The 72,089-nt window shown below is 33.4% G+C and overlaps 4 protein-coding genes and 1 pseudogene across 6 annotated transcripts; all 5 read right to left on the reverse strand.

Moving 5' to 3' along the window:
* Positions 1 to 10,258: 10,258 nt before the first annotated feature.
* LOC124835437 (uncharacterized) lies at positions 10,259 to 14,676 on the reverse strand. The gene is made up of 6 exons (XM_088099894.1): positions 14,369 to 14,676; positions 14,219 to 14,275; positions 13,942 to 14,095; positions 12,801 to 12,898; positions 12,077 to 12,142; positions 10,259 to 10,644 (listed from the first exon to the last, which is right to left on the reverse strand). The coding sequence occupies exons 1-6, from the start codon at positions 14,489 to 14,491 to the stop codon at positions 10,606 to 10,608; spliced, it is 537 nt and encodes a 178-aa protein (XP_087956020.1). The 5' UTR covers positions 14,492 to 14,676; the 3' UTR covers positions 10,259 to 10,605.
* A 2,101-nt stretch (positions 14,677 to 16,777) lies between these two features.
* LOC148204885 (putative monogalactosyldiacylglycerol synthase, chloroplastic) lies at positions 16,778 to 22,753 on the reverse strand. The gene is made up of 8 exons (XM_088099902.1): positions 21,874 to 22,753; positions 20,805 to 20,977; positions 20,039 to 20,200; positions 19,809 to 19,950; positions 18,642 to 18,866; positions 18,003 to 18,065; positions 17,851 to 17,925; positions 16,778 to 17,205 (listed from the first exon to the last, which is right to left on the reverse strand). The coding sequence occupies exons 1-8, from the start codon at positions 22,369 to 22,371 to the stop codon at positions 16,969 to 16,971; spliced, it is 1,575 nt and encodes a 524-aa protein (XP_087956028.1). The 5' UTR covers positions 22,372 to 22,753; the 3' UTR covers positions 16,778 to 16,968.
* Positions 22,754 to 24,411: 1,658 nt separating this feature from the next.
* LOC148204886 (uncharacterized) lies at positions 24,412 to 34,679 on the reverse strand. 2 transcript variants are annotated; one of them, XM_088099909.1, is made up of 5 exons: positions 34,483 to 34,679; positions 34,250 to 34,345; positions 33,858 to 33,980; positions 31,607 to 31,646; positions 24,412 to 24,773 (listed from the first exon to the last, which is right to left on the reverse strand). In XM_088099909.1, exons 1-5 carry the CDS (start codon positions 34,603 to 34,605, stop codon positions 24,700 to 24,702), a joined length of 456 nt encoding a protein of 151 aa, XP_087956035.1. In that variant the 5' UTR covers positions 34,606 to 34,679; the 3' UTR covers positions 24,412 to 24,699. The 2 variants fall into 2 exon arrangements, with proteins under 2 accessions (XP_087956035.1, XP_087956037.1); XM_088099911.1 differs by lacking the exon at positions 31,607 to 31,646.
* Positions 34,680 to 41,883: 7,204 nt separating this feature from the next.
* Positions 41,884 to 45,368, reverse strand: LOC124826764 (receptor-like protein EIX2). Its single transcript, XM_047299692.2, has 2 exons — positions 42,738 to 45,368; positions 41,884 to 42,183 (listed from the first exon to the last, which is right to left on the reverse strand). The coding sequence occupies exon 1, from the start codon at positions 45,353 to 45,355 to the stop codon at positions 42,779 to 42,781; it is 2,577 nt and encodes an 858-aa protein (XP_047155648.2). The 5' UTR covers positions 45,356 to 45,368; the 3' UTR covers positions 41,884 to 42,183; positions 42,738 to 42,778.
* A 10,920-nt stretch (positions 45,369 to 56,288) lies between these two features.
* Positions 56,289 to 59,681, reverse strand: LOC124822649 (receptor-like protein EIX2; annotated as a pseudogene). Its single transcript, XR_015780566.1, has 2 exons — positions 57,074 to 59,681; positions 56,289 to 56,526 (listed from the first exon to the last, which is right to left on the reverse strand). The product of XR_015780566.1 is annotated as a receptor-like protein EIX2 (transcript).
* Positions 59,682 to 72,089: the final 12,408 nt, after the last annotated feature.

Genomic DNA, 72,089 nt, shown 5'->3' on the forward strand with positions numbered 1-72,089 from the left:
TTTTTTATCAAAATTTTCTTTAGTAAGTTTTTCCTTGTCTTTTTTTTTAGTTAATTTTGGAGAGTTTTTCACGCATGGAAAAGAGAGGTTTTCATGTGACTCTTCTAGGGATATAAAAAAAATCTGTGTTTGAATTTTGTATTAGAGTTCTCTGGACAAGTTTGAATGAGTCATAATTCTTGAATATCTAACTTGAGCCAAAAAGTTTGAATGAGGTAAAGGAAACTTATTTGTTTCTAATACTAGAAGATTTAAAAATGGAGGTGATGTGGTCACCATATTTGACTATGTGCAGGTTTTTTTTATGTTGTTTGAACTTTGGGTATTCAGTGATTGTTTTGAATATTAGATGAGAGCGTTATCATTGTAGTGTGCTTTAGAATATTTTTTGTATGAGCAGTGGACAATCAAAATATATAAAATGAGTTGAATTGATGAATGTATGGTCATGTGGTACAATTATTGTAACAATTATCTCACCTTCATTATAAATGTAATTATCTAAAAAATAATTTAAGAATAGAATTTGTATATCTAAGATGAAATATGAACATTCTAATATTAAAGTTAAAAACTTATAAATAGAAAAATCTGATTATTCAATTTTTAATTTAGAAAACTATCTTCCTTCTAAACTTTTTTCTATTTTTTTTCTCTAACATTTCTCATTTTGAACATACTCCATCCTTGGGATCACGATGTAATACAAAACAACTCTTTTTAATCAAAATTTTCTTTTGAGTAAGTTTTTCTTTGTCTTTTTTTTAGTTAATTTTGAAGAGTTTTTCATGTAGGGGAAAGGACTGGGTATTCATTTGACTCTTCTAGAGGCATAAAAAAATCTTGTTAGTCAAGAACCGTAAGGGTATGTCTGAATATGTTATCAGAGTTTTATGTGTACAACTGTAATTTATTTGAGATTGAGTGGTAGTTTTTAGAGATCTAACTTGACCCAAAAAGTTTAATCAGGTAAAGGAAGCCAATTTACTTCCAATAGTACTAGAAGATTTGAAAATGGAGGTGATGTGGTCACCATATTTGTCTATGTGCATGTTTTTTGATATTGTTTGAATTATGTATTTGGTGAATATTTTGAATGTTAAATGAGAACATTATCATTGTTATATGCTTAAGAGTATTTTGTAGTGAGCCAGCGGACAATCAAAATATATCAAATGAGTTGAATTGATTTAGTTTGATATTATTTTAGAACAAAATCTATTAGATTAGGCATACAAACTGAAGAGAAAAATCGATCTAAACCAATTTGATCACTTGATCTATCCAATTTATTTTCTAAAATACGAAAAAATTTTGGACAAGTCAATCTCTCGTTAGACGATAATTGTTTTATTTAAAAATTCAAGAGCTTAAAGAATATTGGGAGCCAAAATCTCATTGAGCGAGCCTTTAACTAAGACTTTGTTTGGGTCATTAGGTGAGTCATTCTCTCACTAGATGAAATTCATTTAAGTAAAAACCTAGGAGTTTTTGTCCTAAAGTGAGGAATTCACAACTCTGAGAAGTTGTTTGTAAAATCTTTTAATGGTTAGTTGTTTGATGAACATAATTTTTGTTGGGTGAGTAAAAATTAACTTGTTGTGTTGATGCTTTTATCAGATTTGTGTGTGTGCGTGTGCATGTGGTGTGTGTGTGTGTGTAATGATGTGTGTGTAACGATGTACATGACAAGTAAGCAAAATCCAATAACAATCATTCATCTCATGTGCTACCCTTATTCACATAATCATTTGTATACCATGATCATCGTTAACATTTTCATTAACTAATAATTTCCAAACACAATCACCACGAATCAGCATCACATGCACCTCCATCAGAATTAACCTCATCATGAATAACACCATGAGCCTTCACAATACCATAACTCCATAAGTGAAAAGAATCAAGTCACACTCTTGTACCTTACCTCATAAACATGTAGCCTCCCTTACAAGTCCCGTGTAGCCTCCCCTACATGTCTACTCGAGTAGTCCCACCATCCTAGGCTAAGGAACATGTTTCCACACAAGGATAAGGCAAACACTATCACCCTCATACAAAGAAGGCTCAATACTCGAGCACCCCCTTTTCGCACACAAGGCCAAAGAGATTCGTTATCTCGTATCAGACGATCGATAGTCTCAGACTTTACTAGGTACAACAATTGGACCTATTTCCCACTCTTATACTCATCAACCACACACTCAAGTGCAACTCCAACACTCACTTATTCCAATCATCCGTCAAAGTTCATGATATAATTAAATACAACAATTATTCTCATTCTTTGTCTCACGTTATTCATTTATCATTATCTAAATTCTCATTCAAAACCAATGTACTCAACATTAACTCCTCATGGGTTCCACTCCAACAATAAATTACAAAAATAAATAAATATCATTTAATAACAAATCAAAAATATTAAATCCTTTGTAAAATTTATTTAAACTGTAGATTTGAATTATATAAAGAATTTTTGTAAGAATTGATAAGTAAAAATTTGTGTAGAAGCATATGATTAGATTATGGATGAAAAAGTATGATTGGAGTAATTATTGAGACGGAGAGAAAACTGATGTGGGTCACAGTGTTGTCTGCTTTATTTGTTCTGGTCTTTGAATGCATCTTCTTCACTTAGCATTAAGCAAGGGATACAGAAATATAAAATTGATAAAAGAAAATAGTATGAAAAAGAAGATAGACAGTAAGATGTCGGTGCTGTGAAAGTCACTTGGCACAGACCCATTAAAAACGTTAATGTCACTTCGCAAGTTGCTATTTCCCACTTGTCTTGATTCCTCATGCCATGGCATCACTGCATTATCACCAAGTCAACAATGAAAAGTCTTGTCTGCAATGAGGACAACTCAGCACTCAACAATAACCCTTTCAGCTACAATTCCACCATTAATTAATTTCAATTTCATTCAAATAATTGTTACACTCAATAATACATTTGATATTATCTATTTTCAACAAATATATAATACTGTCTCACTAAAATCGAATAATGTTTTTAATTATAAATAATATAGAAAATATTTAAAATTGAAAAAATATACGTCTCTCTCGTTAATTTATCTTAGATTCATCATAATTATTTTCAACATACTTTTTATTTGTAAATTTTTAATGTTCTTACTTTGTCAACTTTGTGATATTGGATTATTATACTTTTCTTGTTGTTGTTCCACTACTAGCTATTGTCAAATTGAACTCACCACTTAACTTCAACCCCACTGAGAAGACTTTTAAATGTGTGTCTTACACCATTTTATAATTAGTTTCATCGAGCTTTTTTAATTTTGACTTGTCAAAAGACACCCATTTTAATAATATTGTTGGAGAAATTGAATCTTGTTCAAGCATAACAATGATATTACAAAATTTTATTCATGATTTTTTTTAAAACAAATATTATTGATGGATTTTATTATTATAAATTTTGAAATTTTAATTATTAATCAAAATATTTATTGGTAATATATTCCGTAAATTTGTTTATAATATAAATTAGAAGTTTTATTATCCACAAAAATATTTGTCAAATGGATTAGTTAATAATATTTGTTTTGTAAAATTTATTGTTACTTTATTATGTTATTACTAATAAATATTTTTATTGATAAATTTCATCAATAAAATGGATGTTGAAGTACTCGCTTTGGACTTTGATATGTTAGAAATTTCTTTGATAATATATTTTATTTTAAAATTCATCAAAAAACTTGTTTGAACTTTTTGAAAATGCATTGGTAAATTTTTTGTTATTTAATTTGTTTTAAAATCTATTGATAAATTCATTGTTAATTCTATCGATAAAATGATTATCAAATTTTTTACCAAATTTGATGAAATATTTGTTATAATTAATTAGAAATGAGTGAGAAGGAGAAGAAAGAAAAAGGAGGATGAGAAGGAGGAAGAAGGAAAAAGAAGGAGGATGAGACCGGAGGAAGAAGAAAAGGAGGTGATGATAACGACAATGGTGACAATAACAACGATGATAGCTACAGAGGCAGAGTCGGTGGCAATGCAAGAGGAGGGGAGAAAAGGAGAAGGAGAGAAAGAGGAGGTGGAGGTGGAAGAGGAGACAATGACAACAACAATGACAATTATGGTAGTAGCAATGATGGCAGTTGTAGAAACAAAGTTGGTGGAGATGCAAGAGGAGAAGGAAGAGGAGAAGGAGTCAAAGGCGATAATGATGACAAACGTGACAATGGTGACGATGGAGGAGGAGGAAAAAAGAAGGAGAAAGAAGAAAAAGAAAAAAGGATAAGGAGGAGGAAGATGAAGTTGTGATATTTACCGGTGAATATTTACCAATGACCAAATTAAGGATATTTAATTATCCTTCTTTTATTTCCAATTTATGTGATTTTTCTTTGATGGTTAATGAGGATGAGGATATGTCTAATTGTATTCTAGATAATATGGGTGTACTTTCTCAAAAAGTTACTAAAAACTTTTACTATTATAACATGAAATATATGGATAAGGTGAATTTGATTTGGTTGAATGTTGTACTACTACCTCAAACTTTAGTGCTTTGAAAGTTGTTATATGATCGTTTACTAATTGATTTGCATGTTCCAAAAGGGGTGTGATTTTGTACTCTATGTGTTCTTTGTGTGTAAACAATGTTGAATTTTTCTCTCATTTATTCTTTCAATGTTCTATTACTATACAATTGTAAGAATGATTGAAGTTTTTTTTAAAATTTATAGTTTTTCTCTTTGGATTTGATTGATTAGGTTATGTACTTCGCATGTAATTCTTTATTTAAAGTGATTGTCATTACTGCGATTATATGAATGATTTGGAAAATAAGAAACTATAATAAATTTTAAATTCTAATTACTTTTATTTTTCTATTTTTCAATTTAAGAAGTTGATACATATAATTAAAAGTAAATCTAAGAAATTTATAAGTAATATTCTTTCTCAATTTCTTTTATTGAAATTTTTTAATATTCAAATCAGAGATTATATAATAGTTTTATTTATATGGATGAAATATGTCATATGTGGTTTGAGATGAATACTAGTAATGCATTTAGGGTTGTAATTTTGGTTTAACTATTAGTACTTTTTAAATATTTATGTTTTTTTATTAATTTTAAAATGTATGTTTGTGTCTCTTAAATCAAATTATTTTTATTTAAAAAAATATATATTCATTCTGATTCTTATTTACTTGTCTTCTTCTTCATCTGCTTTGTCATCCACCCATTTCTTCTCCATTTGATGCTTTGAGGATATGCAAAGCACATCAAATCCTCACAAATTCATGTCTTGGCTTTCTTATCCACACAGAAAGCCGAATCCAAAATTATTATCCTTCATAGATACTTCTTCACTCATTTTTAGCTGAAAGAATGCATCAGAGTAAAATGATAGAGTTGCTTATTCTGTAGGATGGATGAAGCAAAAGGTGGTCAAAGTGAAGGATTTTGGTGATTTTGTGCGAAAGATTTGGTGGCAGAGAACGATAAATGAAATGACGGTTTGAAATTGACGTGTTTATGTCTTATTTGGGAATAAGAAGATGAAGATTGAATGCAGAGAGACACAGTAAGAATGTGAGATCGGAGAGAGTAAATTTCTACAGTCTTCCAATCGTACGGCCAAATCAGCTCTGCCTATATTTATCAGTGGGGACCTACCTAACCCTACCTTCTTTCCTCCATAACGGTCATGTCAAATCATTTCTTTTTTTCCATACTTTTTCTCAGTACATTTAAACCTTTTATTAACAACTAAATCATTCAAAATAATATAAAACTGCATTAGAAAATAACATCACATATTTTTCTGCATTTTTATCAAAAGATTTTTCTTTAAACACTCGTATAATGAAACTAAACTTTATTGTTTGTAGGCTTATACTAAAAATTATACCTTTTATTTTAAAAATATGAAATGGTTTACTTTTTTATCAGGTTTTTATACAAAAATTACGGACGTTAATAGTATAAAATAAATAATCTCTTATAAAATGGTACGTGACAGAATGTAAATGAGAGTATCTAAGATTTTTTAATATTTAATTAAATATAATTTTTTTATAAAGATAATGTAGTTATTTTATAATTTTATGATTAAGAAGTATTATTTTACTCTATCATATCAATTAAATTTTAATTTATTTTTAAAATTTAAATTAATTCATTTTTCACTTTTTTTCTTTCTTGACTTTTTTTAGTAAATAACATTTTTTCCAATAACAAAGTTCAATTGTACAAATATAGTTTTCACAGTATGATAACATTCTTTTTTCTTTGCCAATAATAAGTTTTAGTTATATATGTTTGGATGAGCCATGATTAGAGAAACACGCACACCATAATAAGTTTCACAACTTAATTTAGAATTTTCAAGGAAATAAAATGTTTAAAAAAATTTGAAATAATTTGTTTTATTACCCTAGGACCGTACCCTTCTTAAAAATCTATTTTCTGTTAATCATCATTATCACGTGCCAAAAACCAAATTGATTACAGACCAAAATCAATTACCAAAAATTAAATCATTAGAAGAGTTTTACTTATTTTTGACAGAATATTAATGATGATGTATACTCCGTTTATAAATTCTAATTTATCAATAAATGTTACTAATATATTTTATATTTAAATTTTTCTTCAAAAGGAAGTTTGTAAAATTTATTGAAAAGTTTCATCAATATTTTATCTAATGATTTTATTTAGTCACTAACTTACTATAACAATTGACAAATATTTTCTGGTCTAATTTGCTGAAGTTTTTATTTACATTAGAGAGATGAGTGAAAAGAATAGAAGAAAAAGAAAAGGAAAAGATAAAGATAAAGAGGAAGAGGGAGAGGTTGTGGTGGTTGGACAAATTGAAAGGTGATATGAAAGATAGTAATTGATAAGAAGACTCGCTAGTTATACACATAAGTGATGTTTAAGATGACTGGTGATCATAACTGGTGAAAGTTGTCAATGATGATGATAGTGATAACCTGAGTTAAAAAAGGAAACGAAGGAAGAGGAAGACAAACAGAAAAGGAATAAGACCCAAATGATGAAAATGACTTGTATTGGTGGTGGTGGTATGATTGTCTGGTACCTATCTAAAAAAAGAAATAAAACAAAAAAGATAAAGGATGAAAAAGAAGAAACCCTATCATGTATTTTATCGACCGATTTGAGACGGTCAATAATTACTAAAAAATATTTATATCTCTCGACAATCTTTATCAACAACTTATTTTCAACAAATATTTATTTGTTAATAAATACAATTTATCAACATAAATATATGTTATTGTAGTAAAATGAAAAGTTCAATTAAAAAAAATTAACAAATAGACACGGAAGAAATGAATTAAAATACTAAGGAATGAATTAGTATCATATAACTTCTCGAGGTTGAGATGTAATAGTCATACTAATTTAATTTAGTAGTTATCATAAGATTTACATATCCATTCTAACACCTCATAAAAATATATACCTAATCTATTTTATTCAAAACATTTATTATTTTTATAGAAATTTGTGTACATAAAAATAAACAAAATATCTACAAATTAAAACATAAAATCTATCTCTTACGATCAAACATAATATATAAGTTTTAAACTTGATCCAAAACCAAAATTGTAAAACATACTAAATAAATCTTTAATCCATCAATCCTTCGGTCCTTCCGAACAACTCTCATAACAGAAGAACTCATGATATCAAATGTTAATTAAAACAACAATTCAAAATAGTTTTATCCATTTTTTTCAACTAAATATAAAAGATTTTTCTTGACTATTTAAATCAATCTAATACCCACCAACAACACAACATGAAGTAATCTTCAACCATACACATTAAATATAAATATTGTGATCAAATCACAACCAAACATTAAGATATTCCACCTTAAAGTTCTACAAAAAATTTAACAAGTTATTTCTACACTCTAACAAGTCTTGTTTAATATTAGAAGCTGAAATATACTTATAGAAAATCCTAAAAATTATAAAAAAGATACCACTACTATCCTAAATTAGTAGAAATTTATTTTTACCTAAGAAATATCATACAAATTAGAAAACATCTGCATGCAAAACCATGAAACAAGTAAAGAAAAAAGACAAAGAAAAACTTACTCTAAATATTATCTTAAAATTTAAAGTATAAAAAACCTAAAAATTAATTGAATGGTGTCAAACTAACCAAATAGTTCAACCACTTACTCCTTTGTGACTGTTTGATATCAACATATCAAAATTAATTCCACTTTTCTTTGATAAATTACCTAAGAAACTTATGGTTGAACGAAATTATAAACAATCACTCACATTATTATTTAAGGAAACACGTTTCTCTTTTATTTTATCTTTTTAAGGGTGGTTATATATTTTGACACTCACTAAACAAAAAATACCAACTTAATAGTTCTAAATAATTATATTTTAATTATATTTATTTTATATTTAACTTAAAATTTTAACATACAATGATATTATTAAAGTGGATTGAGAAATAGGTATTTTTTTGGAGGGGTGTCGTAATATCATTTTCCATCTTCCTAAATCAGATTACAAACAGATATAGCTAAATAAAAAAACCATGACCAGCCTTCTATAATGTATGATTTCTTATTGTAAAACCCTAGTGGAGTTACTAATAATATCTGTCCTACGATAAGGGCAAAACAAGTTTACCACCATATATTTATTGTATTTTAGACATGGACTGACTTAAAGATTCAATTAAAAAATTCAAAATCTCAAACCCATGTGTTTGTTAAACGAGATTCTTTGTGATTGATAATTTTTTTAAATCAATATAGTCAAAGATATCCAATACTTTTTGAGATTAGTGTACCATATTGCGTATCAAAATATGAGCTAAGCTTTTGACCAATGCACCTTAGCATACTTTTACAGAATTGTATTTAAAATATTTTTTGGTCCACTGACCATTTAAATTTTTCGACAACATACTGACAAAAATGTGAAACAACAGTTAATTATCTAGACTTAATAAAATTATGTGTATTTAAATGTTGTTTTGTTTAGACTATAAATATCTTTTATGAGCTGTAAAAAATGTATAGTTGAGTATGAAACATCCATTTGAAGTTGCTGCCTAAGGAGAATTAAGCATGTACAATTTAAACTAATCACCTATTAGTATCTTTAAATAGGTATATTGACATAAAATAAAAATAATTCTGAAAATCTATATTATATTTAAGTTTGGAATCATTACCAAATGAAAGAAATGAATATCCAGAACATTTTCTGATAAGCATGTAGCAACTAACATGTAAGAGAGCACTCCAATTTCTTCTCTTCTTCAAGGTTTCAACTTAGAATCATGTCTACATGTTCTGTTTCCTATGGCATATGCTGTGTAGTACAGTTCTTTTCATACTAATAGATTGCCCTTGAACACAATCCTTGTTCTATTATTATCACAATTGTTCATCTATGATACACATTTTGGAGAATATGTTCATCTATTATCAGAAACTATTTTGTACAACTAATATTTTTTTTGCAAGGAATTAAGTTGGCACACAATTTCTTTTTTTTTGGTGTATTCTAAATATGAAGGAAAATGACTGGGCGAATAAAGTATGGTACGTTTGTAATGTTTTAAAAGACTGTATTTAAAAGATGAATTTTAATTTGGAGGGGATGAAAATAGTGGATTTTTTTATTTATTTTTAATATTGTTTTATTTTGGTAATATTTTTACTTATCAAGTACCATTTAAATAATTTAATTCGTTTTTATGAAAGTTATAATCAGCTCAATTTAAAATGAAAACTTATTTTCGTTCCTTCTAAACATTAAGTTGTTTCTAACAAAATTAAAAAAAGTACTTTAATACGAAATTCTATCACTAGGACCCCATGACTCCATTTTAGGTACTATCATTGCTTAGTTTGATACTGCTTCAATATGAGCTTGAGTTTACTTGCCTAAAATTAAAAGCACTTCGATGAATCCTCTCACTTTAACTGACACAATATTAACATTTTTTTTTGTATCTTATACAAAAGTTCCTTTTATTTTTATTTTTATCTTAGAAGTCCTTATATAGAAACTCATTTAACAAGACAAAGTATATTTGCTAATTTCCGACTAACAACATACTGCATAATTTCAGAAAACTCCAGGATAAAGCAGGCTATATAGCAAAGGCAGGAAAGAACAGATAAATACACAACCTATATATATGCAAGTGGTGAAAGGTGAATCAACATAAGACTATAAAAGAAATCATTAACTAATGCTTCTTAAATATAAGGGAGATTGTTATACATCACTTTTCTTTATATCCAACCTGATGAAAGAGATGTAGAAAATTATAATGCGCAAATATTAGAATCCTAAATAAAAATAGAACGGTTCTTGATTATTTGGAGCACCCCCGGTCTACTACTACAAACTCTTTCCAACTTTAATGCATTGCTATCTAACAAATTTTAAAATTGGAAACAAGTCATGCCTCACGTGGTCCATCATAACCATTAGAATTTGCTGTTAAGCCTGAATCCGTATCAATGTTTACTCAAAGTGCCTCCAAGACAAGTTGGGCATTGAAAAGAAATCGGACATCAACCCAAATTTACACCACCACCTGAAAACTCCACCTCCTGAAGATAAAAAAAAAGTAGGAGACACATCAATAAGTTATAGCATCATAGTTACGGCCTCATAGTTACGAAAATGACAACCAATCATCAGATCTTTAAATTGACAAAAAACAGGAGACACGTCAACCAGTTATAGATGTTTTCTTCTTTTTCTGTGAAAATCAGTTGTAGAATTATTTTTAAAATCAACCTTCACAGTATCTTGTTTACACTACAAAGAAAATTTAAAGAATATGTTTGTGTTTTGGTTAGAATCTAACACCAATGCACTAACTCTTACTATGTTTCTTTTACACATTCTTCTATATTTACTATGACATCAATACCTTAGAATGACTTGCAAGGATTCTTTTGCCACCTCTGATACCAGTTTCAGTTCAATAAATGAAAAATGAATAGATTTGAATTACCAATGAGCGTGCAATTTCAAGTGTACGGCTACCTAACATAAATCATTGCCTTTTTTTTTCTTTTATGGTTTTGAAAGAAATGTTGCTCAAACCATAAAAATAGGAAGATCAGGAATTTAAATTTGAGACCAAAGTATAGAAAAAATACTAGGTCAAGAGTAATTCCAGCTTATAGAATTGAAAAGTATGAAAGGGACTATAGTTAGGAAAAATCAAGAACCAGAAGCAATAACGGCTGTAAGCAGCAGTGCTACAATAAAAACGATAGATTATTGATTTCATCATGGGAAGAATATTAAGAAAAAGGTGTACAAGAAATGTGGATTCATCGAATAAAATCCCCATAGGCCACTTGAATAGCAGGTTGTGAATAATAAACCCTTTGATATGGAATTTGTCACTAAAAGCATCTTCATAATACCGAAATTCATTATTTTTCACATAATTTGAGAAACATTGGACGCCAATTTCACATGAGACGATGACAAGATGAATTTTTATCAAATTAAATTCAGACATCTAAAGCGTGTTGCTGTAACCTGGGAGATAAAACATCAAAGTGTTAAAACAATCTATTTCCCTAACTGAATAGTCAGAAGTGGAGCTAGAACATGCTCAGGATTTTTGTTATAATACGATGGAGCCCGCAAGATAATGTCTAGGTTTTAACTATTGTTTGAAGAGAGCTCAAATATTACAAAGCCTAGAACAAAACACGCAAATTTGTAAGTTTTTGAAAGGATTAGTGGAAAAACAGGTCACGGAATACAGTATCACTCGGCTATCATGTTGAGAAGAGAAAAACCGAGAAGGAATACAAAACATTTCATGTGTTGGGTACACTACACATGAGTAATCTTATTTATAATGAAGAAGAGATACAATAATAAGCAACACAATATCTAGTAATGGGAAATATTTGGTATGATATTTCCCTATCAAATCATATCTTATCTACCTATTTTTAATGTAATCAAATCATATCTCAAACATAAGTAATGTATCAAAAACAGAAATCAAACCTGAGCAGGTGGCAAGGATGAGACCCAGTCTGATGTGTGTGTAGGAAGAAGCCCCAATGCATTGAGCTGCACAACAGGATAATCACATAAGAATTATTAAAAAAAAATTCATAAAATCAAGGTTGTCAAACTTGAGAGTCTAGATAAACTTGTGAAATCCTAGTAAGTAAACTCAAATCAATCTTCAAAAGTGTTAATAAAAGACAGCTTCTATTACTCAAACGCAATTCAATAACATATTCATATCAATATCAAACAATTGAACTCCATAAAAAGCAAACATAAGTAACAAAGTAAAAACATAACTCAACACTTGATCCATATTATATTATATTCAGGCATTTACACTTTTGTTGTAGTTTTACAAATCAGAATAAAATAATAATGAAAACATAAAATTATATATTACAGAGCACAAGCAATTTAATCCAAGTATCAAACAAAATCAACCAAAGGTATACATTTTGAGGCCAAACCACACATAAATCTAGGCTTGCAAACTTTGCTTGTAAAACAGAGTTATCCAAATTTGTAACAATTTTGCCTGAACATGAGATATAAACAGAAGAGCTTACAAGCAATTTAACTTGTTTTTGTGTCAAGGGATCATAAACGCACAACAGTGTAAGAGTTTGACAACAACAATGGAACATACATTTACTTGAAATTTTGAAATACAAGTATCAAGACGACAACTGAGGCAAAAAATGACTACATATATTACCTTCCAAACACCTAGTGCCAAGCCACCCAAATTAAGGGCTATAAATAACAACTTAGGTCCAAGAAGCTCCACCTTATTGTCTTTGTAGGGCTCAAAAACTGCAAAAACCAATAGAACGCATTAACAATCCCAGACCAAAGAGAAGTTCCCCAGTAGATGTTTCATGAAGTTCTAGCCAATAAAAAAGCTAGTAAACCTAAAGACCGAAAACACATTCACTAATGGGACATCTTGTGTCAATGTAATAAGACCAAAGGAAGTTAAAAGTATCAGCCATTCCAGAAGAACACTCCTTCCATACCATCGAAGGCTCAAATACCAGAGAACAACTAACAAACAAAGTCTGAAAATAAGGGGAACATGCAGAAGAAAGAACACCATAAAAAAAAAAGCTAACCAATCATTAATACTGAGTTTTCAAAGCTTTTAATTTTTTTTTTCTTTTCAAACTTCTCTTAGGAAGCTTTCAATTAATGCCTAGTTTGGTTTAAGGGATTTAGAGGACAATTAATTTTGAAATTTGTGGAATCCACCCACTATATTATTTTTCACCTATTTCCAGCCATCCCTCTCCTCGTATCTTCTCTATTTCTCTTCAAAAAATACCTTTAATTTCTATTTTATTTTTCAAATATTCTCACTCATTCTTTTTATTTCGTTCACCCAATTTATCTTCTCTCTACCGAACAGGACCTAAGGGTGCATTGGAGAAACTTATTTGCAACTTATTCGAGTTTTTCTTAAGCCATAAGCACTTATATAATATTTGTAAAACTTTATAAAAATAGCTGACAATGCGTGCTTAATGTAGTTTTAGCTGATTTCAAAAGCTCTTGAGGATAACTTACAAAAACAATTTACAACTTAAGGAAAACAACTTAGTCTTCTCTACTTGTTGATAAAGGAAACAACTAGTACATACTCCATACGTGCTAACATAATAAACACTTATCCAAAAAAACACTTAATTAAGCTGTTTACCCAGCCACGCTAACAAAATAATTGATCTATAAACACACACTTACACATCACAGATCAACGAATTCGACATTAAAAATATAAAGGGAGAATAATACGTCTAAGATCAACCATGTAATCGAACTAATATATACTAAAACGAGACGAGAAGGCGAAAACATACTCTTTCCGACACTCTGCAAGGCGCTAATGGGTTGCCAAAGAGCAGAGAAAGTAATCCCAATGCTGAACAAGTGGACTGTGCTACCAGCCATCCACATCATGAACCCCATCATCAGTAAATTCTTCAAAGGGGCTTGCGCTACCTCCCAAGCTTTCTGTTCATAACGAAAACAACAATCATAAAAAACCAATATTAAATAAAATTAAGCAATATTTCCACAATTAACAAATCAATTATCATAACTCCAACAATAGTGAAAACAAAAAAGAAGAAAAACCTGGGCTTTCCAATTGGATTCAGCGTCCTTCTTCTGGCGACTAAGCGTTGAGTCGTCCTGCACGATTGAATTTCAAATTCAACTTAAACAAACAAATAATTCGAAAAGACGAAAGAAATTGAAAGGGTTGAAGCGTGCGTGGGAAGGAACCTGGTCGAGAGAAGCGCGAGAGAAACCGGGAGGATCGGGAATATCGCGAGAAGTGGAATTGTCGGAGAGGTCAACGGCCCACCTTCTTCCTCCCGATCCCATCACTCCCTTTCCCTTCTCCATCGATTCTCTCTGCTTGCGAATACGGCAGCACCGAACGAAACGGCGTCGTTAAGAGCGGCGTGTCTCTCTCTGGATCGCGTTCAGTGCCGGGTGAGTGAGAGGGCAAAGCTGGTGTGAGGTTTCAGAAGTTTCTCTACGCTCGTTTTGCTTTTCTCAAAACGACGTGGTTTTGCGTAGTAGTCATCAGGTGAAAACAGAAAAAATTGAAAACTGCAGTGTAGCACTTTTTTTCAATACTCACGGTGGTTACTTTTTAAATCGTTAAAATTTAATTTAAAGATAGAGTATAATGTGAAAAAAAGTAGTAATGTGAAAAAATATCTAGTTATAATATAGACATAAGTAGACTGTGGGTTTAGATTCAATTATATATCTAATTTTATAATATTGTATAACATCTTTAAGATAGATTAACAATCATTAGTGGAATAGATTGGATTAACTTTTGTTTTGCAATTATGTCAAATTAAACTAAACTCAATCTCATACTAGTGTTGGTTAGATTATCATTGTTATATGTTGAACTGCAAATTCAATTAGATTTTATTAAAATCTTAAATAATAACTAATGAAAATGCAAGCATTTTCGTGCGTCTATTTTTACTTTATGATAATAAAAAAGTAAAAAAAAATCAATTATTTTAGTTAAAATAAATTTTTTATTAAATTTTAAAAATATAATAAAAAAATAAGGCTTCAATACTATTTTGATCTATATTTTCGTGCCTTTTGTTTATTGTGATTTTTCTTTGTTTTGTGTTTAAGTCTTTATTTTAGTAAATTTTGTTTAACTTGATATTTTTTATGATGATATTTAAATTGTTAATGATATACAGACAATCCTATAACTTGATAATTTTTATATATGAGATGTGGGTTGTGACATGACCATTCTTTTCTTCTTCACAAATGCTAGGGTTTTATGAGCCGTTGTTACCATCACTCAAGATTGGTCATCATTGGATTCTCCACCATGTGAAAAGTCAGAAATAGGTAATTGCAACCTCCAAAACACCCATACATTATTTTATCTCACAAAAACTCCATAACCTCAATTTTTTTTTCTTGTTCATTCAATCACAAAGTGTCAACCTACTTACAAACCTCACCCTACATAATACAGATAGCTCTTTCTATTTTTGTCAACTAGTTATCCAATCCATTTTTTTCCTTAGAAAACCCACACACAAAAACCATCACGTCTCAATTCCTCTCCATTATCCATAATCATTTACCTCACACACGCTTCATTCATCAATATGCACTTTCAACATTCATTCCATTTTCTATCTTCACAATAAACCAGTTATCATCATCGTAGTTTTTCACTATTATAGATTTTATTCTTCTTCATCCATCATTACTTTTCACAATAAACCATTAGAGATTTCATTCTTCTTCTTTATTCATCATCATTTTTCACTTACCCATAGATAATAAAAAATAGAAAACACAGACTTACTCTACCATTATTTCCATCCATTATCAAAAATGTGGATGTAAGAAATATATTCTTAATTATAATAAAAAAATGTGGTAAAATTCGAATGTAATTCACATTCAAAGGAGGACTATTTAGAATAAAAAGCATAAGTTAAATGTAAAAATGAGAAAATTGAGTAGAATATATAAATTATATTTACAATCAATTAAAACAAACCTGAGTGAAGAAAAATAATTAATTTTTAAACAAATCTTCTAGTAATAGAATTAATATGACTAATCAATTATATTACAATCAACTGCAAAACACTGGTACAAAGACCCTACTGATAAATTTGATAGCAGAATATGTAAGCTACATTGATTGATGTATATGATCCTTCACATTTTGAAAACAAATTTATCGCAATTTCCAAATAATGACATACTTCACAAGAGAATTCTATATTAGAAATGTGTATCTTAATAGTTAAAATAACTAATTAAATCTTATGAAGCAAACCTAAAAATTGAGATAAACATTATTTAATTTATATTTTACCCTTTTGTTAAAGTTGAGTCTAGAAAGTGTTTAAGCAAAAATAGGTATGGACTCATTTAATGTCAGGTTAAGAGGTGTCTGACACATACTTAAAAGATGTCACATTATTATTCTAGAAAGATATGAGTAGTACCTAACATTAACAGTTCGTGAGACAATATATTACAATTTCCCAAAATGAAATATTTATCAATTTTTTACATGCGGAGAGTCTTTGAACACAGCATTCAAACTCAACCCTTGAGAAATCTGTGAAGAGTTTTTCTCCAGTTTTTCATAGTAAAGTTACCAAAAGAGAGATGTATCCCTAACATGGAAAAAAATTGATTAACAAGAAACATTCAAAACTATATCAACATAAAATTTTCAAAGGAGCATCTGAAAAATAAAGATGGAAGACAAATACTCGAATTTCTGGTAGTGATCAGAAAAATGGTTGCCTAATACATTTTTTTCTCAGAAAAAAAGGTGCAAAAAATATCCTCAGTATCAGTTAAGCTGTACAAGAATATTCTGCTAGGTAGCTTCTTTGTCTAACCAGCTCGTGAAGGTCATGAACAATCTTGAACACAGCGTCTGGCCTTGCCAGCCTCAATGCATTTTGTGACATTTGTTGTAGCTCGTAGGCCTTAGGACCAAACCAATCGGCAACAATTTTTGCTATCTGTTTAGGAGATTTAGAGAACTTTCCGCATCCATTTTCAACTACATAGGGGACATTGCCAGCTTCCTGAAAATGAAAATCCACCATTTTATCAACCATGAAGAGGATTCACGTAAACTCAAGCTAAAATCCATAGTTTCTACATTTTTCATGGAACATATGCAAGTTCAGACAAGTACACAAAGACGCAGTAACATAATCATAATGTTTACTCCCTCTAAACTAGCTATCAAAAAAGGATTTGTTAACATACATTTGTATATTTTAGGAGTATTTTAACAAGTTATGCCTTGGATTTTTTAATATAAACTCATGGTATAGTTTGCTAAACTACTTCTTTTGAAAAACAAGCGTACCTTAGGCAAATCCTAATAGGGTTGCTAAAGTACATTCACTAGCCGGAATTTCAACAAGTTATGATCTTTCGTTAAATACACTCAGGAAATTGTTTAACTTCTGGTAGCAAACAGTGGGAACACGTTTAACAAATCCCTATATGAAAATGCATGGATAGAACAATTTAAATAAACACTTGTGAGAAAGATTCCTTCCACCTCTTTATTATTGTCAACTAAGCCCCTAGTTAGAGCTAATATATCTAATTAAGTTCTAGAACCCAGTTTCAAATTTACTCCAATAACACAATTGAATCAGCTGGATTTCTAGTACAAAAATCACAAGGTTCAGGAACCATAGCCATAACCAGAATACCTGTCCAGCAATGTAATCATTCAAAATAATAGGGAGGCCTCTGATCTGGGCTTCTGCAATCGTCCCTGGACCCGCCTACAAAAAGAGAAAAACCCATCAACTGCTGCCATAATTAGGTAAGAAAACCTTAAGTCAGGATTGAGGGATCAAACCTTTGTGATGATGCAATCACAAGCTCCCATGCATTCCTCCATTTTGGTAACAAATCCCTTGACCTAAATATGAGTAAATTAAATCAGGGGCGACTAGACAATGCTGAATAAATAATTGCTATGCTCATCAAGAAATTGAATTGCCACCGACCCCAAACAAAAAACTTAATAGGGAAGTTTCACACCTGAAGTTTTCTACATTATCTAGTGAAAAGAAAAACTAATATTACCCAGGGTCCTATGTATAAGACCCTTTTTAACTAATTCACAATAATTAAGAAAACTGCTTGTCCTCAACCAATGGCTCCCGTGCAATAATATTTCCAGAGTGACCATGGTTCAATTGGGTTGAACCAATGAATGGTAAATCAATATTTTCACTAGTTCAATAACCAGTCTAGTTTTAAAAAACATTGCATATGAACAATCTGATTCTAAGGCTAAATACCTAGCTCATCGTGCAATACACTAGCAAAAGGCAATCACCATGGACAGGTAACAAAGTTAACATTTAAGCCTATGGAGGAAATGCCAACGATGATATAGAGGGTGCAACAAAACTAGAAAGTATATTGGAATTTATATTCGAATAAAAAAAAGATTAACAAGGTTCTGGAAATATTTTAAGGGTAACAATACCTGCACAGGAACCTTCCAATTAATAGAAGTCAGTTTGTTAAGAAGTTTCTTATTCCGTCCACAGATCACTAGGATCTGACCTACAGGGGCCCCAATATTCTCGTCGTATAATGAATCTCCAAGTGCTCGAGCAGTAGCCTCAATGGGACCCATACCTTCCCCTCCCCCCATCAATAATACAGCAGGAAGATCCTCATCCATCCCTAGATCTCTCCTTAGTTCATCCTACAACATAAAGTAGAGAAGGCCAAAAAATTCAATACTACCTAATGCACTAACAGTGATGTAGTGTTCCTTGTGACTTCTATTTTACAGGGTTAATTATCTCAACCTTTGTTGGGTTAGTTATTAGAAGTTTTTACACCTACACCCTTCTATTTTGATAAACTCCACCTAACACACTGCTTTGTTATTTATTATAAGACTTTGTGTGTAGTTTCCATAAAAGTAGGGGAATTAGGTATAAAGTCTCAGATAGCTAATGGAATTAGAACAGAAGCACAGTAACAAGTAGGTACTCTAATTTTACCAACAAAAAGACTGTCCAAATATTAGCCTTAACCTCATAAATCATTTTTACTAGCCCAAATTTAAAACATCCACACTTCAACAAGCAATTAACTGAAACCTGAGACCATTTGAAAATAAAGTGTATTGAATTGTATGTTTGATGAAAAAGGAATAATATTGAAACCAGATCAGATCCAAGTTTGTATAATTAAAGTATACATAATACATTCTTATATATGCATCAATTAGTTACAAGTATAGCTGTTATGATGTACACTAATTGAAAATTGTAATACTTGACTACAGCCTGTAGTAATAGAATCAGAGAACCCACACAGAACACCAAAGCTGATAATTTTAGTTTATCATACTACACATTTGGCTGTCGCTTAAACAAAATCAAGGGAAAAACTTACACTTTACAGGCAATCATTAGAAAAAGTGTGTAGCACTGTTGACATGAAAATGGCTATTATCTACTTTCAATGACTTCAAAACCCAATATAAATTACTATTCCTACTATCCTATCACAGGATTTCAAACAGTTCAGAGGCATTCATTTGATAATAGTATATATAACACATCATCCCGTGTCACAATTACAGAATTGTTAGTAAACTTGCCAATAATTCAAGTAATGGCTATAAGAATGACACCTTTGGCCGGACAGGCTTAACAAAGGAAGGCCGGACAGGTAGACCAAAAATCTTTATTTGGGATTGCTGCAATCCTGCTTTCAATGCCCTTTGCGCAACATCTGTCGTAGGACAATAGCATCTAGTTACGAGCTTATGAAACCTAAAGAAAACAAGAAATAGGACGTCAAAATAAAATTCTAGATAGATAATATTTTTTGAAAAGGAAATAATAAAAAAATAGAACTAACCACGTTGGATGGCATGTGCTTAAATCTGTGATAACTGTAGTAAAAACAATCTTATCTAAAAGACCCTTTGACCTCAAAATTCGAAGTGGAACGTGCTGCATCAATGGATGCACACTGATTATTATATCTGGCTGATATTTCATTAGACCTTTAGCAACCTCACTGTAAAAAGAGAATGGATGGTTTAACTATGACATGCGATGTTATACTGTATTTGAGATGAGATATAAAGGGCATTAATGAATGTGATACTGCATATGCGCAAGGAACCATATTGTGAAACAAAAGATGCAGAAAAGTTAATGAACATTGGGAGCTGTAAGTAACCAGAGGTCAATCTATCCAGATTACAGAATAACATTTACAGAACATGAATACCAAATTAGAACCACCCTGAAATACTACCAAATTACCATACTATCTTTTTCTTGAGAGAATCAAGTAATATAAAATTATGCTTTAACCTAAATAAATATGGAAACAGAAATAAATGAATCAAAGCAAGCACAATCTATTCCCACAACTACAAAAATAATGAAACTATTATTGTATAACTTATAAATTTAATGATCAAAAGAAAACTTCCAACTAGAAAGACAGGGAGAATGCTATACCAGTATATGCATGGAGCCTGGACTAGCACATATGCATCATTTTGCATACCTATCAACTATATTCAATGAATGCATCGGTTTTCTTACTCATTGAAGTAATTTGTCAAAAAATAAGAGTAGGAATTGTAGCATGAAGGCAACCAAATCCTCACCGAGCTATGAAAGTTCCAGTTGCTGCAAAATTAGACTGGTGCACAACTCGTGGGGCAGTTCCATAGTAAGTCATCTTCCACAATGGCCCGTGCTTCACCAAAAAGCTATAGCTCCTGGGAAGTTGGTTGAACGGCCAAGGTGTGTGATCAGCCCACAAATCAGTAACGAAAACCTGTACCATGAACCCCAAACTGAGAACACAAAACCTGACAAAAAATATACATACATTCACGCATCCTTTCATGTGATTCCCCTCTAACCTCCCATCACCTTAAACAAGCAACCATTCCTAAAGTCATCATCATTAACTCGCAATTAGAGGGTATTTGGAAGAGCTTCTAGACAACATATTTGAGCTCAGTCAAATGACATAACTCAAACTCTTTTTTCTGTGTGGGAAACCACAGGGATCCTCCAAGGGAGGATGTCTTGCTTAAGTTACGTAGAACCACTGTGAGCAATAAAGCTCTCTTTCAACCAGTATTTGAAGCAATTCAATACGCAGAGCTAAAAACAAGGTCGCTGGTTAAGCGCAAACAACCTCCATTTCAAGTTGATATACATGTTTGGTAATCACATAAGCACTTTTTATAACCTCTCATCACCTTAGAAAGGCAAAATATCCAATTTGGTCCTAACGCTATCATCATTAACTTACAATTAAGGGTGTTTGGAAGTGCTTCTAGACAACTTATTCGAGCTTATAAAAATGACATAAAACTCATGTTAAACTCTTTCTTGTGCAAAATCCACATGTATACTTCACACAGCACAATCTTCCTCGAGCCAGGTAGAATCATTACAGGCCACAAAGTTCTCTTCTTTTTCAAGTATTTGAATGAGTTGTATACCCAGCACTCAAATTCTGAACTACTAAATAAGTGGAAACAACCTTAAATCACTCATGAGCTCAGTGATACTCATAAACTCTTTCTACGTCATTTCAAGAAGATTATTTTTACTTAAACTAAACAAAAACAGTCATGACAATTTCCCCCCTACTTCTTTTAATAAAGAAACATCTCATACTATTCCCATTGCATAAAAAAAGAGTATACCAAACCAAACCTGGTAATCATCTCCAAATTCTTCATAGAAAGCAGCCTTGATAGCTTCAGCGGAAGCTCGATGCCCACCACCAGTGTCACTCATCAAAATCAAAACTTTTTTGGGCCTCTCACCCCCCACGCCGTTCCCGCGAAGCCCCTCATTCTCCACCCCGCCACACTCATCCACTCTAACCCCACTTCCATCCCCGTCCCCGTCCCCGTCACAGCCACCACCACCACCGTCGCCCTCCGCGACTCGCAGCGAGGCGAACCCAATCGGGATCTTCTCGCAGTGAAACCTAACTGCTCTATTAAACTCGCTCAAAATATTCCGGACCCTAACTCCAGCCGCCCCCACCCTCAGCGAAACGCCGCGTTTGGCTCCCGCCCCGCCATTGAAGCGCAGGAAACTGGATTGCACAGCGGTGTCGGTGCGAAAATGATCGAAGGCGAAGCGATTGACGTGGGATGCCAAATCGAGAAGCACACTGGATTCTTGCCTAACACCGTTGTTCATTCTGGCTTCAAACTGTTACCAATCAGTAGTAATCGTTACCAATTGTTCCTAACACTATCAACAAAATTGGTTGAGAATTTTGAGAGAGGAAGAAACATTGAGCAAAGAACGTAGACTATAGAGTATTATTGGAGTTTTGTTTGAGTCATTTTTGTTGTATGGTGTGGTGTGGGTTGTGTCATGTGGATTGGGTTGAGGACACTGGGAAGGTGCTTGTCACGTCACGAGCCAATGGAGGAGTGCCACGTCACGTGCGAGTGAAGCAACGCAAGGAACTTGGTAATGCAGGCACGGTTTCAGCGTTGAGCAAAGGTGGGTTTTTGATTGAAGGTTTGGTTTGGGTTAGCGCGGTACGAGGTTTGTTGCGACATTGTACGAGAATGATTTATAGAGTGCCCTTGGTGGTCGGTTGAAGGGTAAGGTGAGAGTAGTTAGTCCTTCAACAGATGATGACAGCTTCAAAACAAGGAAAGTTTATCCCAAATCCTTTTTGTACTTATGTACATGTGATAAATCAAAACAATTTGGAAACAAATCAAATTATTTCTAATTATTATCTATTTTTAAATCAATTTTGACTTTTTTTATTGTTAAAAAATAGGTATAATTAGTATTGGTTGAAAGATTTTCCAATTAATAAAATTGGGTTGATGTTTTCCACTATGAATAAATAACATCTTCCGTCCAAGCCTATAACACGTGGTTATAAGACTCTTTCTTCAGATAGATTATTGCATTGTTTTGAGAGACATGAGATTGGCATGTGTTTGTAATGCACTACGCATACGCATGAATAGTTGACCCCTCAAGCCATTGCCGTCCAAAACTTTCCACCATGGCTTATGGGTTCACACCTTCTCACTCACCACCCCCAAAATGTGGATATCATGCACTTACTCTTATTCAAAGAAAAAATAAAGAAGTTTCTCTTTATTACTTTTTTTCTAAAAGCATTTTATGCATAGGGTATTTTAAATAAAATTCTATTATCGTCCAATTGTAAGCTATTATATATAATAAATTTGTTAAATTTTATAATAACGATGTTAAAATTTATATTAATAACGATTTATGATTAATTGACAATGTAAAAAAATTACTAATGCAGTAGGTACTATTAATTATAGTATATATATGTAGATGGAATTTTAGTTATTATGAAAAATGAATATATTTAATTAATTTTTAAATTTTGGTTTATTATCGATAAGTTCAGATGTATTACAACATTTTTCATCGATAGCCAATTAAAATAATGTAGTTGTTAAATAAAATAAAACAGAGAAAACGAAAAAAATATTTAAAAAAACTAAGAAAAACAAAATAGTCTTTAAAAAATAACTAAAAGAAGTAATCCATTGTAAAGAAAAGTAAAATATAAATAAAATAATGCCTTCCGAGTATGTTCTAAGGTCAATATGACGTAAGTTAATTGATTAAACATTAAATGTTACTTTTATTAGTTTATATTTTGATATTTTTATGCTTTAATATATTAAAGGTTAGTTAAAAAAAATTAAAATTGAAGAAAAATTATTTACCTCTATTATAAAAAATATTGTATATCAATATTGCTAAGGAAAAAGAGATACATTTTTACAAAAGTAAATTAAATTAAAAAGGTGATTATAGAGATTAATTATAAATAGAGGTTGGACTTAAATAAAACAATGATTATCACAAACATTTAACTCTACTTCTGTTAAACTCGTACATGGAACCAAACTGAAAACTTTGCCCTTGTCATACTATTTAAGTTATTATCACAATAAAATTATATAATATTCTAAGGCTTGTCTACCAAGCAATGCTCTCTGAATTTTAAACAAATCAATTCTGCCCAATGAGAGAATGTCTCACTTAGCGAGTCTATATAATTCAGAACACTCTAAGGACAAATCAATTGATCAAATTGACTCAGATTGCCTTTTTCTCTTCATTTATTATGTCAAAATTGATACATTTAGTTCAAAATAACATCAAATTGAACAAATTAGACTCAATTGATCATAAATTAGACGGTCCAAAATACTCAACATATCTCACACAAGTCAAATTTAATCAAACACATCATACCTGCATAAATCAACATTTAGTGACCCTGTCACTTCTACAATTAAGCTTCTTGGCTCAAGCTAAATCTCTAAATACAAAAATATACGTGAAGCGTTTAACTTGTTTATCCTTTTAGTGTAACGTTTGCATGCAATATATATGTTGAATAATGCAATTCAATTAATGATTTACTTTCACTACCCTGACTCTGTTTCTTTACATTTTAAGTAAACTGCTAGATGCATACTACATTACTATCCTGGTGATAGCAGATCAGTTACTTTGAACTATAGCAGAGAAAAGCAGTTTGTTGATATCTCCAGAATCAGCATCATGTGTCTCATTCCCTGCATTCAACACATTCGCAGAAATTCATTTTTTCCAGAATTCTAGCAGCAATTACCTAAGATCATATTATCTATTTCTGAATTCTTGCAGTGTCATGCATGGTAATTATCTAATGTCACAGTATGATAAACCAGATTTGTATTAGTCGTTCAAAATGCTTGGATAGTCCTTCCCTACAATGTCACCGTGGACATAACTCTGAAACAAACCATCCCTTCATTGATGTACTCTTCACCTAATTAGGCATCGTAAGACTTCCAACCACAGCCACTACCTGGCTATTTTCTAGGCACATAACCAATGGCAGAGGCATAATCTAAATAAATTACGCAAGCAATCAAGACAAAGGGTCTACTAGGATACATTTTCCCATTAAGTCCTTACAGAAGAAAAAAGTATGTAAACAAATTAAATTTATTTCATAAATTAAAAATTAACTTTAGCATATACTAACTTACAGATGATTTTTCACATTAACTTCTCTAAAAGATGCTTTTCAACAATTTAATTTTAACTTGTAGAGTGCTAATTTCCTTTTTTTTTCCTTCTCCATTTTTCTCTCTAATTGGTTATTGACAAATTCATTTGAGAAAGCCCATAATAGTCTCAAATGGGGAAAAAGGACTTCTGGCAAAAGGAGATAAGAGGTACAAGACGGAAAGTTGGCTCTACTGAACTGTGCTCGTACAAGCAGGAATCACTGTCGAAATAAGAAAACCTGGTTCATCCAGTATTCAGTGTTTCCTTTCTAAAGGATTTTCAAAGAAGGCTTTTCAACACTAAATAAGACTAATTTATTATTCTCAATCATAAAAAATACATTATGATACTCTCTATTTATAATAATCTAATTCTCCTAAAAAGAGAAATAGGGAAATTAGGAAAGTAAAATAAAATAAAAAATTATATATTTATTTCCTCTAATTAGGAAGATTCTAAAGATATTATCTCAAATTACAACGCTCCCCCTCAAGCTGGATCGTACAATATTGTATGAACCAAGCTTGGAATAGACAAACCCAATCAGAGATAATGTCAATAAACCAAATTGCACACACAAACAACTATAGCGCAAGAGACTCCTCAGCATCATATGGAGAATAATGGACAACAATGAACAACCGTGAACTTGCACCATGAAACTTCAACTTGGATAGCAATGGACAAAAGCGAACTTGCACCATGAAACTTCAACTTGGACAGCAATGGACAAGAGCGAACTAGCACCATGAAACTGACAACAATGGGCAAGAGAGATTTCCATTAACAATGGATGATGACTTGTAGCAACAAACTGGAAGAATGGATGAAGGACTGTAGTGGTGAATCGCAACAAACTGCAGGGACTAAATTGCCATCAATAGTGGCAAACAGCAACAAAGCTTCAAGAACTTGATTTCCATGAGTAACATATGGGAGGCATTCAAAGGCTAACAGTAATGAACCTTTAGGGACTTAACTGCCCTAACAACAACAAACGTTTAGGGACTTAACTGCCCTAACAACAACGAACCTTTAGAGACTTAACTGCCCTAACAACAACGAACCTTCAAGGACTTAACTATCCTGAACAGCAACAAACCTTCAGGAACTTAACTGTCCTGAACAACAACAAACCTTCAAGGACTTAACTGCCCTGAACAACAACAAACCTTCAGGGACTTTAATTGCCCTGAACACAACAAACGTGCAGGAACTGAACTTTTCTGCAACGGCTAACAACAACAATCTTGTAGGGACTTAACCACCCTACAGCGACTGAAACAACAATACACCTGCAGGGTCTACACTACCCTACAGCGGCTGAAACTTTTCTTCCCCTCACGATTGAACACACGTCAATGACGTGAAGGTGAAAGAACGGGTGAGAACCGATTCGTACTTGGGGACAAATCTGAAACCCCTAACATCGAACGAGTCAAATCAGCGAGTGGTCTCATAGAACAACTCTCAATGAGCTGTTACAACAAGGCATTGGCGGAGCAAAGATCCTTTCACATGGCAGAAAGCAAAACACTTAGAACTTATTATGGCATCAAAAGACTAATAAAGTGAGGCAGTGGCGTCCAAAGAGTCCGGGGTCTATTGAGATCCCCCAACCTTGAACACGTCAACCCGGCAAGAAAGTGAATTAAGTGGTGCAGACAGGAAACAGCCGAGTCTGTTTTCCTGTGATAGGAGAACACTTGCAAGAGAGAATCACGGAATTGTAACCAGATGGTGGAGACACATCAATGGCTCACAAGTTGAATCAACGGAGCAGCAAGGAAAGGAAGAGCGATCGCTTGGTCCCAAGAAGAAGCGTACATGGATTCCAACTCCTCCAAGTTGGATTGGAGGTGGAACCCCTGAAGATCAAAAGACTGGTCAAGGGTTGCAGAGAGATTGACAGTAGCTCGCAAAGCGGCGCGACTCCTGTCTGTGGTGGCAGCGACTGACTGTAGCGGCGGTTGACTGCGCCGGCGCCGACTGTGGCATCAGCGGCATCAAAGCAACGAAGAGAACAACAAAGGGTAGGATGAAAGACCAAACCAGAACGCAGAAATGAGAGGAGGTTCGGCGATGCGGAAGTGTGCTTTGAGAAGACGAAGATGCTGTGAAGACAACGAAGATGGCAGCCATGGCTGCTATGGAGGGTCAGAACAGAGAGATGGAGGTCCGGTGACATGACCGGTAGCGGCGTGTTGCAATTCCGACACCAAGAAGGCGGCGCGTGACAAACACGCACCTGAGACCAGCTGAAGAAAGGCGGCGCGTGGAGGCGCGTTGAGTGGAGTCTGGTCCTGACTCCGACGGGGTTGGCCGTCGCTCAAGGCGGTCCAGATCCGCTGGTCATCGGACGAAAGTGCAAAGGTGGTTGACGGCAGACGATGGTCGACGGCGGAGAGCAGCGGTGCACAACGGAGAGATCCGGTCGTTGTTCGGCGAGACCAGGAAATCAGCGTCGCCAGAGAAGGAGGACCGGTACTACACGACGAGGGGTTCGGTTGAGGAGAGCGGAAAAATCGCCGGCGACAGTAACAACGGGAGCCCTAGTGTGGCCGAAGCTTTACATCACTCTTTCAAGGAAGGAGAAAGAGGAAGATTTTCTGGCCATGAAGGGGTGCAAGCTTCCTCAGCGACCCAAAAAGAGGGCGAAACTCATCCAAAGAAGCTTACTTTTGGTGAGCCCTGGCGCGTGGTTGACTGATATGTGCCAAGAGAGATATGAAGTCAGGGAGAAGAAAAGAAATAAGAACTCTCTATTTGGTAATACTGGAAAAAAAGGCCAGAATTCTAAGGCAGAACTTGACTAGGGCAATTGGAGCCCATTAAAAACACATGTTAAAGAAGAGACTTTTAGGGGGCCACCAGCAGACAGCAAAGACAGCGGAAGCGGATCAAACAGGCTCTGATACCAAGTTGAAAATAAGACTAATTTATTATTCTCAATCATAAAAAATACATTCTAATACTCTCTATTTGTAATAATCTAATTCTCCTAAAAAGGGGAATGGGAAAACTAGGAATGTAAAATAAAATAAAAGATTATATATCTATTTCCTCTAGTTAGGAAGATTCTAAAGATATTATCTCAAATTACAACATGTCTCTACTAGAAGAGCCCTCTCAACACAAATGATCCCACAAGTAACAACTGAGCTAAGGCAGATGCAGGAGGGATTGGACAGAAGTATGCCACAAGAGGAAGCCTGATAGACTTCTTTGGTCAAGAAATCTATGTATCACTCAAAACAGTACACACACAAAATATTGGACAAAAAGTTTGTTTATTACTTTGATGAACCAGAATACAAATGTACAACATCCAACTCTCAGGGGAGCACTCTCCCTCCGTAGGAACACCCTCGTGTCTATACACTAATATCAAAAGCTCCCCTGACATAATACCTTCCTTTCTTCTTATAAAGGCCCCCCAACCAACTAACCAACTAACAACAAATTCCTAAATTGTTTCCTTCTGTCCTGCACCCATTATATCCTATCACATTATATCCTATCATTACACCCCACTGCAGAACAACCTTGTTCTCAAGGTTGGAACCGTGAAGCTTGATCTCATGGCTCTTCTTCATCAATGTGTTATCATATGAAGGGAACCCACTGGCTACTGCCCTCCAATTGAAGTCTGGAGGCTTAGGTGGTGGTCGAGATGAGAGAATTATTGACTCCTTCTATTCCATTAATAAGAACTACTTATTTTCCAAGATTCCCATGGACCATATGACTGTTCTATACTGCTTTCTGACCTGGTGACCTCTTACATTGTAAAGCACAAGAATCGCAATTCGCTCTGAAACTGTTTGCACTGCTTCCATTCTTGAAGTTTATTTCCTAACATCTTTACCTTCCACCATTGTGAATAATACAAGATGGCTAGTTAATAAAGATTTTGTAAGAAACCTTGAAATTCCTTTGTGGCCATTGTTAGAAGCTAGATCTGTAGGTGTTATAACATCAATAATTTCAAGATATGGATCTATAACAGCCCTAGTGGATGCACCCATGGACACCCAGACCACAGCTGGGTCACTCCTTGACACCACTGTTTTAACCCCAGGCTTCAACAATTCTTCCCCCTTCTTCATTGTTTTGACATACACACCACAACCTACCACACTATCTCCACTAAAAACAACAACTTTTGCAACTTTCTCAGCAGTCAATCCCGTTTTTCCCTCTTTCTTTTCTTTCATGACAGATTTCTCACTTCCTTTTGAGCCCCTTCCATGATTTATGCGTTCCTGCAGCATGTCTTTCTTTTCTTGGACGATTTCTTTTTTTTTTCTTGCACACTGTCTTTTTTTTTTCTGTTATGGGTCTTCCTTGTTTGCTGGCCCCTTTCTCCAAAGTATTTACTCTTTCTTCCATCACCTCCTTAACCTCGTCCTTCCTTCCCCTTCTTTCCCCATTCACCGACCCTTGACTGCCCTCCAAATTCTTGTCTAAATTCTTGGAGTTTTTCATAAAATATCTGAACATCTCCTTCAGTTCTTGATGACCCTCTTTTAGTTCTTCTAACGCCCTTTCTACTGCGCTGATTCTTCCTTCCATTCTTTTCCCTTTTCTAGATCCGGCAGGTCGAACCGATTTTTAGACTTCTTTGGTCAAGAAATCTATCTATCACTAAAACAGTATACAGAGAGAATACTAGAGAAAAAGTCTATCTATTACTCTGATGAACCAGAATACAAATGTACAACATCCAACTCTCAAGGGAGCACTCTCCCTCCACTGAAACACCCTCCTATCTATACACTAATATCAGAAACTCCCCTGACACAAGACCTCCCTGTCTTCTTATAAAGGCCCCCCAACCAACTAACCAACTAACAACTAATTCCTAAATTGTTTCCTTCTATCCTGCACCCATTATATCCTATCACATTATATCCTATCAAAGCCCCTTTTGAATGTGGGGTTTTTCTGATTCCTAACATCAAACTTGAGGTCTAGGTGGCATTTTATCAAGGAAACTTGTTAATTAAATGAAACAAATTCTTGGGAAAAACCAAAGTTCCATGTTGACTAGAAATAGTACAAAATTATAATATTTAAGTTGGAGTAATCCTCACCTTTTAAGCCAATTTTCTAGGATTGAGTTAAGCCAAAACTCACTTTCTAATATAATATTAGAGCCTATTCTAGTCAAATTTATTGAACCTATCATACTACCTGCATATAACCATATTATAGTAAGTGTAAACTTTACCTTATAAGCTAGTTTTGTAAGGGATGAGCTAAGACAATTTCACTTAACTTCCAGAGAAATTAGTAGGAGCTGCATCATTTGTGGGAATGTGACTTTTTCACGTTGAGGCATTAAAACGAGTGCAACAAAATGATTCAGTAGAAGTGAGATGACAACAGCAATAACTGTCTTAACATCTCAACTACGATAATATTTGTACAGATGGTACAAATAGGAGCTAGCTTTTGGCAATATGAAAAGGTCACTCATATATATAATTACATAACTAGCTCCATGACTCCGGTGTATAGATCAGGAAAGGAATGGCATTGTATTGAGGTTTGAGGGATCTCGAACTGGACTCTTAAGAAGATATAACTTCTGTTCTTGTTCATTATTATTAGATATATAAATAATAAAAACCCTTCACCTAATAGGTTAAGCTTTTGGGAGAATTAGTTCTTGACACATTACCCGTTTTTCTAAATATTAAAGTTGAATTTTGGCACGACAGACAGTGAGTTTGAGCATTATCCATGCTTCAAGTCTGAAGGGCTCATGCATGTGACAAAATTTTAGGTATAAAACCAATCATAAACTTCAGTTAATAGGTAACAGCTTAAGTTTCTGCAAGAACTAGCTCATGACAATTGTGTTCATTGAGAATAATATTCCATATTCTTCTTCAATCCCACACTCTACCTCTAGCGCTATATGCAGTTGCCCCACTACAACAAGCCCAAGCTGTCCCTTCCAAGGCTCAAAAACAACTGTCTCACAACCTTGAGCCTGAAGTGGTAGTTGGAGACTCAACAATACACTCTAACCCAAGCTCATTTTCCCCTTTTTTAGTCATTGCACTCCTCACATTTGATGTCTATTCAACTCCATTCCCCTTTCCTCACCACATCAATCCCCGCTTCTAAGATAGTGGAACTGATCCAGACCACAACATAGTATCCTCTTTCAATAGTTCAAAGACTAAAAGATATTGAGTAAAATATATATTTAATTCAAACCAATACATTGGCATCGGGTAAATTTTGTCACTACAAGAACAATGACACAAATATCCATTAAATAAGGTTAAATTTAATGTATGGAAAACTCTCAAGATAATAAATCCCTCCAACTCCGAACCTGTTTTGGATCTTACTTGAGCTGTCCATTCTTCAATTACCTGCAAAATCAGTTAAAATTGTGTAAAATACCATAGCAAATGCACTTAGTTTCTGTTTGACTGACCGGGTGAAAAGTGATGACATACAAAATTTGGGAAGAAAATACTGTACACCGGGATGGTATGACAGAAATGCAAGAAAACGTAAACAGAATGAGAATGTATAGTTTTCCTCTATCCTCCCTTTTCTACGTTTACACGTTCCACCAACTCAACCAAAAATAAACTTGGTTATGTAGGCAAAGCAACATGAAATCTACCCAATTTTGCTTGGGTAAAATTAAAAGCAAAGCCCCTAATTTGATTTATCTTGGTTGCTTGCTGGCAAACGGTGTAAACACTAGAAACACCATTTGGAAAATAGGCAACCATTGATAATAGCAAAGATATACCTCACAAATTACCATCATGCCCCATTTTGATACCTTCAAATGGAAGATACTACATTTTCTGTTTTGAACTATATATTTTTATTCCCTTATGAAATCAAGAGCTAGCACAGATACTCTATCCTTTGAACTAAAACTCCTTGAGAGTCTAAATGAACCATTATGCACTTCTCAGTAATTCATGAGAAAAATGCACATCCAATATAGGAAATTTCATTACTTGTTTAAAGACACTGAGGTGTTAACTTTAAAAAAGTAAAAAGGAAATGATACACAGTCACTCACATTTTCATTAATTTGTCTGTGTTGAATATAGTGAAAAACTAGGTATAGGGTTAATTTCCGTTGTGTAGAAAATATACATAAGGTAATGTATTTATAACAAAGAGAATGTGGGCTAAGCCCAAATACAAATAAATACATACAAATAACATATTTAACATAGGGACATGTTTCCCTAATTAACATAAAACGAAATATATCTAACATTCTCCCTCAAGCTGGTGTATATAAATCATATATGCCAAGCTTGTTACAAATATAATCAATTCTCAGTCCTCGACTTAGTGAAAATGTATGTTAATTGATCATTTGAGTTTACAAACTTGGTCTTTAAGTCTCTAGATACAATCTTCTCTCAAATGAAATGGCAGCCATTCTTAATGTGTTTGGTCCTTTCGTGAAAGACAAGATTAGAACTGATATGAAGAGCAACCTGATTGTCATATATAAGTGTCATTTGAGTGACATCTCCCAATTGTAACTCTCTAAGCAATTGCTTATGCCAAACAAGTTCACAAGTAACCGAGGTCATAGCTCTATATTCTGTTTCTGCACTAGATCTTGCCATAACACTTTGTTTCTTGCTCTTCCAAGATATCAAGTCACCAAGAGCAATATCAATCACTTTTTTGAGTAAGATGATCAAGATACCCCTGACTATCAAGCCAAAGTTTAATGTTCAATGTTCAATGTTCAATGTTCAATGTCCAAGTCACATAATTAGTATCATCTAACTTATCAATTGGCAAGTGCACATTGACATAGTTAGTAAAAACTGACATGTCAGACATACTAGTGGCAGAAGAGAAATCGGAAGAAGAGGCAAAGGAAGACGCCATGGAAGAAGAGAGAGAAAAAACCTAAACACCAAAGAGGTCTAATCAAATCAACGAGGCCGGATATGAAGAGGCAATCTCGGCACAGGTGGTGGCTGTAAAGAGGGGTCACGACACACAACCATGCTCAGTGGCAAAACAAACAAAGGCGGAACTTTGAACAGCACATGAGGGCGCGTGGTTGCTCCAATGACAGCAATTCTTGCAGTGTGGAGGTCACCTGGCCGAGATGATCAAAACCATCTAGTTGTCGGTCTGAACTAATACTCCGACAATACTGACGACAACTAGCGGCGACGGTTGCAATGGCAGAGGCGAAGAAAAAAAAAGCCAATAAACCCTAAGCTCTAGATATCATGTTGAATATAGTAAAAAACTAGATATAAGACTCATCTCCCTTATGTAGAAAATACACATAGGGTAATATATTTATAATAAAGAGAATGTTGGCTAAGCCAAAATACAAATGAATATATAAAAATAATATAATTAACATAAGGACACGTATCCCTAATTAACATAAGTCGCAATATATTTAACCGTTTGCACAAAGAAGTTGACAGACTAACTTAAAAAATCAATTAAAAAAGATACACGCCAATTTCCTCACTCTCTCACACATAATTTCATTGGTTTATTCATTTAAATTGAGGAACCAACTTAAAAAACCAATTAAAACAAAAAGACACACACATTCACAATACCTGTTTGAAGTTAGTGAATGCAGCATCATCTTCACCAGTGGAGAAGATGCCCATGGATGGTTGCATTCGCTGCACCAAATTCCTGTTCTCCACCAGAATTCTCTGAGCCTGATCAATCAAATCCTGCACAAGTGAACAACCAACATCAAATTCAAAACACAGGTGTTGTTCATCTTTATAAGCATACATAGGTACAACAATGGTTTCAACAAAAAAGTATGCAGCCGCAATTTTAGCCACATGTCAAGATTTTTGGAGTCACCGCAACTGCAACATCGTTCTTAATCTAAAACTTTAGGTATCAATACCAATCAAATATACCTTGCAGCAATTCAAATCTATAGAACCCAACAGAAGGCATAACAATGAAGAATAATTTAACAATAAAGTACCTGCTTAGCAGCCAGAAGCTCATGGCACTGCCCCTTCAAGGTTGCTATATCATCCTGAAGCTTCTTGATTCTAGAAACCAGCTTCATGGGGTTAGCCTGCAAAACCCAATTCAGTTTTAAGCATAAAGGTACCAACTTGGAGGTGCCCATGATTGGATTTAGCAAGGAATCGAAGAAATGTGAATGAGGGTACACAGAAAACTGTGAAAACAGAGATGGGTCGTTGTGCTTACATTGTCAGGGTAAACCTGCAGAAACTCCTTTTCGAGGCGATGGTGAACTGTAGAGAGATCGTGATTGGCCTTTGTGAAAAGGTTCAAAAGCCCATCTGTTGCTTGGTGGTATTGATGCTCCATTTTGGCTTCACGCTGCAGTGCTGAATTGAGATTCAAATGGTCATCGTTCTTTTGGAAATGCGCACTGTTTCCAAAACAAATTCAAATATCTAGACACGAGAATGTAAGAAAAAATAAAATATTTTTTTTCTTTTGTTTTTGATTTATTTTGATCTTTTATTTATATTTAAAAAAAACAAATTTAATTTTTTTATCTTTTAAATTTTATTCAATTTCGTTTTTCCATTAGTAAAACTAAAGTTGCAAACATTTTTAACGTTTTATAAATAAAAAGATTATTACAAAACAATACTTACACATTTAAACATGTTTATATGTATGTAACTAACGAAGCAATAGGTTTTAACCCTCACATAATTAAAAAAATTATTTATAAAGAAAGGTTAAATTTTCGTGTGTGTATTCTCAGAATTTAGAAAATTCCTCATTGAACTGATTTCACCCAGTGTTGCCGTTCATCCGCTGAGCGCGACTGCATGTTTATATTTTTTTTTCATGCACGTTTCTTCTGTTTTATTTCTATATAAAACATTGGTTTTGCCCTTTATTAAAACAATCAAGTTGTATCATTCTTCTGTTATATGAAATACATTTTTCACTTATCTCTCCTTGCCTTCTTCTTCTTCCAAAATCATATTTATTCCTCACCTTAGAGTATGTTGTCTAAGATTGCATTAAGTCACATGGGTTTAAAATGATATCATTGCTCTTCAATTGAAGAGCTCTCATGCATTTTTACTCTGATTCCTTTCTTTTGTATTAATTTCTTATTGTTGGTTTGGAAGAGAAAAACAAGAGAATACACATATAAAGAAACAATGTTTTTGTGTATATGGTTTTACATTTACACCTGAGAAAGAGTTGTCTAACCCACTTCTTTGACTTTCAAATTTGTCCTTTCCATTGTTAACTTGCTTTATTGGAAAATGAAATATGGTTTCTATGTATTTATTCTTCCCATGTGACAAGGGATTATTAATAAAATTTATTGTTGATTTATTATTAACAAACGCTTAGATGAGTCTTTTAATTTAATTTCATTGTTGTCAGGATGGAATCAAGCCACACAGTTTGGCATGCAACAGAAGAGTTAGCTATATATTTTGCCTCACATGTAAATAATACCAGAACTTGTTGCTTTTTGCTGCATCAAAAGATTGGTGCTCCCATAAACTTGAACAAGAATCCTATTTCTAAAATTGAAGCAAAAGAGGTATATGGCCCCAATTCTCAAAACAACTGAGGCCATGACGTCCTTTCAGAATACAAACAGTCTGAAAGTTCCTTCTATTGGGTGTAAAGTCAAGACTTTATGGTAAAGAACCGAGACCATAGACCGGTTTAGAATCTAAAAAGCCTGACATAATCTTTTTGTATGGGGAATGTCAAGACCCTGACATCTGTTATGAGAACATAAACTTGTTCGCAAACTGAAAAGTCTGACATAATCTCTTTGCATTGAGGAATGTCAGGATCCTGTGACATCGATTATGAGAATAATCGAGGCCATAGGTCTTGATCAATCTGTATTAATGTGAAAATTTTAAACTTGTGCAGATGTGGTCCACCTTTTATGTTTTGGTTGTTTGTTAAATGATGCCAAAAGGGGTCATATGATCTTGATTTTTTCATAACGAGACCTATAAATTTACAAAATTTACAAAAATGATACTGTGCATTTTTATGCTTTGTTTTCGTCAAAATTAAAGCCTATCAGACACGTTAAAAGTTCATTTTTATACTAGTGATTGCAACAAATGAAAAAGCTCAATACGAGAAACACTTTGTTTCCTTTTGATGTAGAAAATAGTTGTGATCGATCCAATTATTGCATAGATTTTACTCTATCGATATGTGAGAATAATTGCCTTCTTGCTTTTGTTGTTTGGTCCAATCCAATAATGCTTATGATTGTTGTCTCTTGACAGTAATCTACTGAATTATGCAGAAGAAGTAAATAATAACAGAGAGGGAGAGAAACGAGTGTAGTTATTTCTTATTAACCAAAAAATGAAAGTACAATGCAATGTATATAACAACAGTCGAAGAAGTATTTAACTGTAACAACAAACAGTTAAAATCGTTAGGAGTTTTGTTTTACAGTCTCAACACACCCCTTTAAAACTAAACTCTTTATAGATTTAACTCCGAGATAATTTCTCAGCTTTTCAAATCTGTTTTGCCTTAGAGCTTTAGTGAAGATGTCTGCGATTTGTTCTCCTGTGGGACAGTACACAAGTTCCAGTCTTCCTTTGCCAACTTGTTCTCTCAGATAATGGAACTTGGTCTCTATATGTTTGCTCCTGCCATGTGAAACGGGATTCCTAGATAAGTTGATGGTTGATCTGTCATCTATCAATAGTTGTATTGGCTTGCAACATTCAATCTTCAACTCGTCTAGAATTGTCTCTAACCAAGCACACAGGCATGCAGTCTCAGCTGAAGCTATATACTCGGCTTCACAAGATGAGAGTGCTACAACGTCCTGCTTCTTTGAACACCAGGAAACTGATGCTCCCATATATTTAAACAAGTAGCCATATGTGTTATTTCTATCCATCTGATCTCCACACCAATCTGAATCACTCCAAGCTCTTAACACCCCTTTTATACTGTCAGTCTTCCTGGGAAAGTAGAGACCAAAATTTGTTGTTCCTTTTAGATAACGCAATATGTGTTTAGCAGTAGAAAGATGAGACTGTATGGGATTGCTCATGAATCTACTTACCAGCCCAACACCATAACTGATATCAGGTCTACTATTACAAACATACCTGAGTGATCCTACAATTTGTTTAAATAAAGTAGCATCAACCTTCCTGTCATCTTCTTGGATAGACAGTTTAGTATTTGCCATCACTAGTATATTCGCGTTGTTGCAACCTTCCATGCCAAATCTCTTCAAGAGTTCATTAATATATCTTCTTTGATGCACAAACATACCATTAGAAGTTCACAAAAATTCTAACCCAAGAAAATAACCCAGACTCTTGAGATCAGTCATTTCGAAATCTTCTTTCATTTTCATCTTAAATTCTTCAATTGCTTCTGTTGAGCTTCCTGTTACAAGTAAATCGTCAACATACAAACAGACCAATAAGACACCCTGTTGTTCAACTTGTTTCACATAGAATCCAAACTCAACCGTGCACTTCTGGAATCCAAGTTTAATGAGCCAGGAGTTGATATGGGTATTCCAGGCTCGAGGTGCCTGTCTGAGCCCGTACAAGGCTTTGTTCAGCTTATATACTTTCCGCTCCTCACCTTTCTTCTCAAATCTAGGTGGCTGCTTCGCTCGTTTAGGTGCAGACTTCTTGAACTTCATTTTGGCATGTTTTCCCATAGCACATCCTTCACAAATCTTCTTAGGAGTGTTTATCAAAGGCACACCTTTTATCAACTCTTTGCTGTTTAATAAGCTCAAACTTTTGAAATTCAAATGCCCGAATCTATAATGCCATACCCAGCTTTCCTCTTCAAAATTCAACAAAGATAAGCATTGTATTGTTGTTGCGTTTAGATTCACCTTGAAGGTCCTATTTTTAGCTAGCGGAGCCTTGATCACAAGTCGTTGGTTCTTATCAAACACTTCTATGATATTTTGATGCATTAACATGGTGTAGCCTTTCTCCAGAAGTTGTCCAAGGCTTAACATATTACTCTTCATCGTTAGGACATACAACACGTCGTCCATGTATGCAACTCCACCGTTCTTGCACGTGATCAGTATTATACCAACTCCTTTTGTTGTCACTGTGCTGTCATCTGTGAATCTCACATTGCTCTTCTTTATTGGATCAAGATTTACTAGCCACTCTCTTCTTTCGGTCATGTGGTTAGAACATCTAGTATCTAAGTACTAGCACGAATCGTCCTCAACATGATTGTGTTCACTTGACAGCATCACACGTTCAACTTCTATAACATTCGCTGCATGACTCACCTCCTTTGAGTGTGATGTGTGGTCGGTGAAACTACTACACACATCTGCATGTTGTGCTGCTCTCGATTACAACACGTGTTCTGCAATACAGCCACACCTGTTCAACGCATTTGTTCGGTCTTAAGACGACACCCGATCGTCAAATCTCGTTCATTCTTTAGATGACAACCCATTGTCTTCATCCGTTCGGTTTTTAGACAGCAACTAATCGTCTTCATCCGTTCGGTCTTTAAACAAAAACCCATCGTCTTCATCGACGCCCGATCGATTAGAAGAAAACAACCATTTGGTTGTGCTCATCAGAAGAACATGATCAGATTCAGAATCGTCTATTTCTTGTGCAAGATTTGTTGCCTCACCATTCTTGTTTTTCTTCGCATCTTCATTGTGCCCACATTTCGAAGAATAGTGACCATATTTGCTGCACGTGAAACATGGAATGTTTCTCTTATCATAGCCTTTTCTGCTTCTACCCCTAGAATGTCTGCCCCCTCGACTGCTTCCATTCTTCTGCTCACCTCCATTGTCTTCACTCTTTTGATCAAATGATTTTGTGCTTCTACCGCCATTGCGTCCACCACGTGATCTCCCTCTTCCTCTCCCACGACCTTTGAAAGTTTGGTTATTCCTAGCTTGCAACGCCTAATTTGTACTTGGCGTCACACTATTTTCAGCATTCTTTCTTTGGATCAACCTTTGTTCATGTGCTTCAAGGGACTTATGTAACTCTTCTACTTTCATTACCTCAAGATCCTTGCATTCTTCTATAGCAACCACAATGTGATCATATTGTGGTGTCAAGGTTCGAAGTATCTTCTCGACAATCTTTTTGTCCTTCACAACCTTATCACATGCTCTCATACACTAGTGCAGCGAGGGGCTTTTACCGCGGTTATTTTTGACTATACGTCGCGGTTTACGAACCGCGGCATATTCAGCCGCGGTAGTAAGTCAGAGACTTTAGGCCGCGGTTATGACCGCGGTATATAGGTTGCGGAATATGCCGCGGTTGTCCAAGGAACCGCTGCCTAAATCCTTTTTTTAAAAAAAAAAATTTCGTCCACTATATGTCGCGGTTGTGGTTACAACCGCGGCATATTCCCCTGCAGTTTTTTAAAATTGCAGGTCTGTTTTTGTGATATCCACTACCACAAAAACAGACCTGCATATAAAAACATGTACACAAAAACAGACCTGCAAAAGAGAATTCATATTAATTAGTGTATATGAATTCAACATTTGGGGAAAAAATCAAAATTTGTTAAAGTTACCAAAACTATAGTAATTTCATACATTACCAAAACTATAGCAATTGTTATTATGCAAAAACTAATGAAGAAATCATGTTAAGAATGCAAAAGGGCATAAATACTTGGAACAGGGGCGGCGAAAAAGCTTGGTGCAACAAAGGGGAATGGCAGCGGAGAGGAATGACAGGCGTTTCAAACGATTTTGATCGGCTAAAACTGTTTCTTATCGTCAAAAATGGGAAATGACCGAACAATTTTGAGTTTAAACGGTGAAGAAACGAGGGAACTGAGATGGGTGGTCGGCGGGAGAAGAAAACTCGAAGTCCAGCGAGCGTCTGCGCGAACAAGACGATACGGTTCCAAAGTTTTATTTTTTAACTCTGACTGGGGAATCTACCGCGGTTCACTACTTAACCGCGGTATAAGATGGCATTTTTGAAATTATTTTTAAACTATATGCCGCGGTTCGACGGGCAACCGCGATATATTCCTCTAAATATTTCAAATTCATTTTAAATTTATTTCAGGTAGGAGAATAGGTTGCGGTTACTTTGAGAACCGCGGCATATACCCCTGTAACTTCTGAAATTCTCTGACTCAGTCAGCCCCTGCAATAAATTGGCAGGGGTATATGCCGCGGTTTTCCAGAGAACCGCGGCATATACGCTGTTATTTAATTTTTTGTTCAGACTTGGCGTCAAAGGGGATGGTTGACTGGCGTATATGCCGCGGTTCCCCTCTGAACCGCGGCATATTCCTTCGATTTATTTACAAAACTGCCACCGCGCACCATTATGCTGCGGTTTCTAGTGAACCGTGGCATAATGTGCGCTGTAAAAACCCAATTTTTTACTAGTGATAGCATTAACCATAACTTGGATTCTGCTAATATACTCCACCACCGTTTCTTGCTCCCCATGCAGAGAAGCTCATACTGCCGTTGTAGAGACTGCAAACGAATCTTTTTCACTTTGCCAAAGTTTCAATAACCATCCTGCAGAATATCCCAGACTTCTTTGGCCGTGGTAGCTTTCGATACCTTCTGAAAGATTGTGACAGAAATACATTGATGCAGTAGCATCCTTGCCTTGCAATCAAGTCGTCTGTTTTCTTTGTACAACTTCTTCACTTCTTCTGTGTTACCTTTCAAAGGTTATTGGAGTCCTTTCTTCACCACCTCGTCGACTTCTTGAAACCCAAGGATAGCTTCCATTTTTATGCACCAATCAACATAATCTTTGTCATCAAATATTGGGAGATTGCTATGAATTAATCTGGCGATGACACCTCCTTTTCTTCTTGAATTGAGTTCTTTGACGTCACTGAATTTCACCAGCTTTCGCAACCTTCAGCTCTGGATACCACTGTTGTCTCTTGACAGTAATCTACTGATTTATGCAGAAGAAGTAAAGAATAACAGAGAGAGAAATGAAAGTACAATGCAATGTATATAACAATAATAGAAGAAGCATTTAACTATAACAACAAACAGTTAAAACCGTTAGGAGTTTTGTTTTATCGTCTCAACAATGATGAGAACCAGATACACATATGAATTTGTTAAAGTGGTATAATATGAAAAAACCATATATGGATTAATGGATAATATGAAGTTCACCGGCGGGAAATTTTCCATCTGTCCTCTTTGACCTCTCCGAAAAGTGTTTGTTATTTCTTCCATAGCTGCAGGAAGCCCAATTTGGATGGATCTGCAACTATCTGTTTGTCTAAAAAGTGATTTTATTGCATTAATGGATGTCCAATGGAATATTGCCTCAACTTATTCATTTAATTCTTTGCCAAACAATATTTTATCCACATATTTTTTTTATCTTGCATAATCGATAGAATAAGTCCGACTTGCAACGTAAAAGTCGCAATGCCATAAACAACGGAATGTCTACTAAACATTCAAATTTACAACGAAATTCTTAGGTGAAATTCAAATATTCAAATTTACAAGGAAATTCAAACGTTGTTTCATCAAATAATGTATTTCGTGAATGATCATCACATTATTAACTTTTAAAAAAAATTATTGAAACTGCCACCTATATTTAGTGCTTTGATATTAAGAAAAGCTAATACGGAAAGATCCACTTTTGCCATATAAAACATACAACATATACTTTCACTTAAATGCTACAAAGATCAACACCCTTATATATATAACAGTTTTGCATAACCCATAACAAACGGAAACAAAGAATAAAGTTGAAAAGCATCACTGTAACTTAAAGAGAAAACAAAATACAGCAACTATTAATAATAACCAAATTTAAATATTAAGTTCATCACTGCTGACATTGCTTGTAAGAATTACACCACCATGTTCTCTTCTCCTAAGCTTCATGACTCCTTTCCTTTTTGATGAATGAAAAATACCTACGATATAATAATGAAAGAATTTTATAAGAATAACTAAATTAATAGGAAAGGCTTCATTATCATTATCATATAAGTTAGCAACTTAAAATTTTTAATACACCATAAAACATCTTAAATTCATATTTCTTCTTTACATTATTCTAATATATTTTCACTTTTAAAACCATTGTTTTTCATCGACCCAATTTTGATAAGAAAATAAATTGAACTAAAATAAAGAAAATTGATTTACTCACTCACTCTAGTTTAACAACTTAAAAGATAATAGAATTTACCAAAAAAAAACCCTTAAAAGTTAAGATACCGCTATGACATATGTGAGTTGAGAAAACTAATATATGGTTTTCATTCTAAACTAAATTCACTTTTATTAATATATGTTTACAAATAAGTTAGATATAAATATTACTATAATTTAAAAACATATAAAGAATAATCAATAATTAAAAAATAATTGAAGAACTTAAGTATATATAGTTTAGTAATGGTGAAGAACAAACTATTATTAAAGATAAATTCAAATAAAATTTGTATAAATTTTTTTTACTGACCTGTATTATTGTGCAATTTCTTTGAATTTAATGAAAGGGATTCATGTTGACGACCACCACGACCTGAACTTTTTGTTTAAGAAAATAACACAACAAACTCCCAAAAAGCCTGTGACAAATCCGGATTCCATTCCGATATAAAACCATGGCAAAAATTCAGATTGATTTTCGTCTTTGTCTAAAAGCTGTGTGTTATTATCATCCTGAAAGCAGATTTTGGTAAGTGGGGGTCCACAAAGATCATGATTGCCCATGTAACTAAGTGCACTGAATCCCTGAAGTTGTGTGCCTAATGGTATTTTGCCTGTTAAATCATTGAATGACAGGTTCAAGTAACTCAAAAAGGACAATGTGGATAAGCTCTGAGGAATTTCTCCCCCAAGTTGGTTTGTTGAAAAATCGAGGGATTCCAAGTTTTTCATATTTCCAATCTCATTTGGTATTTCTCCTGCTAACTTATTGTTGGATAAATTCAAGGAATGCAATACAATGAGACTAAACATCTGTGGAGGTATTGTTCCGGACAAATTGTTACTTGACATATCAATTAAGGTCATAAAATGTAGGTTTTCTTCATATTCTAATATTTGACCTTTAGTAACCAATTCTAGACTGTCATCGTTGAAGTAGTAACGACCAGGACTTGATGAAGGAAATTGAAAAGAAAGTTTGTGGCGTGAGACATTGTTGATAAGTAGGGTTTTGATATTACCAAAGCAAGTGGGTATATCACCGGAGATAGTGTTTTGTGCAATATCCAACACAATGAGGGAAGACATTTCACATATTTGTGGTGAGATTTTACCACTAAAATGATTGGACCTTAATTGGAGAGCCAATACACCTTGAGATATCCAATCTGGTATGTTCCCTGATAAGTGGTTATTGCGAACGTTAAAGACCAACAGAGAGTGACAATTATGCAATGACAGAGGAATCTGACCATGTAGTTTATTCTCATGCAAATGGAGTGAGGTGAGATTAGATAAGAAGCCCAGTGAAGGAGGTATCTTTCCTGATAGATTATTGCTTCCCAAGTGAACAGCAACCAAAGATTTCCAATTCTTCCAACAATTCGTAAGCCCTCCAGATATATTATTCAATGATATGTCCAAATACAACAAATTGTTTTTCCCATTCGACACATTATGACCACATAAGAGGGGAGACAATTCTCCTGATAATGAATTATTTGATAATGAGACAAAAACCACATTTGGTGATATTTGAGGCAAGCAACCTTTCAAACCATTTGATGATATGACAATGAATGTAGAGTTCAACAACACATTTGACATGTCCCCGTCTATCAAATTGCCTTGTAATTCGAGTTCAATCACTGATGATAACAAATTCCAAAATTTGTCTGGAGCCTCAAATGATGAATCCCATATAGTTAATCTTTCAAGTGATCGCTGTGTATAGAACCACGCAGGAAGGTTGGGATTTGAAAACCCAAGTACTAATTCCTCAAGTTGAAAAGGTGGAATCCAATCCGAGTCAAAATCAAAGGTTAACCCGACATATGAGTATATGCCCAGTTCCTTTAACTTTGACAATTTGGCAAAATTTCTTTCAGTCACAACTCCTGTCAATGGATTTGAGCCAACAACCAAGGTAATCAAGGTTGATAGATTTCCCAAATTTGTGGGAATAGATCCTGAAAATTTGTTTACTCCAAGAATAAGAGTTTCTAAATGTTTGAAATGACCTAACCAATCTGGAATGGGTCCATCAAAGTTATTGTCTTCCATGTTCAGGAATTCTAGTTCTCGAAGATTTAACAAGTCCTTAGGTAGATGTCCTATTAGAGAACTTGAGCTAAGGTCTAACTCATAAATACCACAACTAAGATTGAATAACCACTTAGGCAACTCTGAGTTAAATTCATTTGCAGAAAGACTAAGAAATTCGAGTTTAGTAAAATTAGCATACTGGAGAGACAAGCTCAAGTCTTTAAGTTGACAAGCACGCATACTGAGGAATGAAAGTGATGGAAGCATAGTCACTAATTGAAGCCAATTAGTTTCCATGCTAAGATCATTATCACGGAGGTTAAGATATTCCAGTGAGGAAATGTAGGGAAGCCATTGAAGGCTATTGATAACAAGATTCCAGTTAAGTGATAAATCAAGATGACGAAGGGTTGAAGAGTTGACACACAAACGAGGAGAAGTAGGTATAGATAGATTATGACAATTATGGTTATGCCGATAATCAAAGTGTAATGCTAAGAAGTCATTGTTTCTCAAATTCAAGTATTCTAAAAATTCCAACTCCACTAACAACAAGGAGAGACGAATGGAACCTGTAAGGCAATGTGATTTATCTTCTTCGTCCCTGTAAATTGGAAGAGTTGTAGAACATAGGAGAGAGATTCCAATGACTCTATTAGTGATGTTGCTACATATGACTCCTTTCCAATGACAACAATCTAGTTGAGTTGTCCATGAGGAAAGGACACCTGAGGGGTCTGTAACTCCTTGCTTGAAGTTTAAGAGACCATGCATGTCCTGTTGGTTGCAATGAATATTGAAGCTGCAAAAGGCAGTGTTGAAGATGATTCCGCATAGCAACCATACAGATATGATTGCATTTTGAGAGGGAGATGTATTCATGATTGGAAGAGAAATGAAGGGCTGATGGCATCTAATGGAGAGAAACTCTATTTATAATAATTGGGGCGGTTTACCCAGTAATTATCAGATTAAGAGTTATTATATATCTTTCATAATTTTAATAAGATGTCTTAAAAATAAAAGCATAATGAAAATATTCATTTTTAAAATAAATAATAATTATTTTTAATCCGAAATAATTATACTTTCAGAGGGTAAGATTATTATTATAAAAGATGCTTTTTTGTTTTAAATCTTTAATGTAATGCCATATTTACAACTTTAATATTAAACTGAAATAATTTGTTACGATTTAGTTATTTGCATTTAACGATGTTGGAGTTTGCCATCTGATAATATAATGAAATATTGTGTTATACAAGAAAATATAGAATTTTGTGTTAAAGATCGTGACTAGAGAAACCGATCGTGACATTGCTTGACCAAATGTGAGCCCTATCCTACGGCATCCATTTTGGAAACACATATTCAAATCAAAGATTAATTATGCATCGATCGTGTTCACTCCTTACTTAAAATATTACTAAATATTTTAATATTTAATAGTTTCATTTAGGTATATATATTTTTAAACAAAATATTTAATTTATAGAAACACGTGCAACGGTTTGAAATGAAACAGAAATTTTTTATGTTCTTATTAAGAGATAAGATTTAAACTTTTTATATTTTTTTTTGTTTTCGTGGTTAAAAAACATTATAAGTTGTAATTTTTGTAATTTCCTTATTTTGACTAATAACACCTACACAGAGGGTTAATAAATAATTTTTAAAATTAAAAAGATAAGGAATTAAAAATGAAGTAACCAAAATAAAGTAACTTAAAATATATTTAACTATAAATATAATTTTATGTAACTTAAGTTTTAGTAATTGAATATTTTAATATATAATTTATATTGTGGTGAAAATTTGTAAAAATTAATTCTAATATATAAGTCATATTTCAAACTTATAATAAATAAATTTTATTGTTATAAAAACTTATTTAAATTATTTAAAATTTTTATAATGACAAATGATTTAAGAACTTATTAAGCTCCTAAATACACATAAAATATCTCAAAACACAAAAAAGAAAATTAAATAATACTCTTAATCTTATTATGAGAACACTAGTGCAGAATTGGCCTTTAACGTCACCCAATAGACGTCGGTCCACCAAAATCCCAATGTAAATAATTGACCGTTGACATAAATGTAAATAATTGAGTGTGGAGACGTTCGTTCTGGAGGGGGACGAACGTCTACAATATTATAGACGTCCGGCCCCTCTAACGGACGTTCAAAAGGCTGACGGGGGAGTTGAAGAGTTGATTGCTTCAGCCTTTTGAACGTCCGTTCTGGAGGGGGCCGGACGTCTACAATATTATAGACGTCCAACCCCATCCAGAACGGACGCTCAAAAGGCTGAAGCAATCAACTCTTCAACTCCCCCCGTCAGTCTCTTGAACGTCCGTTCTGGAGGGGGTCGGACGTCTATAATATTGTAGACGTCCGGCCCCCTCCAGAACGGACGTTCAAGAGACTGACGGGGGGAGTTGTAGAGTTGATTGCTTCAGCCTTTTGAACGTCCGTTCTGGAGGGGGCCGAACGTCTATAATATTATAGACGTACGGCCCCCTCCAGAACGGACGTTCAAAAGGCTGACGGGGGAGTTGAAGAGTTGATTGCTTCAGCCTTTTGAACGTCCGTTCTAGAGGGGGCCGGACGTCTATAATATTATAGATGTTCGGCGCCCTCCAGAACGGACGTTTAAAAGAAGGACATATATACCAAATCACGAACCCGCGAGGAGTTACGCGAACCCGTGAGAGTTCCCTCTACGCCTTGCATTTCCAGGTTGGTTTTTATCTGTTTTGGACCATTTAATCTTACTTTTATTCCGATTAAATTGTTCAGTGATGAAATATCTTTCATTTGGACCGATTAAAAATCACTTTCGGTGCGTTTTGGTGCAGTTTGTTGCGTGTTCTTGGGCGGCGTTTTTTGGCCTACGTTTTAGGTCGTGCACTCCTCCATTTCCCTCCATTTTCATTTCGAATCTGCTCTTCAAGTTAGTTTCTTCGTTAATAATTTTTTGACAGGGTTTTGTGTATGCATGTTTTTGACGTGTTATTATAATTTTCATTGAGTGACCCTTAGACGTCTGACAGTGCACAAACAGACGTCCAAACCCCGTAACCCTAAATAACTCGTTCAGCCATATAGACGTTCGTTCCGACACAACATACGTCTGGTTAACGTCACCCACAAAGATGTCGGGTGCATGTCGGACGTCAAAAGGCCAAAATAACAGACGTCTAAAGCCCTTTCTGCACTAGTGGAAATATTATTGCTTTCACTGTTAATATCGTGCTGATAATCATGAATACAACATAAAATATCACTAATGTAAATATACAATTTTACCATCTAGAGAAACTATAATTATTAAAAGAATGTAGCTTATGTTGATATGGTGACAATTTTTAAAATAATTTCAAAAATATATAACGATTAAAATAAAAGCGTATCATATATTAATATAGGCTGTGGTTTGTATAAGGTTTCCTGTGGTTTTCTTTCTCTTCTCTTCTTCGTTGGTGCTCTTCTCTCGTTTTGTTGAAATTTTCAGACAAGCATTACTATATTCTTATGCAAATTTCATAAATGATAATATATTTTTATTATTTGAATTATTAGGTTTTATCAGTATTATTTATTTTATGGATATTTTGTTTAGTGTAACTTTAGTTTGTACTTTACTTTTCCGTTTCTTGAATAGGTTTTGGCTTTAAAAATTTTGTTAATGATAATATGTTTTTAATATAGGGATCATTTATTTTTTTAATAGGTATATTTAGTGTAATTATATTGTATGACCGGACGATCGCACCATTAAAGAGGGGCAGTTGGTTATGATAGCTTGAAGCCTCAAATTTAGACAAGATAGGACGAAGACTGTCCGATTGGGTAGGGTTGGAGGCTGAGCAAAACGATGGTCGAGATAGATTCATTTTATAGAATCATCGAGGAGTTTTTCGTCTGTTTGTGATCGAGATGGATTCATTTTATAGAATCACTGAGGAGCTTCGTCGAGCGGTTTGTGTGCAGGGTCCTGTCACTTGCACTAAAGAGAAAATAACAATTCGAATTCGAAGGATAAGAAAAATGTAGCCAATCAAATTAATATTAAATTAATTTAGGTTATCAAGCCAGATGGCCGAGCAGGCGAGTCCATTCGGTCTTTGGTCCTCGGTTGAACTTTTGGAGGCCAAAAATGAGGAATTCGTATTAGGATATGTCACGGATGAGTTGTATGTGCTTACTATCTTGTGACCTGCAAAATATATAAGGACATTGATTATGATAATATAAATAGGCACCGCTCGGGATACACTGAACGAGGATAGAGGTGCCCAGTTAATGCTTGCACGAGAGTCAAGCCATTGAAACCTGGCAAGGTTGAATGTAGTGGTCCAACTGACCGAGCGGGAAGGGACTGAACCTTCTTGTGAAAGATATTTTTACTTACAAAAATATGAGTTAAACAAAATGAAGTAAACACTTCAATATATTATAATTTATAAATTCTAATGAAAAGTCATTGGAACCTGATAAGGTTGAATGTAGGACTGGACCTTCCTGTGTAGGGTATTTTTACTCACAAAAGTATGAATTAAACAAAATAAAGTAAATGCTTCAATATATTATAATTTATAAAATATAATGAAAAACCATTGAAACTAAGGTGGTAGAACATAGGACGGAACCTTCCTGTGCGAAATATTTTTACTCACAAAAATATGAGTTAAACAAAGTAAAATGGGTCGAGATTGGACCATGATTAGGTTTCACTGATCTAGGTCTATCTCAAAAACTAAGAATGGAGGTCAAAGATAAGAGGTAGGAGATTGCATTCATGGTGAATTTAAGATTTTGCTCTGAACTCGTCCGAATTAATTACTGACTTAAGCATCAGAGTACTTTAGGCAAGTACCCTTGAGACAGGTGTTGGGATAAACTTAAATTTTAGGGTTTTATTAATAATTTTGTTTAAATATTATTTTATTAGTTTCTGGGTATAGTAATATTTAGTTTGATTTGATAGAGATAAAATAGGGATAAGTAGTTATGATTTTTGGTTTATCTAGGTACAATATTATTTTATGATAGATTAAGCAAATTTTATTTTTAAGATAGTTGATATATTTTATTTTTATTCCTCGTAATATTCTAAGTGTTATGGCTATTTAAAACCCTTCAATTATAATGAATAATAAGACTCAATTTCAAGAAAATATTTTAGTGTATGTATCGTGAGATTTTTCCAACAACAGGTACCCGATCGGTTTGGAGCATTGACAAAGGAAAACTTAGACCAAGGACGAACATAGTTACCCATACGACTAAGGAGTATAAGTGTGAAGGTGTGTTCAATGAATTTACTCAACCTTATACCAGAAACAACCACCTTATAGTTTGTTATTATAATTTGTTGTTACACAGTAAATATTAGTTTTTCATTTGAAATTCAATGTCTTTTAATTTAAAAAATTTGTATATTTTTTTACTAATGAAAAAAAATGTATTATTTAAAAAAGGTTTTTATATCAATTTCAAAATCGATATAAAAATTGCTATTTTTTATATCAATTAAACCTACAAAACCAGTATTGAAAGTATTGCTTTCTCTCCTCCATTTTTCTTCATCTCGCTCTTATTACTCTCGTTTGACATGCATAAACACCCACTGATACAGATTTAACTCATCCATTTATTATTCTTCTTCCGCCACAATTCTTGATTCCCCTCTATTTACATCCCTCAATTTGATTCTTTTCTTTATTATTTAAATAAAAACTAATGTAGTTCCCTCCATGATTGATGGTAAAGACGTTTCCAAAGTGACAAATACCATTTGTTGTTTCTGCTATATGTTACATTCATGAACAAGTCAAGTATCCTAAATCAATACAACTCACCAATCTTACTCCCTTAACAAAGACACAACATATTAACATATAAATGTTATAATTAAAAAATAGTTCATTAAAATTATTTTATTTAAAAATATTAATACAACAAATAATTAGTTCTATGAAAGCATAATCAAGCATAAAAAAAGGATGATAATAGGTAAAAGAAAAATATTATAGATGAAAAAAAGGTTAGAAGTAGAATATATTTAATGTAAGAGAACTAAAATAGAAAAATAAAGTTAAATATAGCCAATTACTTTTTCCTCAATATTTATAGGTAACATAAAAATTGAATTATTTTGTCTTACACTAATAAAATATATTATTCATATATTTTGTTACTATTTTTTTACACTAAGAAATAGATTATTCACACTCTTAGAAAATAGTATTATTTTTTGCAAAGAGTTTTATTTTCATTTTCATCTGATTTTAAAAAGTATAAGACCGATATCATTTTTCTTTTCTGGTATTTTTTTATTATATATGTTGGATTTAATTGCTGTGATAAGAGATAATATCATAAATTTTTCGTTCACAAATTTCCGTCCGTTGAATTAATTAATTGTTTGTCCGGATGAATGAAAAGAAAAATAAAGAAAATGAAATTAGTTTAATTATGTGGTTAAAAGAAGAGGGAAATATTTTTCAGAAAGGGAGGTTTGTGGAGGATGTAAACATAACAAAATAATAGTCAGATTAGTGCACATCACGGTGGAAAAAACAGAAGGAACAAACTCCAATTTAGATATGCTTTTTTTATTTTTTTTCGAAAGGAAAGTTTGTGGAGGACGTAAATAAATATATTGAAATTATAGTCATATCAATATTTACATGGTAGAAAAAGAGAGAGTAAAAGAATGGTTTAGAGTGCACCATCCGATTCACATTTCAAATGAAGAGAAGTTGGTTGTTAAGTATATTTTTAAGACTTAAGTAGTTTTTTTTATCTCTCTTTGCGAATTTTAGATATATGATATTTAATAAAAGAATTATATTATGTTCTTTAAATAAAAGTTGTATTTGGTTTTACTTACTACTTTTACTTGTATTCATTAAATGATAAAGTGTCTATATAAGACCTAATTTATTTAGGTTAAATGACGTACCTTTAAATTAAATGAAGAATGGAAATATCTTTAATAAATATATAAATTTAGATAATTTGTATACTTTCTCCAAGATTCAACACACCTCATGGTCATATTTACGAGTGAGAGTAGATCCAGATACTTGTTCAGAATATCGATCTTAGTTGAAGTTTTGGAGATTATATCAAAATATTTGGAAATCTTTTGGATACTGAAGTTGCTTTTCTTATAAGACAAGCAATTTATATATATATATATATATATATATATATATATATATATATATATATATATATATATGAGTTTCTTAATCGCTTGTTTTTAAGTTGGTATATTTTAGCCATGTGTACCAGGTTTTAGTAGATAAAAATACGGATTTTAAGTTTTAAAGTCAAGGGTATTTGAATAATTTTCATTCCCAAACCCTCATGACCTCCTTTATTCCTTTCAACCCTTTCTTTTTCGTCTCTCTCACTCCAACATTTTCTCTTTCATCCTATGGTAGTCCCAATTGAAAAAAATCAGAAACACTAGTTGTTTAACAATTTCTTACAAAAAATGATTTTATAATAAGTTTTCATTTTATAATTTTTGTCTTATCTAATTTTATCTAATTTTTACAAGCATAATGACATATGAAGGAATTGATAATTGACCTAGAAAAAATCAGAAATACTCGTTGTTACAAAATTTCTTACAAAAAATGATTTTATAATGAATTTTCATTTTATAATTTTTGTCTTATCTAATTTTATCTAATTTTCAGAAGCATAATGACATTAAAGGAACTGGTAATTGGCTTGGGAAAAAAAATTAGAAACACACTTGTTGTTAAACAATTTCTTACAAAAAAAAATGATTTTATAATGAGTTTTCATTTTATAAGTTTTGTCTAACATCTGCAGATGATGAAATTAGAGAGGTTAATGAAGATGATGAAATTGAAGATGATGAAATTAGAGAGGTTAATGAAGATGATGAAATTGAAGAGATCTTGAATGAACTCTAAAGGTGAATATGCAGAAACACTTGTCTAACCCTAATTCATCTTCTTCACTTATCTAATTTGTTTCTCTATCATCTCCATACTCTCCCTCACCCACCCACAATAACCCGCGACACCGCAATTTGTTGTTCTTGCTCTGTTCGTTCATTTGTTTTCCACTTTAATAACAAAATAATTGATGATGTTGATGTTGATGTTGATTTTTGATTGAAGGGTTGTGTTATATATTTTCCCTTCTTATTATTATTATTAAATTTCATTTTTAAATTTAGTTATGGTAGGGATGATAGAGAAAAGGTTAGACTGAGAAAAAAAGGTTGAGAGAAATGAGAGACGTGACTAAGGGTTTGGAGGGTTTTTTTTTTTTTAGTTTTGAGAATGAAAATTATTAAAATACCCTTAATCTTAAAACTTAGAATCTATGATATATAGGTATTTTTGTCTACTAAAACCCGGTACACATTGTTAAAATGTACCAACTGAAAAATAGGTGTACGTTAGCAAATCCCATATATATATATATATATATATATATATATATATATATAATTTAAATTATATTACAATTTTAATTATAATTTTAGATATAAAAAGGCAATATATATTAATTATAATATATTGTGTTTTAATTGATATACAATTTAGTATATTTATTGTAATATTTTTTCAATATAATTATTATTTTATAAAATATATCTTTTTTATATAATATATTAATTTAATATAAATCCATTTAGGTTACCTATTAAATATGGTTAAATATGTTTTTAGTCCCTAAATTTAAATATGAAATTAAAATTCGTTCATGTTTGAAACTTTGATACATTTCAGTTTCCAAACTTTAAAAATGAATTAATATATCTTTTTAACCTAACAACATTATCTTTCTTTACGTGTTAAATAGTGTTCTAGAATGACATCTGAGTTATTTATACCATTTGATACTTTGAGTTCTAATGTCAATCTAGAATACTAATTAATATGTAAAACAAAAAAAAAAGTTAATGTTGTTGGGTTAAAGAAGTATATTTATTCCTAATTATTATAATTTTTAGAATCTCACGATCCCCCAACCAAAAATTACTTACAATATCTTCTTATATTTTCTTATGATAAGACCTAAAAGAAATACTTAAAATTATAATTAAACAAACACACCAACACATTCATACTTTATCAGATAATGCACCATAATTATTATAAATATTAATACACACCACACTTGCACATAAAATAAAAAATAAAATAAATAAACATATATTATGCACACAACAAGAATCAAACACATGACCACCAATCTATAATAAAAAGTTTTAACAAACTATGATATCCTTTACTTCTATAATAATTATCTTTTCTTATTTTAAATAATGATTCACATGACTACATTTTCTATATATAATTTTCTTGAGTTTTACACTGTGCATATAAGTCTTTTAGAAAAAAATATTATTGAAAGTTTACTAAGTAGACTCCTAGTAAGTAAAGTCACAAATGGATAAACTTGAAAACCTTTTCTTTATTGGACAACGTTTTTCTTAAAATTTTTTGCAAATTTTCCAATAGAAATTCTCGAAAATATTTCACATTCTTAACAATGACACCAACAATTTGCCAAAGAATATCATTTGTACTTCACCCTCTTTCACCTGAGTGTCTTATCTTACCTTATGTATAATTACCTTATGTATAATAAAGTCGATCAATTTATAAGTTATCATTGTGGGCTTCATTAAAGCTTTTTTCAAAAAGTTTGTTTAGGTACTACCAAGTTCATAACATCAGTTGAGAACAATGTTTCTTTGGTTCATGATTGAGAGGTCTTGTATTACAATAAATGAGAAAGCTTAATATGAAACAATTTGTTTCTTTTGACGTAGAGAATGGTTGTGATCTTATCCAACTACTGCATAGATTCTACTCTTCCAGTTTGTGAGAATAAGCAGGACTTGCGTTCTTGCTTTTGTTGTTTGGTCCAATCCAATGATGTTTATGATGAGAACCAGATACACAAATGAATTGATTAAAGTTGTGCGATATGAAGAAACCATATCTGGATTAGTGAATGTAGTATGAAGTTCACAGACAATAAATTTTCCACGTGTCCTCTTTGATCTCTTCGAAAAGTGTTTATTATCTCTTCCATAGTTGCAAGAAGCCAATTTGGGTGGGCCTTGCAACTCATGGTTTGTCTAAAAAGTGATGTTGTCGCATTTTTTTTCCATCCATTCAAAACTAATAACTTTCAAAATTTATTTTACTTAAGTTAAAAGTTATTTCTATTTTAAATAAACTTATACTTAAAAATTATAAATTATATAATTACGAATATTACTTAATTTAATAAATGAATTTATAAAAATTATTATTTTTATTAATTTACTTAAAAAAAATAAAGTTATTAAAATTATGATGTGGATTGCGAGATGATTTGCAAATCCTGTTATCAAACGTTATGTTGGATGGATTAGAAAAATTAGTCCGCATCGTCATCCTATGGCAATCCACATCACCAAGCCTAATTCAATCGTTCTTACTTCTGATATTTGCACATTGGTTAATGATTTGAGTAAGTTGTTTCTATGCAAAATGGATTCTAAAAATTTGAATGTATGGTTGCAGGTACAGGTTGACCTATTCAATCCACAGGTATGTTGAGGAATATAGTTTATAATAATTATAGTTCGTTTGAAATAAGTTGACAATGAGGGTTTATGCATATTCGAGCTTAAATTTGTATTTAACTAGATATGTTTAATTACATATTAGAAAATGAATATTAAATATTACTAAACTATAAATTAGTATAATCAGAATATATATTTTTTTGTTATTTTCTAATTAAATAATTTTATCCTTATCTAAATAATTTCTTCTGTTGAAAGAAATAATCATTTACAACTTTACTAAAACCATTTTTATAAAATTATTATTTAAAGTGTTTTATTAGTGTGGATATTACAGTGACTTTCATCATCACGATCAGATTTTAAAATTTGGAGATTTCAAAATCCAAAAAATTACAAAATCAGATTTTGAAATAAAAAAGACACTGGATTTCAAAATACAAGAGATTACAAAATCATATTTTGAAATATGAGAGACTCCAAAATCAGATTTTAGTCCAAAACACTGTTTAATTACATTTTGAAATCCAACATTTACTTTAAATTATATTTCGAAATTTAATACATGCATGAAAAATGAGAAATAATTACAAAATCCAACAGAACTCAAAAAACAATTGTGTAAATGAAGATGAACCAAAAAAATATATATCTCTCTGTGTTCAACCAAAATGAACGATGATGAACTCCATTGAAGACGAAAGCGTTTGAAGAAGAAGAACACCATAAAGGAAGAAAAAGATCACTAAAAAAGAAAAATGTCATTGAGTCTGTTTGGTGAAAATGACTTGAAAGTGTTGGGAAAAGTAAATATAACATCGGAACAGTAAATATGAGTGAGAATGCTTACCTAATTAATTTAATAATTTATACATATATTTATAGAATTATTATACATCATAGTAAAATTTGGAGAGTAAAAAAAAACACTGTGGGGTGCATGAAAAAGCCCCCTTCTTGATTTGCTATATGGGAATGTAATATTTATGTACAACAGGCTTAAGAAAAGGAGAGGAGCCCATTAAGTTTCAGTACTTTTTTTTTTAAAATATTTTGTGTAAGGTTGGGAAAATTCAATTGTACCCATTAAATATATTTGTTTTCATAGAGAAAGCAAAAACTTCATTTTAATACAAGAACCTAGGTTCGCATTGTTTCATCAAATAATGTATTTCGTGAATGATGATCATATTTTTAAAAAAATTATTGAAACTGCCACCTATATAAAACATAGAATATATACGTTCACTCAAATATTAAAAAGATCAACACGCTAATATAACAGTTTTGCATAACCCAGAACAAACGAAAAACAAAGGATAAAGTTGAAAAGCATCACTGTAACTTAAAAAGAGAAAACAAAATACACCAACTATTGATAATAACCAAATTTAAATATTAAGTTCATCACTGCTGACATCGCCGCTTGTAAGAACAACACCACCATCTTCACTTAAAATACCTACGATATAATAATGAAAGAATTTTATAAGAATAACTAAATTAATAGGAAATGCTTCATTATCATATAAGTTAGCAACTTAAAAATTTTAATACACCATAAAAAATCTTAAATTGATATTTTTTCTTTCCATTATTCTTATATATTTTCACTTTTCCCACAATTGTTTTTCATCGACCCAATTTTCATAAATAAAAAATAAGATTGATCTAAAATAAAGCAAATTGATATACTCACTCCCTCTACTTTAACCACTTAAAAGATAATAGAATTTGAAAAAAAAAAAACCCTTAAAAGTTAAGATACCGCTACGACATATATGAGCTGAGAAAACTAATATATGGTTTTCATTCTAAACTCAATTCACTAATATATGTTTTCAAATAAGTTAGATACAAATATTACTGTAATTTAAAAATATATAAAGAATAAATAATAATTAAAAAATAAATGAAGAACTAAAGTATATTTTAGTAATGGTAAAGAACACACAATTTAAAGATAAATTAAAATAAAATTTGTATAAAAAAAGAAAAGATCTACTCACCAGTATTGTTATGTAACTTATTTGACCTTAACTGAAGCGATTAATGTTTGTCACCACCATATTATGAATTCGATCTTTCAAGTCATAAACAAACTTAATGGAAGCATGTCTCAATTTTCTGTTTAACAAAATAGTACAACAAACTCCCAAAAAGCCTGTCACAAATCCAGATTCCATTCCGATGTAAAACCATGTCAAAAATTTAAATTGATTTCCACCTTCATGCACAACCTCTCTGTCTTTATGTTTATCATTCGGAAAGCACGTTTTGGTAAGTGGAGGTCCACAAAGATCATGATTGCCCATGTAACTAAGTGTAGAGAATCCTTGAAGTTGTGTGCCTGATGGTATTTTGCCTGTCAAATCATTGAATGACAGGTTCATGTAACTCAAAAAGGACAATCTGGATAAGCTCTGAGGAATTTCTCCCCCAAGTTGGTTTGTTGAAAAATCGAGGGACTCCAAGTTTTTCATATTTCCTATCTCATCTGGTATTTCTCCTGCTAATTTGTTGTTGGATAAATTCAAGGAATGCAATCCAACGAGACTAAACATTTGTGGAGGTATTGTTCCGGACAAATTGTTACTTGACATATCAATTAAGGTCATAAAGTGTAGGTTTTTTTCATATTCTAATACTTGACCTTTAGTAACCAATTCTAGACTGTCGTCAGAGAAGAAGTAACGGTGAGGAGATGGTGAAGGAAATTCAAAAGAAAGCTTGTTATGTGAAACATTGTTGAAAAGTAGGGTTTTAATATTACTAAGACAACTGGGTATATTACCGGATATTGTGTTTTGTGCAATATCCAACACAATGAGGGAAGACATTTCGCATATTTGTGGTGAGATTTTACCAGTAAAATGATTGGACCGTAATTGGAGAGCCAATACACCATGAGATATCCAAAGTGGTATATTTCCTGATAATTGGTTATTGCGAACATTAAAGACCAATAGAGAGCGACAATTTTGCAATGAAAGAGGAACTTGTCCATGTAGTTTATTCTCATGCAAATGGAGTGAGTTGAGATTAGATAAGAAGCCTAGTGATGAAGGTATCTTTCCTGATAGATTATTGCTTCCCAAGTGAATAGCAACCAAAGATTTCCAGTTCTTCCAACAATTCGTTAGTCCTCCAGATAGATTATTCGATGATATGTCCAAATACAACAAATTGTTTTTCCCATTCGACACATTATGACCACATAAGAGGCGAGACAATTCTCCTGATAATGAATTATTTGATAACACGACAGAAACCACGTTTGGTGATAATTGAGGCAAGCAACCTTTCAAACCATTAGATGATAGATCAATGACTATTCAACAACACATTTGATATGTCCCCGTCTATCAATTTGCCATGTACTTGGACTTCAGCTATTGTTGATACAAAATTCCAAAATTTGTCTGAAGCCTCAAATGATGATCCAACTATAGCTAAAGTTTCAACAGATCGTTGTGTATACAACCATGCAGGAAGGTCGGGATTTGAAAACCCAAATACTAATTCCTGAAGTTGAAAAGGTGGAATCCAATCCGAGTCAAAATCAAAGATTAACGTGGAATATGAGCATATATATAATCTTTTTAATTTTGACAATTTGGCTAAATTTCTCTCACACACAACTCCTGTCAATGGATTTGAGGCAACATCTAACACAATCAAGGTTGATAGATTTCCCAAATTTGTAGGAATAGATCCAGAAAACATGTTTTCTTCAAGATCAAGAGTTTTTAAATGTTTGAATTCACCAAACCAATCTGGAATGGGTCCATCAAAGTTATTGGTTGGCATAACCAGGTCTTCCAGTTCTCGAAGATTTAACAAATCCTTAGGTAGATGTCCTACTAAAGAATTTGAGCTAAAGTGTAAAGAATAGATAGTGGAACTAAGATTGAATAGCCACTTAGGTAACTCTGACTTGAATTCATTGTATGAAAGATAAAGATCTTGGAGGGCAGTAAAATTAGCATACTGGAGAGACAAACTCAAGTCTGTAAGCTGACAATTACCCAAACTAAGGAATGAAAGTGATGGAAGCATAGTCACTAATGAAAGCCAATTAGTTTCTTTGCTAAGATCATTATCATCGAGGATAAGATATTCCAGTGAGGAAATGTAGGGAAGCCATTTAAGGTTATTGATAACAAGATTCCGATTTAATGATAAATCAAGATAACGAAGAGTTGAAGAGTTGACACACTGACGAGAAGTAGGTATAGATAGATTTTGACAATTATGATTATGCTGATAATCAAATTGTAACGCTAAGAAGTCATTGTTTGTGAAATCAAGGTAATCTAAAAATTTCAACTCCACTAACAACAAGGAGAGGTGAATGGAACCTGTAAGACAATGTAATTTACCTTCTTCGTCCCTGTAACTTGTAATAAGAGTTGTAGAACATGGGAGAGAGATTCCAGTGACTCTACTAGTGATGTTGCTACATATGACTCCTTTCCAATGACAACAATCTAATTGAGTGGTCCATGAGGAAAGGACAGCAGAGGGATCTGTAACTCCTTGCTTGAAGTTTAAGAGAGCATGCATGTCTTGTTGGTTGCAACGAATATTGAAGCTGCAAAAGACAGTGTTGAACATGATTCCGCATAGCAACGATATAAAAATAATTGCATTTTGAGAGGGAGATGTATTCATGATTGCAAGAGAAATGAAGGGGTGGATGACTTCAACCTAATGGAGAGAAACTCTATTTATAATATAGTTATTTGCATTGCAACGACTTGACTAGAGAAACCGATGTTAACACTGCTTAACCAAATGTGACCCCTATCCTACGGAATCCATTTAGGAAGGACGTATTCAAATCAAAGATTAATTATGCATCGATCGTGTTCACTCCTTACTTAAAATATTACTAAATATTTTAATATTAATAATTTCATTTAGGTATATATATTTTCAAACTAAAAATATTTAATTTATAGAAACGCGTGCAGCGATTTGAAATGAAACGGAAATTTTGGATGTTCTTGAGAGATAAGTTTTAAACTTTTTTTTATTATTTTTTTTTCGTGGTTAAAAAACATCATAAGTTGTAATTTTTGTAATTTCCTAATTTTCACTAATAACATCTACACAGAGGGTTAATAAATAATTTTTAAAATTAAAAAGATAAGGAATTAAAAATGAAGTAACCATTAAAATATATTTAACTATAAATATATTTTTATGTAACTTAAGTTTTAATAATTGGGACTAGCATTACTATATTCTTATGCAAATACCACGTTATTGCAATGAGTATCCCTTCACCTATATATTATTTGTTTCGTGCGGTGCCTGTACCGTCTCTCACACATCCAGGTCGACCGTGTAGTTTATAGCTTTTGTATTGTACGGTCTTTCGCACAACTAGGTCAATTGTTTAGTGTGGACCAAATGATTCTCCTAAAGTCGACTCTTCTTAATTGAACGGTTCTTCCAAGTTCGACTCTTCCAAAAGTTGATATACCGTATGGTCTTCTCGACTCCATGAACCGAACAGTTCTATCCAGGCCGACCACCCATGCTGGCAGACCACATGGTTTGGTTACAAACGATAATAGCTCATTAAAGCTCCTAATGAAGATTAAGGTGTGATTGGGTTGTCATTAGGCAGACGACAGGTAAAAGCTCATTACAACCCATATAAATATGAGTCTCAGGTATGATTTCGAGACAGACTGCACACGCTGCACATTATGCACTACTTGCATCACTTATTATAATCGTTCGGTCATTTTACTGACTTGAGCGTCGGAGCACCTTTAACAGGTACGCCCCCATCTGGCTTGGGGAAGGAGGGAAAGCGAGTTACGTCTGACCAGGCCTCAACTCCTGTCCCCTACAAGAACCGTCCGCCCACTTCAACGTTCGTCCAACTCCCAACGGTCGCCCGCTTGGAACAAAGCCCGCCCGATCTTCATCCTGAAGCGCTTTGAACAGTGTTTGTCCGTCCGGTCTTCATCCTGAAGCGCTTTAAACAGTGTTTGTCCGTTCGGTCTTTAACATCCACCCAGTCTTCAATATAATTAGACCGAAACCTGTTGCCGGCCTAATGACGGCCCAATCACGCCTTAATCTTCATTAAGGGCTTTAATGAGCTATTATTGTTTGTAACCTAACCATGTGGTTGCCCGGAATGGTCGGTCGGTCGACATGGGTGGTCGACCTGGATAGAACCGTTCAGTTCACAGGATCGGGAGGACCATACGGTATATCAACCTTTGGGGAGTCAGACTTGAGAAAGTCGTTCGGTCAGGGAGAGTTGACTTTAGAAGAATCGTTTAGTCTGCACTGGACGATCGACCTGGATGTGTAAGAGACCGTACGGTACAGAGACCGTATGGTACACCAGCAACCCTAACTGTCGGCCTGGTGCGAGAGACCGTACAGTACACGGACCGTACGGTACAACATATAAATGTTATAATCAAAAAATAGTTCATTAAAATTATTTTATTTTAAAATATTAATACAACAAAGAACTAGTTCTATGAAAGCATAATCAAACATAAAAAAGGTGATGATAATAGGTAAAAGAAAAATATTATAGATGAAAAAAGGGTTAAAAATAGAATATTTAATGTAAGAGAACTAAAATAGAAAAATAAAGTTAAAGATAGCCAATTACTTTTTCCTCGATATTTATAGGTAACATAAATTTTGAATTATTTTGTCTTACACTACTAAAATATATTATCCATATATTTTGTAACTATTTTTTTACACTTTGAAATAGATTATTCACACTCTTAGGAAATAATATTATTTTTTGCAGAGTTTTACTTTCCTTTTCATCTGATTTTAAAAAGTATAATGATATCATTTTTCTTTTCTAGTATTTTTTTTTATTATATATGTTGGATTTAATTGCTGTGATAAGAGATAATATCATAAATTTTTCGTTCACAAATTTCCGTCCGTTGAATTAATTAATTGTATGTCCGGATGAATGGAAACAAAAATAAAGAAAATGAAATTAGTTTAATTATGTGGTAAAAAGAAGAGGGAAATATTTTTGAGAAAGGGAGGTTTGTGGAGGATGTAAACATAACAAAATAATAGTCAGATTCGTGCACATCACGTTGGAAAAAAGAGAAGGAACAAACTCCAATTTAGATATACTTATTTTTTTTTTCGAAAGGAAAGTTTGTGGAGGACGTAAATAAATATATTGAAATTATAGTCATCCGATTCACATTTCAAATGAAGAAAAAATGGTCGTTAAGCATATTTTTAAGGCTTAACTAATTTTTTTTATCTCTCTCTGCGAATTTTAGATATATGATATTTAATAAAAGAATTATACTGTTAAAAACGGACAAATCTTTTACACTCTCTCATTATTAAATGATCTTAATTTGCTTAAAGATTTTATTTATGTCTAAGAAAACATATTTGATTATTTGTTTTTTAAGACTTTACTTGTACGGTTAGGTTGTGTTGTGTTTCGTTTTGAAAAAGTCAACATATCATATACTACAACTATAAAAATCGAAGCAAATTACGACTATATAGAAAAAGTCATCATATCATCCCAAATGCTTGGATAGTCATTCCCTACAATGCCACTGTGAACATAACTCTGTAACAACCATCCCTTCATTGATGTACTCAGAAACAGCTCTGCCTATTTGTTGGAATAAAACAAATATTGGGACCCATTCCACTATAAAATACTGGAGCCATTGTTCCCCATCAACAAAATAATGCACAAAATGTCTTCCACTTTGCTTGCTTTTCCGTAAATTCAGCTCACCACCTCAACAACCATTTTTGTTTGTTTTTGGCTTTCTCACTTCTTAAATTTGAGAAGCAAAGCAGCGTGCAAAACAGAGAAGGGAAGTGAAGCCACATTCCAGTGAAGAAGAAGAATACCCACCGTGAAGAAGAAAAGCCACGGAGAAGTAAGAAAATAGAGATGGTTGTGTGAGAGATTTATACACAGAGACTCTGTTATTGTGAGTGTGAGTGAAAAGTGAGGGAGTTTTGTATACCATCCGAGAGGGTGAGATTTACACAGAGAGATCTTCAGAGAGTGAGAGAAACACTCTAATCCTACTTTCATAGTGGAGATATTTTTTTGGACTAGGTCCCGTGGTTTTTTCCGAGAAGATTTTCCACGTTAAAATTTCCGGTGTTATTTTCTCTTTTCCTCCGCTTTCATTTTTACGCTTCCGCACAGTGCCCATTTTGGGGTTCACAGAGGAGGGAACAAATATCGTTGTTTCCCAACAGTGGTATCAGAGCTACCGGTTCGAAAAAGTCAGAATCCTGTGAAACTCAAGATGGAAGGAGACATGTTCAAGCTAACTGCAGATAATTATTCCTACTGGAAGCCGATGATGGAAGATCATCTATACTGCAAGGATTTGTATGAGCCGATCACAAATCCGGAAATTCCGGAAGGGAAGACCGAAAAAGACTGGGAGATTCTGAATCGTAAAACAGTGGCTATGATTCGGAAATACATCGACAAAAGCTTGTTTGACCATGTATCGACTTATACCGATGCGTATGAGTTGTGGACAAAGCTTGAATCAATGATTCAAAAGAAGACTCCTAGAAACAAAGCTCACCTAGTCAGACGACTCGTAAAGTTGGAGTACTTTGACGACCAGAATATGATCGAGCATCTCAATACCTTCAAAGGTATTGTGAACCAGTTAATGAAAGCTGATATGAAGATCGATGACGAATTACAGGCTCTTTTACTCCTTAGTTCTCTACCTGAGAGCTGGGACACATTGGTGGTCACTCTCAGTAACTCAGCACCAGATGGAAAGCTCAGTCTGGATAACATCACAGACAGTTTGAATGAAGAATCCAGAAGGAAAGAAAGGGGATCGAGTAGTCACTCAGAAGCTAATGTTGTTGAGAATAGAGGAAGGAGTGAAAACAAAAGCAAAGGAAAACGTGAAAAATCACGAGGAAGATTCAAGTCTCATTCCAAAGGTCTAACATGCTTTTATTGTGGAAAAGATGGCCACAAGAAGCAAGAATGTAGATTCCTGAAGAGAGATCAGAAGAATGGAACTGTACACCCTGATATGGTAGATCCCAAAAAGAAGTTGGAGGAAAAGACCACAACAGCGGTGGTATCAAATGATGAGAATGTGTTCCTTATCACTGAGGTAAACTATCTAAATATTGCTTTTGATGACTGCACTTGGATAGTAGATACCGGAGCATCTTTCCATGTTACTCCTCATGAGGGATTCTTCTCATCCTATAAAAAAGGAGACTTTGGAACAGTGAAGATGGGTAATCATGTCACAAGCAAAATTGTGGGCATAGGAGAAGTGATTTTGACGTCAGAAAATGGAAACAAACTTGTGCTGAAGGAGGTAAGACATGTACCAGAAATGCGTCTAAACCTTATCTCAGTCGGTAAGCTAGATGATGCTGGAATGAACAACCAGTTTGGAGATGAAAAATGGAAACTTAGCCGAGGAAGCATGATTGTTGCTCGTGGCAAAAAGGAAGGCTCTTTGTACGTCATGCAAGGAAAGATATGCAAAGGAGAGACAAATTTTGCTCAAGAAGAAAGTAAGGAGTTGTGGCACAAAAGACTGGGCCACATGAGCGAGAAAGGACTAGAGATCCTTGCGAAAGATCATCTCCAGAGTATAAAAGGACAACCACTTGAATTATGTGAAGACTGCCTAGCAGGTAAGCAACGTAGAGTGTCCTTCCGTAGATCTGAAAATGGAAGAAGAAAAGAGCATATTTTGGATCTTGTACACTCAGATGTTTGTTCAACATCTGAAAAGTCCCTTGGTGGTGCTCCATATTTTGTTACCTTCATTGATGACCACTCCAGAAAATTGTGGGTCTATCCATTGAAGAGAAAAGATGAAGTTCTACGAATCTTCAAGGAGTTTCACGCCTCAGTTGAATGTGAAACTGGTAGAAAGTTGAAATGTCTGAGAAGTGATAATGGTGGAGAGTACAGAGGTCCGTTCGAGCACTATTGCAAGACTCATGGGATCAGACATGAGAAAGTACCTCCCAAGACACCTCAGATGAATGGCGTAGCTGAAAGATTCAACAGAACGATTGCCGAGAAGGTCAGGAGCATGTTGTCTCACGCAAAACTTCCCAAGTCATTCTGGGGGGAAGCAGTGGTGACAGCAGCTGATTTGATCAACTTATCACCATCAAGACCATTAAACGGTAAGATACCAGAAGAAGTATGGTCCGGTAAAAAGGCCTCATATCGCAACTTGAAAGTCTTCGGATGTAAGGCATCTGTTCACATTCCGAAAGATGAAAGAGCAAAGCTCGATGCTAAGGCGAAAGAGTGCATATACCTTGGTTCTCCAAGAGATGAATTTGGTTTCAGATTATGGGATCCTGCAAACAGAAAGATTGTTTGAAGCAGAGATGTGGTGTTCTTTGGAGATCAGACAATCCAAGACATCAAGAAAGTGGAGAAATCAACACTTAAGCTGATAAGTGATCAAAGCCCTATTGTGATGAACAACTTAGGGGGAGAGACTCATCAAGCCGAACCAGAGTTACAACTTGATGAAATGGCTGAAGAAGCAGATCAACCTAATCTGACGGAAGAAGATCAACCAATTGAGGATGCTCCGCAAGAACCCCAATTGAGACGATCAACAAGGCAGAAGCAACCGTCAAGAAGGTATTTTTCAGATGAATATGTTAATTTTACTGATGAAGGTGAACCTCAAAGCTTTGTAGAAGCAATGGAGATGAAAGACAAAAACAAATGGTTGCAAGCCATGGAAGAGGAGATGCAATCCTTAAAGGAAAATCAGACTTATGATTTGGTAGAATTACCAAAAGAAAGGATAGCATTACTGAACAAATGGGTGTTCAAGCTCAAGAACGAAGAGAACAACCCAAGCCCAAGGTACAAAGCACGAATTGTCGTGAAGGGGTGCAACCAGAAGAAAGGAATAGACTTCGACGAAATATTTTCACCAGTGGTGAAGATGACATCCATTAGAGCAATTATCGGTCTAGCAACAACACTGGACCTGGAGATTGAACAACTGGACGTCAAAACAACATTCTTACATGGAGATCTAAAAGAAGAAATTTACATGAAGCAACCAGAGGGTTTTGAAGAACCGGGAAAAGAACACTTGGTGTGTCGTCTGAAGAAAAGCCTTTATGGTCTGAAGCAAGCTCCAAGACAATGGTACAAGAAATTTGATTCCTTCATGATTCAACATAATTTCAAGAAGACCTCCGCAGACCATTGCGTGTTTGTGAAGCATTATGAAAATGGTGAGTCAATCATACTTCTCTTGTATGTTGATGATATGTTGATTGTAGGGAAGGACAAAATTAAAATAGCTGCTCTTAAGAAGGCATTGAGCAAGTCTTTTGCAATGAAAGACCTGGGTGCAGTAAAGAAGATACTTGGAATGAAAATCTCCAGAGATCGTTCTAGAAGAATGGTATGGGTATCTCAAGAAGATTACATTGAGAAGATTCTTAAAAGGTTCAACATGCACAATGCCAAATCTGCTCGTGTTCCAATTGCTGGACATTTCAAACTTAGCAAGTCGCAATGTCCAAAGAATGAAGAAGAAAAAGAAGAAATGAGCAAGGTACCCTACTCTTCTGCCGTGGGTAGCCTTATGTATGCAATGGTTTGTACAAGGCCAGATATTGGCTATGCTGTAGGAGTTGTGAGCAGATTCCTGTCGAATCCAGGAAAGGAGCATTGGGAAGCTGTTAAGTGGATACTAAGGTATCTAAGAGGTTCTGCCAAAAGAAGCTTGTGTTTTGGCAATGGAGATCTAAAGCTAATCGGATATTCAGACTCAGACATGGCTGGAGATGTCGATTCAAGGAAGTCAACATCAGGTTATCTGATTACTTTTGTAGGGAGAGCTGTTTCTTGGCAGTCAAAACTACAGAAATGTGTGACATTGTCTACCGCTGAAGCAGAGTATGTAGCAGTGACTGAAGCCTCTAAAGAGATGCTATGGATGAAGAATTTCCTAAGTGAATTAGGACATGATCAAGACGATTATGTGGTGAACTGTGATAATCAAAGTACCATCCATCTAACCAAGAACCCCATGTTCCATTCACGCTCGAAGCATATCGACGTGCGGTATCACTGGATACGAGAAGCGTTGGATGAGAAGAAATTGAAGATAGAGAAAATCCATACAGACTTGAATTGGTCTGACATGATGACTAAATCAGTACCAACCAAGAAGGTTGAAGATTGTTGTCAAGGTGTTGGTATCATGATACCTTCCAACTAAGACAAGATGCAAAGATGGGATGAAGGATGGAAGACCCATTTATTTGTTTTATGGGGGAGTTTTGTTGGAATAAAACAAATATTGGGACCCATTCCACTATGAAATGCTGGAGCCATTGTTCCCCATCAGCAAAATAATGCACAAAATGTCTTCCACTTTGCTTGCTTTTCCGTAAATTCAGCTCACCACCTCAACAACCATTTTTGTTTGTTTTTGGCTTTCTCACTTCTTAAATTTGAGAAGCAAAGCAGCGTGCAAAACATAGAAGGGAAGTGAAGCCACATTCCAGTGAAGAAGAAGAATACCCACCGTGAAGAAGAAAAGCCACGGAGAAGTAAGAAAATAGAGATGGTTGTGTGAGAGATTTATACAGAGAGAGTCTGTTATTGTGAGTGTGAGTGAAAAGTGAGGGAGTTTTGTATGCCATCCGAGAGGGTGAGATTTACACAGAGAGATCCTCAGAGAGTGAGAGAAACACTTTAATCCTACTTTCATAGTGGAGATATTTTTCTGGACTAGGTCTCGTAGTTTTTTCCAAGAGGATTTTCCACGTTAAAATTTGCAGTGTTATTTTCTCTTTTCCTCCGCTTTCATTTTTACGCTTCCGCATAATGCCTATTTTGGGGTTCACAGAGGAGGGAACAAATATCGTTGTTTCCCAACACTATTTTCTAAGCACATCACCAATGCCAGAGGCATACTCTGAATAAATTAGCCTAGCAATCAAGACTGCATGATGAGGAAAGGAATACCATAGGACTCATCGGAAGAAATAACTTTTGAGCTTCTTCCTTGTTATTACTTTTTAATATAATATTGCAAAAGCTTCCTGCTATCAGTTGCGGATGCCTTCAAATGCAAAAGATTTTTATGAGCTTGATGACAAGCTTTTTGCTTCCAACATTTTGATTTGGAAATATTTTGCAAACTTCCACGCAGCTAATGTTCTTATTTTATTTGCAATGTTTTTATTGTATTAAAAAAATCATCTTTTAGCAAATATTTTGCTAGATATTTTGGATTATGTGTTAGGTTAACCAACTCTATAAATAGAGTATTTCATTCACTTTAAAATATATTGTAAAATATTATTTTTTTCTCATTCTCTCCTTTCTTAGTTTCATTTTTTCTTTTTTTTCTAAAAATATTCTAAATTTATTTATTTTCTTTTTAAAAGTTCTTTCTAAAGATTCTCAGAAATTTTGAGATGAAACACGTAATGAAGTCGAAAAAGATTGCAATGGAGGTAGGATTAGTAATGTGGGTGGTGTTATGAAAGGAACGTTATACAGCCGAGATGAAAGCAAGGAGAGATTTAGCTCTTCAAAACTTGTTTACTCGTTAAATGGAAGAGGAAGAAGGTGGGTGTTCCTATTTTTGTCTTGGTCCAAAATTGGTCCCAAAAAAAATCTAAAATACTTAATAAAAACAGGTATTTGGAAAATATACATTTAAAAAAAAAGTTAGAATTCATTTAATTATGCAGTACTACTTTCTGACGGTTTATATATGTGCATTTTAAAATTGCTGTTAATTGAAGAAGTATGAGTGTTAACTACAATTTATAAATATCTCATTAAAAATTTGAGTATTTTAATATATTGCATGGTGAGAATAAATCAGTGTCGAGACTTAAATAAAATATGAAGTATTAAACATAAAAGTGGAAAAAACTTGAAAGAGACTAAACGTAGACCTTGAAAGATAGTATCCTAGTAAGTGAATTCGAGATTATTAGATTAAAAATAGTTTGTCCCAAACTCTATTGGAGAAAGTTCAATCATCTCAAAGATAAATTGATTTATTATGCATCGAATTCAAATCAAAGATTTATTATGCATCGATCCTATTCACTCCTTACTTAAAATATTACTAAATATTTTAATATTTAATAATTTCATTTCGGTATCTATATTTTCAAACTATAAACGAGATTTTAAAATCCAAGAATTATAAAACCATATTTTGAAATAAAAAAGATTATGGATTTCAAAATACAAGAGATTACAAAATCATATTTTGAAATATCAGATACTCTAAAATGGGATTTCGATTACAAAATTGGATTTTGAAATCCAAGACACTCATAAATCCACCATTTGATTTAAATTGTATTTCGTGGTTATTGGATATGTTTATTTGTCGGATTTCGGAATCTGGTTACCATTTCAAAATTCAATACATGCATGAAAAATGAGAAATAATTACGAAATCCAACAAAATTCTAAAAACAACAGTGTAAATGAAGATCAACGAAATATATATATATATATATATATATATATATATATATATATATATATATATATATATATATGACAAAAAATCATGTGTCCGTGAATAAAATTTGCGACGGATAGTTATTATTCACGGATATTTATTACTTACAGGTAACGGGTAGCGGGTATTTTAACACTCATTTCTAAACGGGTCGGATACGGGTACTATACTATCTGACCTTCGAATACCCGTTACCCGAAAAAAAAAATTTAATTAATATTTTTTAAAAATATTTTTTTTATTACTTTTAGAAAAGGGAAATTTTAATAATAATGACTTAGGATTTCTTTCAATTACCTTTTTTTTAAAGAAAAAAAGGGTTACATTACTTTTGACCTAAAACATTAATAGAGTATCAGACATATACATATAATCCTATTAGAAAATTCTCTCTTAATGGATGACTCTTTTCTTCGCGCAGGGATTTGAAATTAGGGTTTTATTTGTTCTCTGATTTTGGATGTTTCTTTTGTACGTTTTGATTCGCATTTTGGGAGTTCGTTTTTTGATTTCTTCCCTGTTGATTGGTGACGCGATTTTGGGGTTATTATTCGAATGAGTGTTTTGAGTTTTTTTGGATTTTAGTTCATTGATGCAGATTGGATTTTTTAAGACCTTGGTGGTTATCGCGGTTTGGAGATTTATGTGATTGTATTCGTTTTCGGAATTTGGGTTTAGGGTTCATGTTTGCGTTCTCTTGGAAATTCTTTATCTCTCTGTTTCATACATTAATAGGCATTTGTGGGTTAATCCTGTGACAAAATTGAGACTTCAGTTACGTGGTGTTTCTTCTTTATATCTTTCCTTTTTCAAAAGTTGTTCAGTATTTGTTTTCTTTAACTTATGTCTTTTTTAATATGTAGCAAATATATTAAATTGTTCTCTTTAACTTGTAGTTTAATTTAAACCTTATTTAAAAATTCACAAAATATATTTTTTAAATATTTGGGAGTTGAAAACGGGTATCCAACGGGTATCCGTAGGTTGAAAAAAAATCGCAAATTTTTTTTATGCGAATATCCAGCAAGTAGCAAGTCGGGTTGCAGATACAATTTTTTGCATGCGGGTCGGGTTGCGGGTAGGCACTATCTGTGCCCGACTACCCGCAACCCGACCTGACCCATTGTCATCCCTATATATGTCTGTGTGTGTTTGTGTTTGTGTGCTTGTCTGTGTGTGTGTGTGTGCGTGTGTGCCTGTGACTGTGTGTGTGTCTATGTGTGTGTGTCTATGTGTGTGTGTGTGTGTGCTTCAACCAAAATGAATAATGATGAACTCCAATGAAGACAAAATCGTTTGAAGAAGAAAAAAGCCGGAAGGAAGAAAAAGAACACTAGAAAAAAAATGTTGTTGATGTTTGGATAAACTTAAATTTTAGAAGTTTATTAATAATTTTGTTTGAATCTTATTTTATTAATTTTAGGTCTAATAATATTTAGTTTCATTTTGATAGAGATAAAATAAGGATAAGTAGTTATGATTTTCTATTTATTTAGGAACAATATTATTTTATTTTGTTGATATAAGATAAAGATAGATTAAATAGATTATATTTTGAGTCTATTGATATTTTATTTTCAATTTTTATTATTTGTACTTGGCCCAATGCCTTATTTGCACTCATTTAAAGATTTTCAAGGTTTAATGAAAATCAGTGAATTGAAAAGTCCAATTATTTGTGTAGGTCATGTTTATTTTCTACAAAGTGGTATAGAAAGTGAGTGCTTGAGTTTTTTGGTGAGAAAGATGACAAATGTAGTCAACGGAATGAGTGTGCCATAATTGTTAGAAAAGATCAATTACAACATGATGTATGGGACATAGTGGAGGATGAGTACAATGAACCCGCGAAGGATGAGCATTAGACAGTGAACCAAATTGCTACACTGAAAAAGACACGGGTGAATATAAAATAAAGATAATATATCTAACACTCTTCCTTAAGCTAGTACATACATATGTACCAAACTTGTTACTATAATTCATCAAGTCTTACTGAAAATATATGTTTTTGGCCTCGACTGACACCAAATTGCTAATGTTTGGAAGATGACATAGAAGATGAAATACCAACCCAAAGACTTTCCCTGAGCAAAAAATCTGAGAGGTTGCTCCATGTAACTTGCAAATCGTTGTTTAGGAATGTCACCGGTGGATAAAGAGATTATTTTTGGAGAGCCAGCTATAAATAAACTAACAAAAACTATCTTTTCCATTAAATTAACTTTTGTATGGTTATTGGAACCATATAATAAACTTTTTCCAAGAGATCATTTAATGTACTTTAATATACAGATGACTGCATTCCAATGATCTTCCCATGAAAAATTAAAAAATTGGCTCACCACAATGACTACAAAGGAAATGTTAGGATGAATAATTGCAAGCCAATTTAATTTTTCAAAAAATCTTCTATACTGCTCAAGATCTGAAATAGACTCTCACTGATTTGGTAAGAGTTTGATATTAG

Source organism: Vigna umbellata, chromosome 1, assembly GCF_029865625.1.
Source record: "Vigna umbellata cultivar VRB3 chromosome 1, Vumbellata_1.0, whole genome shotgun sequence".
In the NCBI taxonomy this organism is placed as follows: domain Eukaryota; kingdom Viridiplantae; phylum Streptophyta; class Magnoliopsida; order Fabales; family Fabaceae; genus Vigna; species Vigna umbellata.

Excerpts from the sequence above, each read along its gene's own strand:
- LOC124835437 (XM_088099894.1), bottom strand. The coding sequence starts at position 14,491 with ATGGAGAAGGGAAAGGGAGTGATGGGATCGGGAGGAAGAAGGTGGGCC. Across the intron at positions 14,276-14,368 it reads CTCGCGCTTCTCTCGACCAG|GACGACTCAACGCTTAGTCG; the intron begins GTTCCTTCCCAC and ends TCAATCGTGCAG. Across the intron at positions 14,096-14,218 it reads AATCCAATTGGAAAGCCCAG|AAAGCTTGGGAGGTAGCGCA; the intron begins GTTTTTCTTCTT and ends CGTTATGAACAG.
- LOC148204885 (XM_088099902.1), bottom strand. The coding sequence starts at position 22,371 with ATGAACAACGGTGTTAGGCAAGAATCCAGTGTGCTTCTCGATTTGGCA. Across the intron at positions 18,066-18,641 it reads ATTGGAAGGTTCCTGTGCAG|GTCAAGGGATTTGTTACCAA; the intron begins GTATTGTTACCC and ends ACTCATATTTAG. Across the intron at positions 17,926-18,002 it reads GTGATTGCATCATCACAAAG|GCGGGTCCAGGGACGATTGC; the intron begins GTTTGATCCCTC and ends CTCTTTTTGTAG.
- LOC148204886 (XM_088099909.1), bottom strand. The coding sequence starts at position 34,605 with ATGGAGCATCAATACCACCAAGCAACAGATGGGCTTTTGAACCTTTTC. Across the intron at positions 34,346-34,482 it reads TGCAGGTTTACCCTGACAAT|GCTAACCCCATGAAGCTGGT; the intron begins GTAAGCACAACG and ends TGGGTTTTGCAG. Across the intron at positions 24,774-31,606 it reads TCAAGTAAGATCCAAAACAG|GGAATGAGACACATGATGCT; the intron begins GTTCGGAGTTGG and ends TGTTGAATGCAG.
- LOC124826764 (XM_047299692.2), bottom strand. The coding sequence starts at position 45,355 with ATGAATACATCTCCCTCTCAAAATGCAATCATATCTGTATGGTTGCTA.